At 44.3% G+C, this 71189-nt stretch overlaps 2 protein-coding genes across 5 annotated transcripts in view; both read right to left on the minus strand.

The window, feature by feature from the left end:
• Positions 1 to 20774, minus strand: part of Ash2l (ASH2 like, histone lysine methyltransferase complex subunit) — a 30893-nt gene extending 10119 nt beyond the window's left edge. Inside the window, exons 1-13 of one of the 4 annotated variants that reach the window (XM_090353909.1) lie at positions 20559 to 20774; positions 19839 to 19905; positions 19564 to 19709; positions 13347 to 13435; positions 12438 to 12532; positions 11329 to 11424; positions 10061 to 10156; positions 9449 to 9524; positions 8430 to 8447; positions 6905 to 6998; positions 4716 to 4933; positions 2972 to 3139; positions 2550 to 2743 (exon numbers count right to left, since the gene is read on the minus strand). In XM_090353909.1, coding sequence (XP_090210035.1) covers positions 2550 to 2743; positions 2972 to 3139; positions 4716 to 4933; positions 6905 to 6998; positions 8430 to 8447; positions 9449 to 9524; positions 10061 to 10156; positions 11329 to 11424; positions 12438 to 12532; positions 13347 to 13435; positions 19564 to 19709; positions 19839 to 19905; positions 20559 to 20746 — 1545 coding nt within the window. In that variant the 5' untranslated portion in view covers positions 20747 to 20774. Of the gene's footprint in view, positions 1 to 2549; positions 2744 to 2971; positions 3140 to 4715; positions 4934 to 6904; positions 6999 to 8429; positions 8448 to 9448; positions 9525 to 10060; positions 10157 to 11328; positions 11425 to 12437; positions 12533 to 13346; positions 13436 to 19563; positions 19710 to 19838; positions 19906 to 20201; positions 20293 to 20333; positions 20434 to 20558 lie in introns of those variants that run through there. The other 3 variants (XM_090353911.1, XM_090353912.1, XM_090353910.1) reach the window with 3 other exon arrangements.
• A 7794-nt stretch (positions 20775 to 28568) lies between these two features.
• Eif4ebp1 (eukaryotic translation initiation factor 4E binding protein 1) lies at positions 28569 to 46814 on the minus strand. The gene is made up of 3 exons (XM_090353913.1): positions 46611 to 46814; positions 32208 to 32387; positions 28569 to 28948 (listed from the first exon to the last, which is right to left on the minus strand). The coding sequence occupies exons 1-3, from the start codon at positions 46753 to 46755 to the stop codon at positions 28917 to 28919; spliced, it is 357 nt and encodes a 118-aa protein (XP_090210039.1). The 5' UTR covers positions 46756 to 46814; the 3' UTR covers positions 28569 to 28916.
• Between the last annotated feature and the right edge of the window lie 24375 nt (positions 46815 to 71189).

Raw genomic sequence — 71189 nt, forward strand, 5'->3', positions numbered from 1 at the left:
TTCAGTTTATTAGACTGCTTTGTTAAATGGCAAGTCTTTTGAACAGCTAGTTAAAGATACAGAAATTTAAAAAAACTTCAGTATCTGGGGTTCGGGAGTTTGGCCTAATGTTAAAGTGCTTGCCCTGCACGCATGAAGACCTGGGTTCGATTCCTTGGTACCACATACATGTAAAAAGCCGGAAGTGGTGCTGTGGCTCAAGTGGTGGAGCATTAGCTTTGAGAAAGCTCAATGATAGTGCCCAGCCCCTGAATTCCAGCCCCAGGACTGGCAAAAAAAAAAGGTCAGTATCTGTAGCTATCAAAGAAGTGCTGGCCGGGAGTTTGACCTAGTGGTAGAGTGCTTGCCTAACATGCACCAAGACCCAGGTTCGATTCCTCGGTACCACATACATAGGAAAAAAAAAAGCCAGAAATGGTGCTGAGGCTCAAGTGGTAGAGCCCTAGCCTTGAGAAAGCCCAAGGACAGTGCTCAGGCCCTGAGCTCAAGTCCAGGACTGGAAAAAAAAAAAAAAAAAAAAAGAATGCTGCCTCGCACATTCAGTCCCCAGCACTACAAAAAAAAAAAAAAATGCTAATTTAAGTCACAATGATATTATTATACACACATCTACGTTTATGTTCCCAGATAATAAACAACAATACTTCTTACCCAATAATTTCCTTCCTTCTCTTTCTTTCTTCTTTTTGATCTATTCTTTTTGTGTGTCCCCTACTAGGACTTGAATTCAAGGCCTAGGCACCATCTCTTAGCTTTTTTTCTCAAAGTTGGCATTCCACTACTTGAGTCACAGTTCAACTTCTGGCTTTTTGGCCAGGCTTACACCAGCCTCTAATCAGTCTTTTAGGAAGCTAGGATTATAGATATGAGCAACTGGCATCTAGCTACCTGGAAATTTCTTATAAAAGTAAATATATATGTAACTATCACATACAGGGCTCTCTGCTATAACAACTCAACTGACTTAAGGATGGTATACCTAGAAGAAGAGGAGCCTAATGGTGTAAGTCCTCTGAATAACTGTTTAACAAAAGAAATGCCTTAAAGTGGAAACATGTTGAGAGCTGGGCAAGAGTGGGCACACAAATGGAGGGAAGAAGGGTAAAGTAAAGGCAGTCATAATACTCCATGTAAAATTGAACTACTTAACTTGCAGGTAAGATAGGGGTGAAGAACAGAAAGGGTGACATTCATCAAGAAACACTGCCCTTATAAGCTGACTTATGGAACTGAAACTGCTTTGTATAATTACTTAATAATTTTTAAGGCTGAGAATCTGGCCTAGTGGTAAGAGTGCTTGCCTAGCATGCATGAAGACCTGGGTTCGATTCATCTGGACCACATATATAGCAAAGCTGGAAGTGGTTCTAGCCTTGAGAAAGCCCAAGATGTGCAATAATGTTCATAGCATCCTTACAATATATTCAAATTTAAAATACCTTAAGTATCGACAGTAAGAAAACAGATAAGCATGCCATGTTTGCCCCATTCATGCAATGGGAACTACGCTACAGTAAGCAGGAATCACAGACATATGTAACAATATAAACACAACAACAGGGGGCTGGGAATTTGGCCTAATGGTAGAGTGCTTGCCTAGCATGCACGAAGACCCGGGTTCGATTCCTCGGTACCCCACATACATAGCAAAAAGCCTGTAGTGGTGCTGAGGCTCAAGTGGTAGAGTGCTAGCCTTGAGAAAGTCCAAGGACAGTGCTCAAGCCCTGAGCTCAAGCCCAGGACTGGCAAAAAATAAATAAATAAATAAATAAATAACAACATGTATCACCAAGTATTATGCCAAATTATAAAACCCGATACCAAGGATTACACCCTGCAAGACTGTATTAGTATAAGTTAAAGAACAGACAAGAACTAAAGTATGGTGAAAAAATAAAAATAGTGTTTGCTCCTATGAGGCTAGGGATGGGGGTGGAGACTTGCAGGAAAAGGCCAAAAGGAAACATCCAGGGACCATAATATATATCAGCTCAGCGTCAGTGGCTCACATTTGTAATCTGAGCTACTCAGGAGGCTAATATCTGAGGACCACAGTTCAAAGCCAGCCTAGGCAAGAAAGATTCTGACACTCTAATCTCCAAAAACTACCCAAAAAGCTGTAGTGTGCTAGGTCTTGAGCAAAAAGAACAAAGCCCAGGCCCCAGAACCAACACCCACACACACACACACACACCAGGTATACATCTTGATAGTAGTTTAGAACAAACTCTAAATATTCACTTGTAATTTGTTTCATTTTAAATAAATCTTATATTAAAAGAAAAACTAAAATAAAGATACACTGCATCTAGCTAATGACTTACATCCTTATATATGTGAAGAGGAGTGTGTTCAAGAATGAACACACCAATGGTAAGGATATAGGTGATGAGTACCCAGGCACTGGCTGAATTCCTTCTAACCTTGTTAATAATAGAGGTGTGTATGTGAATTGTGCACCAGAATCACATGGCAGCACACAGGCCACAGCTACAGGCCTTGGCTACCACAGGTCAAGACAGGAACCCTTTGGGGGAGGATGAGCTCACCTTATCTTTGTAAGTGTCTGGCAGTGACTTGGCTGTCTCTGTGTCTTCAGGAAGATTGATATAAAATCCCAGGACGTCTCCCTGCCCATAACCAGAAGAGTAGTGTTTGCCAATAGACTGGTGGAACTTGGTGCCCTTTTTGCTCCGCCAAGAATAGCTAAATTTATCATAACCTAAGGGAGCTTGAAGGTTACCTGTCCCAATAAAAAGACATAGGAAAGTCAGAGGATTACAAGTCAACTTTGGTTTGCTAAAGGAAATAGATTCAACCCCTTTTCAGTTGTTTTTTTTGGGGGGGGGGCATTATAAAGCAGATAAATGTTTAGGAACTAAATTTCATGCCAATTATTTAGTAAACTATGGTCTTAAAGCCCTGGTAGGTGGACCTTGGCCTTAATCTCTTTATTGTCTTGTTAGCTTACCTAAGGGCTGGGACCAGCCCAATCTGGCAGCAGTGTCTGGTGGCATCTCATCCACAGTAATTTCAAAGTACCAGGCACCTTTCCGCACCCCGTGAGAGGCCCGAACCATTGAGTACCCTTTCTCTCCAACCACAGTCAGCCGATCATCAGAGATCTTTAACTGAGGAGCTGCAGTGATGGAGAAGAAAACAGAATGCCTGTGGCTTATTTGAGGTTCTTGGAGACATAAGTCCCTTACACTTTCATAAGACAGCATGAGAAGTAAAAAATACTAGGTCAGGGGCTTAAATCTTTAGTTCAGGAGCCGAAAACTTATACAGACAAAACAGAAAAAGAAACAGGTCATCTAGTTTTTTCTTAAATGTAATCAATAATCTTATGATTTATAATCTTAAATGTATTAGTTTTGTTTTATGGTACTGGGGTTTGAAGTCCTCAATCTTGTTAAGTAAATGTTTAAATGTTCTACCACTTGAGCCATATCAACAGCTCTCAAATAGAAAGTTATTTTGTTGGTCAGGGCTTGAACTCAGGGCTTAGGCACTCTCCTTGAGCTCTTTTTGCTCTACCACTTTGAGTCACAGTCTCACTTCTGGTTTTCTGGTGGTTAATTGGTGGTTCATTTTTTTTTCTTTTCTTTTTGGTCAGCTGTGGGCCTTGATGCTGCCCCTAAGCTATTCAGCTCAAGTCTGGTGCTCTATCACTTGAGCCACAGTGTCACTTCCTGTTTTCTGGGGCTTAACTGGAGATAAGAGTCTCTTGGACTTTCCTGCCCAGGCTATCTTTGAATCATGATTCTCAGAGTAGCTAGGATTACAGGTATGAGCTCCTGGCTCCCAGCTACAAGAGTCTTTTCTTATCTTCTTTTCTGCCTTCTTTTTTGTTGTTTTTATTTATATGATATCAAGGAATTGAACCCAAGGCCTCAGGCATGTTAGGCAAGCACTCTACTACTAAGCCACATCCCAACTCTTCTTCTTATTTTTATTTATTTATTTTTGTATTTATTTATTTATTTTTGCCAGTCCTGGGCTTGAGCTCAGGGCCTGAGCACTGTCCTTGGACTTTCTCAAGGCTGGAGCTCTACCACTTGAGCCTCAGCACCACTTCTGGCTTTTTTTTTTCCCTATGTATGTGGTGCCGAGGAATCGAACCTGGATCTTCGTGCATGCTAGGCAAGCACTCTACCACTAGGCCAAACTCCCGGCCCTCTTATTATTATTATTATCAATATTATTATTATTATTATTTGTGGGTCATGGGACATGAACTCTGGACCTGGGCGCTGTCCCTGAGCTCTTCAGCTCAAGGCTACTGCCCTACCCTTTGAGCCACATCCCCACTTCTGGTTTTCTAGTGGTTAATTAGAGGTAAGAGTCATGTTCTTTTAGTACCCGGGCTGGCTTTGAACTGTGATCCTCAGATCTCAGCGTCCTAAGTAGCTAGGAGCCACCGCACAGGTTTTTTTTTTTTTAATGTGCTGGTCCTGGGGCTGAACTCAAGGCCCGAGTGTTATCCCTAAGTATCCATGCCATAAGGTCAAACCTTAGGATGAGCACAAACTATGTGGGAAAATAGAAATGGAAATGATCTCTTACACATTCTGGTTAAGTCTCATTAGAGATGACAGGTTGGGACAGCAGTAACAGACTAAGATGTATATTTCATCCTAGATTGGACAAAGGTGGTATAGAAGGCCAAAGTAACCCTGAATACATAGTAACACTAATATCACCTTCCTTACCTCGATCATGCAGAGCTAACAACACTCGTTCATACAAGCAAGCTCTATAGAGGTCTCCAGGAATAGGTTTTCCTGCCCAGCAATCAAGTTCGAGCTTCTCAGGATCAGGGGCATGGGGATCAGGTTCAGCTAGAATATACCGGTAGCCATCTTTATTGAATGGGTGTTCCAAGGGGTATCCATGCGGGGGAAGACGCTGAGCAGAAAACAAAGGGTCACTGAAATACAGAAAAAAAAAATTAAAAGCCCTTCTGGCTCTATTAACCTCTACTTCTCACTTGTAAGAAAGACTTGATTCATTAGATTTCAGTTGGAAACCATGCAACTTCTTGAATACTTTTCAATAAGATCATCCTGCCCTCTGCAGTCCAAACAGGAAAGTGCAAAGGATTACTTTATTTTGTAATGCCCTTTTGGTGAAATGACTCATTCTCTGTAAGAGACTGACTACTGATGGTCCATAAGCACAGTCACTATTTATCAGGGGAGAAGAAAAATGCAGGAAGATGATTTCCTTTAATATATTTTTTATGGGACTGGGAGTTTGGCCTAGTGGAAGAGTGCTTGCCTAGCATGCATGAAGCCCTGGGTTCAATTCCTCGGTAACACATACATAGAAAAAGCCTGAAGTGGTGCTGTGGTTCAAGTGGTAGAGCCCTAGCTTTGAGAAAGCCCAAGGTCAGTGTTCAGGCCCTGAGTTCAGTCCCTAGGACTGGCAAAAAATAAAATAAAATAAAAATAAACTCAGAAATATGAGCATTTTTTGCGAGTCAAAATAAGTGACCTGAATTTCAGCACTTCAGTACTGGACAAAGAGAAAGGAAAAAGCATGACAAGTTAATGAATTAACATCCAGTTAGCTTCACTCTCTCTATCCTACCTATCCTGAACTGAACTTGAGAAAGGTAAGTTAGCCGCCAGATGCTGCTGGTCCTTAATTAGTCACAGAAAAATTGGAAGTCCAGCTGTGGTTCAAGTGGTAGAATCCTAGCCTTGAGCAAAATGAGCTAAGGGAGAGAAGCCAGGCCCAAAGTTCAATCCTCAGGACTGGATTTTTTTTTTTTTGCCAGTCCTGGAGCTTGAATTCAGGGCCTGGACACTGTCCTTGGGCTTTTTTTTTTTTTTTTTTGCCAGTCCTGGGCTTGAGCTCAGGGCCTGAGCACTGTCCTTGGACTTTCTCAAGGCTAGAGCTCTACCACTTGAGCCTCAGCACCATTTCTGGCTTTTTTCTATGTATGTGGTACTGAGGAATCGAACCTGGGTCTTCATGCATGCTACGCAAGCACTCTACCACTAGGCCAAACTCCCAGCCCCACTTGGGCTTTCTTAACACCAGAGCTCTACCACTTGAGCCGCAGCACCACTTCCAGCTTTTTCTATATATGTGGTAGTGAGGAATCAAACCTGGGTCTACGTGCATGCTAGGCAAGCACTGTACCACTAGGCCAAACTCCTGGTCCAGGGGAATTTTATATAAACCCAGACCAGAGAACTCTGTGTCTGTTTCTGTGGTTACAAGTATATAAAACAGAATACTTATAGTGGGCTTATTCTGCTCATTGGTCCAAGGCTTTGAAAATACAGACAAGCAGCAGGCCTGGTAACATACTTTTTTTTTTTTTTTTTGCTAGTCCTGGACTTGAGCTCAGGGCCTGAGCACTGTCCTTGGACTTTCTCAAGTCTAGAGCTCTACCACTTGAGCCACAGTACCATTTCTAGCTTTTTTCTATGTACATGGTACTGAGGAATCGAACCTGGGTCTTTGTGCATGCTAGGCAAGTACTTTATCACTAGGTGAAACTCCTGGCCTGGTAACATGCTTTTTATTTTGAGCCTCAGACACTTAACTACTGAAGAATATGATTCTTTTTTTTTTTTTTTTTGGTAGGTTCTGGGGCTTGAACTCTGAGCCTGCACACTGTCCCTGAGCTCTTCAGCTCAATGTTACGGCCCTACCCCTTGAGCCATAGTGCCACTTCTGGCTTTCTGGATAGATAACTGGAGATAAGAGTCTCACAGACTTTAGTGCCCGGGCTGGGCTTTTGAACCGAGATCCCCAGATCTCAGCCTCCTGAGTAGCTAGGATTACAGGCGTGAGCCACTGTGCCCAGCTAAGAATACAATTCTTTATCCTGTAGCAGACTTTGCCAGCATCAAATAGGAGCTGGGGGGAGAAGGGCTCTTCCCACCTCCTGGCCTTCTTGGTGGTCCCTGTAGTCCCTCCATCCTGTTGTTTGCGCTTAGCTCCTCTTCCTTTTCCACTGCTTCCTGCTGCGATTCCCCCTTTGAAGAGAAAGCAGATCACTTTCACTGAGTTGTAATGGAAACACTACTGAATACTGTAATTCCACAGGGACTAATACACCCCGTGTGCATTTGTGTAACACCACAGGAGGGTTTTCTCCTGAAAACAGATCAGATTTTAGCCTGGTTCTGAAAGTACTCAGTGTCATACAGTCCCAAACATTGGGTTCTCAAATATATCTAGCACTAGTAATAATTGTGCTAAATCTCCAACTTCCCTTTCTTAATGAACTGCAACTACTAGCATACTTTTGAGGATGTGACACAAATGCACCTGCCCCCTTTCAGATTCCAAGAACCCATAGCCAAAAAGGATGAAAGAACTGCATGGGTACATGTTTTTGCCCCACTCAGACCAATACGAACATCCATAATGAAAATGTCCTCACTTTGGGCTCATGTTCACTTGCTTGAACTGCACAATATATTTTGTAAACATAATAAAGGCACAGTGTCTGCTAAAGCACTTTAATATCCAACAAGACAAAAGTACATCAAACATGGAAACAGAAACAGAAGTACTAAAAAGGTGTTTCTCTCCAGTACTGCCCAATATTTACCATGGTTACATGATAGAGGTAAGAAAGGAGTTTTGATTTAGTAGGCAAGTTTTACTTCCACATCCATTTGTCAATACATTTATTACAAGTGTGTCAGTGTCATCAAATTTAGGTTAGACTAATCTGGCTTGTGGAATTAAGGACAAATATCAGTAGACAATTTATATGTTTTAACCAAAATCATTTGTCAATATATTAAAGCCACAAGGAATATTACCTTGTGTATATCGGAAATAGATACTTCAATTTTTTTTCCCCAGTTCTATCATTCCTATCAGTTTGTTTCTCCCTCCTTCCAAAAAATGTCCCTGAACTGCAGGAAAACACCTTTATATAAACAACTGCATAGAGTGCTATATATAAATTTGGGCAAGCTTGGAAATTATCAGCACTTCTGCTGCAATAAAAAGGATCAAGACATTGAGGGTAGGTCATATTCTGCATACACAGGACCAGATGCAGACGTAGAATTTCTTTTCATGAACACATCAGATTTCTACTTCCTACTTCTCCTAAACAGTTTAATGTTAAACTGTTGCAATGTCATTATCATTATCATCAATCAGAACACTAGGAGGTTTTTTAAATCATTATTTCTGGACTCATCTTAAAGGAAAGAGGCAATACTAAAGGAACTGCTGGCCATGTTAGGCAGAATATGACAACATAGAAGCTTTTAATTACTAACATTTAACTGAACTACTATTTATATTAAGTGCTATTGCCACCACTTTCACAAGGCTTTAAAATTATTTAGGTTTAGCTTCTACCACAACTCAGCAAAAAGCATTTTCCAAACCACAAAATACTTAAGTCTGAGGGGCTGAAAGAAGACAGAGGAGGAATTCACCTCCAAAAGTGGCTCCACCTGTAGGAACAGAAGTGGCACCATGTATTTGTCAAATTGTAACAATTACACAAGAAAACATGGTGAAAGAGATACACAAATACATTTCTAACCCATCTTAGAGTAAATACTTAAGATGCTCTCACTTTTGAAGTTAATGATGCCATGATGACTAGTTAGCTACTTCTCAGCTTTCCTCAGTCTTCCTAGATTATCATTACTGACAAGCATTTGCCCATGGGTATGTTACCAAACACAAATAAATATGCCACAGGTGGTATTCCATAGGGAAATGCTGTCATATGAACACACTGGGTGAAAAATTATAGAAATTGGGGTAGAAATGTGGCTTAATGGCTGAGTGCTTGTCTGGTATGCACAAAGCTTTGGGTTGATTCTTCAGCACTACATAAACAGAAAAAGCTGGAAGTGGTGCTGTAACTCAAGTGGTAAGAGCGCTAGCCTTGTGCAAAAAGCTCAGGGACAGTACTCAGGCTCTGAGTTCAAGTCCCAGTACTGGCACACACACAAAAAGAAATTTTAGAAATTAAATGGAGCAAGAGAAATAAGAAAATGGACAGAGAAAGCTGAATTACAGAGTGGAAAAAAACTATATTTATCTAAATTATTAACTGTAAAGATATAGATGGCAGTCAGTATAAACAGTAAATCTAAACCTTAAAATTGTACCTTGTCTTATGCTAAATCTATCTTACTCAGAACCAAATTGTGGGTGAACAGACCTCATCAATGCATGATATATGCATGTAATGAAATATCACAGTGAATTACATCAACTTGTACAGTTAGTAAGTACCACTAAGATTCTAAAACAAAAAACAAAAGTTGTGCTATGACCAAAATTCTCCTCTGCAAAATCCTTGACTTGATGATAAAAACTGCATTCTGAACTTTAAAGCATGTTAGAACATATCCAGGTTTGGGTCATCCCAAAGAAGTCCAATCTTAGGCACAATTATACCTTAAAAAATATTTCGAAAATGACACACTGAAAAACTTACCATTTAGATTCCCACTGGTAGACACAGTACTGCTTTGTTTTTGGTTGTCATATGCAGGACCTATGTTACTAAGATCCTGGAAGAAAAAATATCCAAATAAAAAAGGAAACTACATAAACAAATTAATATGGCACTAATAAAAAATAATGAGAAACTGTAATTACATGAAAACTCCTAAAGGAGTTTCAACTAGCTGGAGAATTGAGCTGGTGGCATGCTGACAACAGGTCAGGTGATTTAATTAACCAAATAACCAATCAACCAGGGTGGAGGGGGAACTGCAGCATGGCAACTAGAGCAATAAAGCCCCTTGGACACAGATCCCCTGTGGGACTTCTGCCCATAGTCCCATTCACTTTTTTCTTTTGGTTGGTTAATTATTTACTTGCAGTGTTGGGGATAGAACAGGAGCCCATTACATATGCTAGGCAAGCACTCAATCACTGAACAATACTGAACAGTAGGATTTAAGGTAGCCACTCGGATTGCTGTTACAAGCCCATAATGTGGTAGACTCCATCACGTTATGGGTAGTGGCATATATATACATGTAAACACAATCTGATTCTCTATTTTCAAATAAAAAAGAGAACATGAAGCAAATAAATGTACCTGATCCAAAAGTCCAAATTTGGGGTAATCTTCTTCTGAATCTTTACTCCCTGGATCAGGATGTTCCTTTACCAAGAAAACATCTCTTTCTTTACTCTAAAAGGAAAACAGAATCTCAATATTAATGAAAATGTTATACTTAGAGATGGCACAGATAGCCTAGATTGCTACCTAGAGGCTGAGACCTGTGGATCATGGCTCAAAGTCTGCCAAGGAAGTAAAGTCTGTGGGGATTATTAATTCTATGTAGCACTGTGGCTCAAGCGGTAAAGTATTGAGCAAAAGAGCTTAGAGATAGTGTTGGCCTTGACCTTTATTTATGGTACCAGCACCATAAATAAGCAAATAAATAAACAACACAAATATTATAGTTAGAATAATATTCTTCTAGCCTTCTACCTCACAAAACTATTCACTATTAATAGCTTACTTTTTTTTTTTTTTTTTTGCTAGTTCTGGGGCTTGAACTCAGGGCCTGGGCATTGTCCTTGTACACTTTTTGCTCAAGGCTAGCACACTGTCACTTGAGCCACAGGGCCACTTCTGGCCTTCTCTAGGTAAGTAGTACCGTGGAATCTAATCCAGGGCTTCATGCATGATAGGTGAGCACTCTATCACTAGGCCACACTCCAGGCCCTAATAGCTTACTCTTTTTTTCTTCCTGGTGGGTCATGGGGCTTGAACTCGGCCTTGGATACTGACCTACCTTTGAGCCAAACCTCACTTCCCATTTTTAGAGGTTAATTGGAGAGAAGAGTCTCAGGTCCTTTTGTGTCTGGGCTGGCTTTGAACTTTGATCCTAAGATCTCAGCCTCCTAAGTAGCTAGGATTACAGGCATGAGCCACCTGTCTGAGTCAAACAGCTTACTCTTAACTCACCAGTTCCTCTCTTAAATTATAATATCAATTTGGTTTAGTTTTGGGTCTTCTTTTTTTGCTAGGGCATGGGCACTATCCCTGAGCTTCTTTTTGCTCAAGGATAGTATTCTACCACTGGCACTTAGATTTTAGAACCACAGTTCCACGTAGAGCTTTTTAAGTGGTTAATTGGCGATAAGAGTGTCACAGACTTTTCCTGCCTAGTCTGGGTTTAAAAGACAATTCTCAGATCTCAGCCTCCTGAGTAGCTAAGATTACAGGCATTAGCCACTGGCACCAGTAAGAAGAATGATGTTCACTTAAATATAATCTATAACTCATTGGACCTATACTTGAAAACTATTGTAAACTTACAAAAATTTCATTGTTATAAATTTTAGTCTACTTACCATTGTTTTGACGATGTTATTTGGCCAAGTCATTTTCCCAGGTCTCTGTCTGGTTGTCATGCACTCCCAATACTTATCAATAAAGGGTATAATATCCTAATTTTTAAAGATAAAATACATTAAGACATAATAGTTTTCAAAGTTATGCTCTTAAAGAAAGGGGCCCCATTTTCAAAGATCTTGTTAGGATCTATTTAAAAAACAACAAAAAAACATTTTCAACCTTTAATCACTAAATATTTAATTGCTTCCAAACAACACAAATATGTTTGAGGATCACATAAAAACATCTATCTACTTATGGCTTCTAATACAATTGGGGGGAAAAACTCTTCTATTCAAAAAATTAGGGAGAGACAAGATAAAATAATGGCATTCCCAGGGAAGTGGATGAAATCTAGAGCGAATCATGTTGACTAAGTCAAGACCAAAGGAACAAAATGCACATGTTATCCTTTATATGTGGCTATTAGATCCAAACAATACAAGAGCAAGGACTCAATATTTGCATACTCAATGCTATGGACATGGTATTGGAAATATAAACACAACTACATAGACATAAAAATCTATGACTCTATAGACATAATACATAGATTGATATGTATCTATGACATACAGACCATCAGCCTAATTTTAATTATGTTCTAAAATCTAAGTGCCAGTGACTGTATATAGAGATTCCCTTCTTGAATATTTGTGTGTTAAATACGTCATTTGAAATATGATGTAAAAATCAATGTTAATAAATTCTTTAATAATTAAAAAAAAAGACAAATACTCTACAAAAAAAAAAAATACGGAGAGGCCGGGAAATTGGCCTAGTGGTAGAGTGCTTTGCCTAGCATGCACTAGCATGGCTAGCAGACCCAGGTTCGATTACTCGGTACCACATACATAGAAAAAAGCCAGAAGTGGTGCTAAGGCTCAAGTAGTAGCGCTCTAGCCTTGAGATAGCCCACGGACAGTGCTCAGGCCTTGAGCTCAAGCCTACAACTAGCAAAAGAAAAAAGAAAATTAGGGAGAAAGTCATTGTTGTTAAAGCATATATTTAGAAGTTCCAAACCCATTCTTTAACATAATCATAATTATATTAATTATATAGCTACCTTATCTTTGGAGAACATAGTTTTTGGATGTTCATCCTGTGTTCTGGACTGCCATGTTAGATTGGCTAACGCACTAAGGCACATTTCCTTTAAATCTATCAAAAACAAAAAGGAAAATCATTACCTGTAATACATTTCTTCTCTCTCTCCTTTTTTTCTTTCTTCCCTCCCTTCCTCCCTCCTTCCTTCCCTGCCTCCCTCCCCCCTCCCTTTCTTTCTTTTCTTTCTTTCTGCTAGTCCTGGAGCTTGAACTCACGGCTTGGGCATTGTTCTTGGATACGTTTTACTCAAGGCTAGTGCTTTGCCACTCGAGTCACAATGCTACTTCTGGCTTTTTCTGTGTATGTGGTATTGAGGAATCGAACCCAGGGCTTCTTGCATGCTAGGTAGACACTCTACATCTAAGCAACATTCCCACCCTCTGTAATCATTTCTCCCCCCCCCATCTTTCTTTTTTGTTGGTCATGGGGCTTGGACTCTGGGCCTGGGCACTGTCCCTGAGCTCTTCCACTCAAGGCTACCACCCTACACCTGGGCCTGGGCATTGTCCCTGAGCTCTACAGCTCAAGGCCCTATCCCTGGAGCCACATCCCTGCTTCCCATTTTCTAGTAATTAATTGAGATAAAAGTCTCACATTCTTTAGTGCCCAGGCTGGCTTTGAACCGCCATCCTCAGATCTTAGCCTCTTGAGTAGCTAGGATTACCAAGATGAGCCATTGCTCCCAGCTATGTAATACATTCTATCAGAGGTAATATGCAACAAGGTAAAACAACAAAGTAACTTCTAGAGTAGTCAAAAGTGAAGTCATTATTTGTTTTGATATGGGTCAACAATAATTATCCCAAGCTAAATTCAAACTTAACTTTCCAGTGAACAATCATTTGTGAAATATCCTAATTGTTCTTACTTGCTTGCTTCCGGAGGAAATAGGTATTCCCGCTGTGATGGCATACATTACAATGAAAACTGTAGTTGGTCATGAAAGGGAGACAGGATCTGCAGATGAGCCAAATTATAGATTAGTGAACCACTAAAAACACACATTTTTTCCTTCCTTCCTTTTCTTTTTATTTCTTTATTTATTGTTGGTTATAGGGCTTGGACTAGGTGCTGTCCCTGAGCTCTTCAGCTCAAGGCTACTGCCCTACCCCTTGAATCAGAACACCACTTCCAGTTTTCTAGCGGTTAAATGGAGATTAGAGTCTCTCAGACGTTAGTGCCCGGGATGACTCTGAACTGTGATCCTCAGATCTCAGGCTTCTGAGTAGCTAGGGTTACAGGCATGAGCCACCTTGTCCGGCTTCTTTTTTTTATTTTGCTGAATGTAACGTCTATGTAGCTCAGGTTGGTCTTGAACTCACAATCCTGCTGCCTCTGTCTCCTGAGAGCTGGGACTATAAACATGCTTCATTATGCTCACCTCAACACATTATACTACTTTTTGAAAAAGAAGTCAACTTCTCCTTAGTAAAAGTTAGATAAAAACTGTCACCATACTAAAAACATAAGGTCATCAATACCAATACATCCATATATATATATATATATATATATATATATATATATATATATATAATTTTATTTATTTATTTTTTTCTTCCCCTGAGTATTTTGGAGAAGTTCAGCCTTAGGGCTCCATGCTTGCTAGGCAGGCCCTCCATCACTTGAGCCATATATACCTCCAGCTCTACATTTTTTTTTTGGTCAGTCCTGGGTTTAAACTCAGGGCCTGAACACTATCCTTGGGTTCTCTCAAGGCTAGAGCTCTACCACTTGAGCCACAGTACCACATCTGGCTTTTTCTTTTCTTTTTTTTTTTTTTTTTGCCTGTCCTGGGCTTAAGCTCAGGGCCTGTGCACTATCCTTGAGCTTCTTTTGCTCAAGGCTAGAACTCTACCACTTGAGCCTCAGCACCACTTCTGTCTTTTTCTATGTGTGTGGTAGCAAGGAATCAAACCTGGATCTTCGTGCATGCTAGGCAAGCACTCTACCATTAGGCCAAACTTCCAGCCCCTAGCCCTACATTTTTGACACACAGAAACATTATTCACCACAGCAGATAATGTGGCATGGGGAAGGCTCTCAGTGGCCCCCTATCTAGGTTATTTTATCTCTTTTAGCACCTAAAGAGTACAAGGGCTGGGCACCAGTGGCTCATGCCTGTAATCCTAGCTATTCAGGAAATTGAAATATGAGGATCACGAGACTCTCCAATAACAACCAGAAAACCAGAAGTAGTACTGTGGCTCAAAGTGGTAGAATGCTAGCCTTGAACTGAGAGCTCAGGGGTAGTGCCCAGGCCTAGAGTTCAAGACCCATGATTGACCAAAACCAAATTAAGTAAATAAATAAAAGAGTGTGGCTTAGTGGTAGAGTGCTTGCCTAGCATACATGAAGCCCTGGGTTTGATTCTTCAGTACTACATACACAGAAAAGGCTGGAAGTGGTGCTGTGGCTCTAATGGTAGAGCACTAGCCTTGTGCAAAAGAAGCTCATGGGTAGTGCCCAGGCCCTAAGTTCAAGCCCTAAGACTGGCAAAAACAAAAAAGAGTATACCAAGCCAACTGTAAAAGGAGATAAAAGCAGGAACTGTTGATTACGTCAAGAAAAGCAGACAGAATACATAACAATATGAATTTTTTTTGGGGGGGGGAGGGAAATGGTGACCAAGACATGAGAAAGGGTACCAATGTATGTGAAGTAATGCACCTTCTATCTGGTGAATATAATGTAATCCTTCTATTAATTACAATAAAAGATATGGAAAAAAAGAAGTAACATTTAGATGACCATTATCTTCAGAGGTCAATAGTTCTCCCTGTCTATAAACCTATCCCTGATCACAATACTTCCTGTCAGAGAAATACTGTTTGTCCTACTGGGGTAGAGAAACATTTTTTTCTGCCAGGGGCCATTTGGATATTTATAATGTCATTTCCTGGCCATACAAAATTATCAATAGAGGCAGGTGGCAACAGGTAGCCAATCAAACACATACATGCCTGTCCTGTCAGGTACCAAGTAAGTTTCTGGGCTTCTCTGTTTCCCACCTCTGCTAGAAACCAAGAGCAAATAGAACCTACGTGGACAAACTGGGTACCTTTCCAATCTCTACACCTGAAAATGCAACCCCTAGATTTCCTAGAGACCAGTTCTTCCACACAATCTCAGCAGAACAGCTCAGAACTCACCAGGCACTCAGACATCACAAACATACTCCTGAGGTTTATCTTGTGTGATTGTTGTTCTTAATGCACTATGTTGTTTCTGGTCTCTTTTTTTTTTTACCCTTATGGTTAATCTCATATTGTTACTGTATCTGACTTTGTTACCTGATATATTGTATATATGTTTGTTTATTTGAAACAGGAAAAGGAAGGGCATAACAAGATTATTGGGAGGGAAACAGGGACAAAAATATGAGAAAGGGTATAAATGTGTGAGAAGTAATATACCTAACTGTAATACCTCTATACATTATCTTGACAATACAATTTTTTTTAAAGAAAAAAAAAAGATTAGCTGGGTAAGATAGCTGGAGATCTGGAAGGATAGCCTGAGCAAAAAAAAAAAAAAATGTTCACGAGACTCCTTCTCAAGCACTGGCTGGACTTGGTAGCACATGCTTGTCATTCCAGCAACAAGGGGAAACACAACAGGAGGATGACATTCCAGACTTGGCCTAGTGATGAAAATGTGATCCTAGCTCTATAAAAAACTAATATACTGAATACCAGTAGCTTCTAGCTATAATCCTAGCTATTCAAGAGGCTGAGATCACAGGACTGCAATTGAAGCCAGCCTTGACACACAAGTCCACAACTCTCATCTCTAATGAACTACAAAACAGCCAGAAGCTGAGCTGTGGCCCAAGTGGTAGAGCACTAGCCTTGTGCACAAAAGTTCAGAGACAGTATCTAAACCCTGACTGAGTTCAAGTCCCAAGACCAGCAATAAATAAACCAACCAATAAGTGCAAAAAGGAATTGGCAGAGTAGCTCAAGTGGTAGGGCACTTGCGTAGTAAGTTCAAGGAGTTCAATCCTTCCCTCTTCCCCACAATACAAAACAATTCCTTTCTCTACTTTCTAGAAGCCCTTCAGCTAAGAAGGTTGTTATGATCAACTCATTTAATGTAGGCCAAGACTGATATTAAAGATAGGCACATAGCTATTTTAATTCAAACACAATCAGGTGTTCAGAGAACCATTTTTTAAAACTTTAATTTTATTTAGCTATTTTTTCCCCCACTCCTGGTGCTTGAACTCAGGGCCTGAGCACTATCCTTGGACTTTCTCAAGGTTAGAGCTCTACCACTTGAGCCATAGCACCATTTCCAGCTTTTTCTATGTTTGTGGTACTGAGGAATCAAACCCAGGTCTTCCTGCATGCTAGGCAAGCACTCTACCACTAGGCCAAAGTCCTAGCCCTAGAGAACCATTTCAAATTGGTAACTGAATTAAGGTATTAAAACTTTGAACTATGATTTGATTCTTTCTTGAATGGCTCTTAGTTACTTGATCCAAAGTGGCCCAACTTGGGGCCTAATTAACCGGACTTCCTAGATCAGTGTTTTCCAAACCTTTTTAGACCTTTCTTATAAAAAATTATTGTCCAGGGGCTTGAGAAAGCTCAAGGGCAGTGCTCAGGTCCTGAGTTCAAGTCCCAGGACTGGGGGAAAAAAATATTTTCCAGGGGCCAGGAGCATAGCCTAGTGGTAGAGTGCTTGCCTAGCATTCAGGACTGGCCAAAAAAAATTATTTTCCACATCCCTAGTATTTTTTTCTTTTCTCATTTTAATTAGATATTCTAGGTCAGCTATAACATGTTAATTAGTACATTAACATTTCTAAAACCCACTTAAAAATTTTAACTGTTGTGCTCATAACAGATTACACTGGAAGGTGTACAAACTTCATGTCAGAGAGATTAATTTCAGAATAACTCAGTCTTAATAGTCACATTTACATTTGTTATTAAGCATATAAAACATTATAGTCATCAGCTATACAATTATTCCAAAAGACAATGTGTCAATAATGCTTACTGAGCTAGCTCTCATGAATATAAAACCTTTCATTCTCAATCATATAACTAATTCACTAGATGTTCATGTTTAGAATAAGAAGAGAGCACAAGATTCCTAAAGGAGTAAACTAGAAGTAATGGGAAGGGAGGAGGGGCAAAAGGGAAAAAAGGATACTTGGATAGGAAGAGCTACATTATTAATTTTTTTGTGCTTGTACTGGACCTTAAACCCAAGGTCAGTGCACTGACCCTTAGCATTTTTAATCAAGTCAGGCACTCTACAACCTGAGCCACAGCTTCACTCCCAGCGTTTTCTTTTTGATGATTAGTTGGCTTTCAACCATGATCCTCAGACCCCAGCCTCCTGAGTAGCTAAGATTATAGGTGGGCACCCAGCTTAATTTTTTTTTAATTGTTATTACAAAGGTCATGTACAGAGGGCCACAGCAACATAAGTCAGGTAATGAGTACATTTCTTTTTGTCACCCCTTCCCTTGCTCCATTTTTTCTTACCAATATTTTTATTTGTTTTTTTAATTTGAAATTTTTCTTCTTGGAAACCAGGGTTTTGAACACAGTGGCAAGAATTCTACCACTAAGTGGTCAAAGTTTTTTTTTTTCTTTGTTTTGTTTTGTTTTTGCCAGTCTTAGGCTTGAGCTCAGGGCCTGAGCACTGTCCTTGGACTTTCTCAAGGCTAGAGCTCTAGCTCTTGAGACTCAGCACCACTTCCGGCTTTTTTCTATGTATGTGGTACCAAGGAATTGAACCCGGGTCTTCGTGCATGCTAGGCAAGCATTTTAACCACTAGGCCAAACTCCTGGCCCCAACATCAATACTTGTTTTTTTGTTTTTTGCCAGTCCTGGGCTTGAGCTCAGGGCTTGAGCACTGTCCTTGGACTTTCTCAAGGCTAGCACTCTACCACTTGAGCCTCAGCACCACTTCCGACTTTTCGCTACGTATGTGGGGTACGGAGGAATCGAACCCGGGTCTTCATGCATGCTAGGCAAGCACTCTACCACTAGGCCAAACTCCTGGCCCCCGTGGTCAAAGTTTTGACAACTGGTTTTGTTCACCAAATCCTTTTGAAAAAATCCAAACATCTCATGTAAAACTTAAATGAGGGGCTGGGAGTATAAACTCAAACACACGCGCGCGCACGCACACACACACACACACACACACACACACACACACAAACAACTTAAATGATACTGTTTCAAATATGTTTACATAACGCTCTAACTATAGTCTTATAATGCAGCCTGTAAGCTCAAAAGTAGGGACAAAGTCACCACTGTGCCTGTTAGAACTGTTCCCTCAGTAAACAGGAGGCATGCTAAGGGAATTAAAACAATTCCTTAGTCAACATCCTATTCATTGACCAGGGCTTAGGAGACAGGAAATACTAGGCATTTACATTGTCTCCTACTCAACATCTAGACACGTGGAAACTGATTCTTTTTTAAAAAATGCCATTCTTAACCCAAGATATGATAAGGACACCTGCTCAGCTATGTTCATCTCTGCACTATTCACAATAGCCAGGATATGGAAACAATCCAGATGCCCTACTGCAGATGAATGGATACAGAAAATGTGGAATATATACACAATGGATTTCTATAGCCAACAGACAAGATAAAATAATGGCATTCGCAGGGAAGTGAATGAATCTAGAGCGAATCATGTTGAGTGAGACAAGTCAAGAGCTAAGGAACAAAAGGCGCATGGTATCCTTAATATGTGGCTATTAGATCCAAACAGTACAAGAGCGAGGACTCAATATCTGCATACCCAATGCTATGGACATGGTAATGGAAATATAAACATAACTATATAGATATAAAAACCTATTACTCTATAGACATGTTTTATTTTCTAAAATTAATATGTTTCTATGACATACAAACCCTTAGCCTAATTTTGATTAAGTTCTAAATACGAAGTTCCAGTGATTGTAAATAGAGATTCCTTTCTTGAACACTCGTTTGTTAAACCTGTCATTTAAAATATGATGTAAAAATCAACGTTAATAAAGAAAAAAAGTAAAGAAAGAAAGAAGAAAAAGAAAAAGAATGCCAGAAAATGTACTCACGAGGTATCAATGCCAAAGGTATCAGCGGTGAACCATTTTGTACATATCCCACACTGCAATTCTATCTCTCCCAACTGTCGGCCATTCTCTTCATCAACGGAGCCAGCCTGAGTATCCATCACCTCTGAAGTATCCCCAGCACCTTCCTGTAGCCAGAAAGCAATCGGAGAATCAAATGAATTGAGGTGATTGAATTAGTGGTTCACTTGATTAAAAAGAAAGAAAAAAAAAAGAACCCTTGATTGCCTTTAACACAACCGAGACGAAAAACTTACTAGTGTATCTTTTCCATTAGAAGATTCTGTCTCCACACCACCACCTACATCAACCGAGTTTCCATCCCTGTAAGGAAAACACTTCAGAATCCTCAAGAGAAACAGACATAATGCCCAGTTCCCAAAGATCACTCAAAGGCAGTTGAACTTCATAATCCTACAGGTTTGTTTGGTTTTTTCAGCTAAGCCAGTGCTGGACTGGATACCCAGGGTTTTCCGTCAGAGGATCTGCAGTAACACAGTCAGGACAGACACAGGGAAGTTCCTGGGGTTCCTAGAGACACGTCTACACCGGCTGTAAGCCGGTCCCGGCAGGCAGATTCGCAGCGAGCGCGCTGGCCCCTTGGGTGTCTCACTGCTCACTCTGGCACTGGAGCGTGGTCTCTTCCCTGGGAGAGTTAAGAAGGTCCTGCCGGACAGAACCGAGAGCTACCCTCCCTCGACGGGGTGCACACGCCAGTGCGAGCGAGGCGATCCGCGGCGGGTCTCGCTTACCTCCGGCCGCCAAAGGTGCGGAAGGAGGCGTGGCCTGGGTCACACCAGAGGGGCCGGGCCGGCGGCGGGCGGGGCGACGGCCCCGAGGGGGCGGGGCGAGCCGAGCCGTTGGCCCAGGCCGAGGCTCCAAGGAGAAGGGCGGGAGAGCCCCAGGAGTCGCGGGGTTCCGAGGCGGGGGAGGCGGGCCTCCCTCGCGGAGTCCGCCCGGGCCGCGGGGCCGCTTACCCGCTCTCTGCCTCTCCAGAGCTCGGCTCCGTCGCAGGCGCAGCAGAGGCTCCCTCTCCAGCCGGAGCAGCTGCGGCCGCCGCCACTGGCTTCGTTTCTCCCTCTTCTGTGGTGGTTGCATTTGCAGCTGTTCCTGAGCCCGGCCCGGCACCCGATCCTGGGCCGGGTCCCGTTCCCGCCGCCGCCATCACTGTCGCCTGCCAAGCTTCTCGCGAGAGTACTACCCTAGTCTCGCGCGAGTTGCCGCTTGGCACTGCAGTCTTCAAGTGGTAAAGGCCCGGTGGGGCCCGCGCTCCGGTTCCTCCCTGGAGGAACGACGGCTCCGTGCAGGTCCACTTTAAGGGCCGGGGGGCGCCCCTGCTGCGGCGGCTGGTCAGTGGGACTTCCTGTGGCATTTACCGCCTGTTCAGGGAAGGGGCTGCGAATCTGGCAGGCCACGACGCGATCCCGGCGCAGCGCAGGCGCCTGCGAGTGTTCTCGGCGGGCAGCCCGGAGCCCGGCGTGCCACCCGCCACCGGAGCCCTTGGGACCAGGACAGTTCGCTAAACACACCCGCGATCCACTGCCCTTCGCCGCACGGGTGGCAGGCACCCCGAGGGCCTGCGGCTGAACAGCTGGGGGTGTGTAGATGCTTGGGTTCCTTAGTTCTCAGTCATTGACAACCGAAGGAAAACCTGACGCAATCCCCAAGAGATCCGCAGGGCGCTTGTCCTTCGAATGGTACGAAACCACTTGGGGGGGGGGAGTTTTATCTCCCTCCGAGCCCAAATAATGATTATGTGGCAGTTTTCACATGTCCACAGTGTCTATGTTTTTTGGGGGGGGAGGGGAAGGAGGAGTTGCCAGCCTAAGGTCTTGAACTCTGGGTCTGAGCTGTCCCTGAACTTTCTTTGCTCAAGGCCAGTGCTCTATGCAACTTGACACAACGGAACTACTCCCAGCTTTTTCTGGGAGGCTGGCCTCAAACCTGGATCCTCAGATCTCAGCCATCTAGGATTACAGGCCCACCAGGGCCCGGCATCAGTCTTTTTGTTGTTGCTGGTCCCAGGGCTCAAACTGTGGGCTTGGGCACTGTTCCTGAGCTCCTTTCTGCTCAAGGCTACTGCTCTTATCATTTGAGCCACATTGGCACTTCCTGCTTTTTCTGTGATTTAAGACGTTTCCTGTCCCCCCCCGGGGGGGAGGGGGCTTCAAATCTCAATCCTCAGATCTCAGCCTCCTGCGTAGCTAGGACTATAGGCATAAGCCACAGTGCCTGGCTCACAGTCCTTTTAATTGAGACATACTTTTCATCTTCATGGAGGACATTATGATAATTCAATACAAGTTCTTCATGGAGGACATTATGATAATTCGATACAACTTTACAATGTGCAAGCCCCTGCACTAGCACTAACAAGCACTAATGAGACGGTCTCCAAAAACAAAACAAAGAAACCTTTGAAGAAAGCAAAGTGATTTACCTTGTGATCTTTGCACAATGTCCTAAAACCCTGGTATCACTGCTCACACACACACAAAATGATAAGTTGGACTCAAGTTTTGCCTAGTGGTAGAGTGTTTGCCTAGCACACACAAAGACCTGGGTTTGATTCCTTAGTCCCACATATATAGAAAAGCTGGAAGAGATGCTGTGGCTCAAGTGGTAGAGTGCTAGCCTTGAGGAAAGCCCAAGGAGAGTGCTCAGGCCCTGAGTTCAAGGCCCAGGACTGGCAAAAGAAAAAAAAAATAGTAGCATGCATCACTGCCACTATTCAGGACATCCCAGCATAGTGATGTCCTTTGGGGGAGGGGGATAAGTGGCTTGGCTGGGAAGGCAGAAAACACAGTGGCACATGTGCTTTCGGGTTGGTGCTTTTGGGGAGAGGGGGGTCCAGAAGGCAAAAGTTCCCCCAAGAGTTGGAGGATCACCTGAATGACTAGTTATACAGTGACTTGAATGCATGTCTGAATCTAGCCTAGAGAGGCTAAGGAAGTTTCTTATGTTAGAATCCTAATTTTGGAAAGCAATGGCTCTTCCTTTGTATTAGTATAAAGCAACTAGGAAAAGGTTTAAATTCTCCAGCTAAAAAGAATAGGGTATTTAGCTCATAATTGGAATTCCTTGGCAGAAAAAGCTAAGCTGGCCTGGGTGCATTGGCCTCATAGAAGGAAGCAGGGCCATACCAGCTTGTTCCAAACCAGGTTTGGAGAGCTTAGAAGTATTCTGTGCTACCCCTGGTTCTGCCCACAACACAACTCTGGTCACTGCCTGGGAAATTTTTTCCTTATTGTTTTTAGAGAATGATGACCTAGTTACATAATATCAAGAGAGAAGCTGGGTGGCCTGTAATCCTAACTACTCTGAAGGCTGACATCTCAGGTTCAAGGTTCAAGTATCAGGACTCGCATGTGAAAATTTAAGAGAAATTTACATAAGCGGTGCTTAGGTTGTGAATTCACAAAGCTGCTTCACTCTGGGAGGCATTCTGCCTTCCCTGCTATAATAAACTCATCCAGCAGGGGGAAGCACCTAGCAGTCAGGTAACTGGATACTGAAAACAGCCTCAGCATTTTCTGGCAAAACAGCTTCTTCTTATGCCATGTTTCTCTAGGGAAGAAATTCTCCACTTTGCTGTGATCCGTGGTGTCTCCCCTTTTCCAGAGACAATTCCATTTATACTCTCTGAAAAAAAAAATCTTCAGGGATGGTGCTTTGGCATAGGCAACTGACAGGAAAGGTTTACTTACCTTCTCAAGCACAACCCCTGCAGAGAAATACCTTTCATTGTTCTAGTCAATTCCAGAAAGAGTTGTTTACTCCTCCACTGGGTTACTGGCTGTTCACACAGGAGGACTGGTCTTTTAGCAAGGAGTTATGAGCAAGAGATTTGCCATGAAAAATTCTGCACCTAGGCAGTGGCCAATAGCCTGTGCCTGTAATAATAGTTACTCAGAAGGCTGAGATCTGAAGATTGCTGTCCAGGAAGGAAAGTCCCCAAGACACTTATCTCGAGTTAATCACAGAAAAGGCCAAAGTATAGGTGTGGCTCCAATGGTAGAGCTAGGGCCTTGAGCAAAAGGAGTTCAAGGATAGTGCCAGGGCCCAGAGTTCAAGCCTCAGGACTGGCAAAGAAAGAAAAAAGAAAAATCTACACCTTATTTGCAGGAGGCAGGGCTTGTGATTTTACAATGAGAACCTGGTACATCAACCCATAAAGACATTAATTCCACCAGAGCTAGGCCAGGGTGGCTCAGGCCCGTCATCTTTGCTATGCAGGAGGGTGCGCTCTGAAGATCTCAGTTCTAAACAAGTCCAGGCAGGAAAGGCCAAGAGACTTTTTTCTCCAATTAACCACCAGAAAACTGGAAGTGGAGTTGTGGCTTCAACTGGCAGAATGCTGGCTTTGGGAGAAAAATCTCAGAGACAGTGCCCAGGCCATAAGTTCATGACTGACAACAACAAAAAGACATTAGACCACACACACTGGAACATAAGTTCCTTGAAAGCAGTTGTCAGGTTGTTTTTTGGGGGGGAGGGGTGGGGGAAGGCCTGGGGCTTGAACTCAGAGTCTGGGCACTATCTCTGAGCTTTTGTTCAAAGTTAACACTCTACTTGAGCCACACAGCCACTTCTGGCTTTTTCTGGGAAGTTTATTAGAGATAAAGTCTTATGGGCTTTCCTGCCCAGGTTGGCTTCAAACTGCTATCCTCAAGTCTCAGCCTCCTGAGGATTATAGGCATGAGCCACCAGCCCCCAGCTTCATGGGTGCAAAGATTTTGGAGCTGGATAGACAGGAGTTGGATTCCTAATTCTGACTCATGGGCATCTGTAAACCCCAATTTCCTAAATTTTCATACCATGGTTCTAGCACAGATCCCATGTGACTCACCCTACCCTGTACTACCCAACACATGCTTATGGGAGCCTAACTCATGTTAATGTGCTCATATACTGGGCTCATTTCAGATGGTGTTGCCCAGTCCTCTCCAGCCTCCATATCCTTCCCACTGTTTGGGCACTGATGCTCTACTGACACATTTACCTGTAATCATGCTTTCTTGAATTAACTTTGTTTTTTCTTTGGCATTTGTAAGACTCCTTTATTGTACACATTGGGTGTGGATGAGACCTTGGTAAATATTTATGCCTGTAATCCTGACTACTCTGGAGGCTAATATCTGAAAATCTTGATGTGAAGCAAACCTGAACAGGAAATTCTATGAGAATCTTACCTCCAACTAACCACCTCAAAGCAAGAAGTGAGCCATGGCTCAAGTGGTAATGTACTAGGCTTGAGCAAAAAAGCAAGTGAGAACAGGTCCTGAGGTCAAACCCCAGGACCACATACATACACACAGTGTTAGGAGCTGGAAGCCCATGTCTGTAACCCTAGATACTCAGGTGGCCAAGATATGAGGATCAAGGTTCAAAGCTAACTTGGGCAGGGAAGTCCATTGAATCTTTGATATTCAGTCACCAAGAAAGCCAGCAAGGGAACTGTGGCTCAAATGGTAAAATACTAGCCTTGAGAACAAAAGCTCGGGGATGGTGTCCAGGCCAAGTTCAAGCTCCAGAATCAGTGCGGGGTGGGGGGGCACCCCTCCCAAAAATAGCTGGACACTGGTCCTCATGCCTATAATCCTAGCTACTCAAGAGGCTGAGATCTGAGGATCTGCTTGAAGCAAGCCCGGGCACTAAAGTCCTTAAGACTCTTATTTCCACTAAACCAAACAGAAGAAGCCAGAAGTGGAGCTGTGGCTCAAGTGGTATAGTGCTAGCCATGCACACAAGGAGGCTCAGGGACAATGCCCAGGCCCTGAGTTCAAGCAAAAATAAAATCCAAGTAAGGCTCTGTTTAGCTCTCAGGACTGCTGAATCTACTGATGAGGCCACCTCTTCCTAAAGTACAGATTTCTTTAAAGTACTTGCCTTTGGGTCCTTTGTCAAGTCTGCCAGGGGAAAGATGTCTTTAACTGGGACACCAGTTGGAAGGATGCTCACAGCTGGATCACCAGCACCTCAGCTCCTACATCCCATTAACATCCACTAGCATCATTCCTCAAGATTCTATCACCTAGCCGGGTACAGTGAATCACCCTTGTAATCCTAGCTACTCAGGAAGCTGAGATCTGAGGATCACGGTTCAAAGCCAGCCTGGGCACTAAGGACCATGAGACTCATCTCTAATTAACCACCAGAAAACCAGAAGTGGCGTTGTGGCTCAAAAAAACCAAGAAGTGGCGTTGTGGCTCAAGGGGGTAGGGTGGTAGCCTTGAGCTGAAGAGCTCATGGACAGCCCCCCTCCCCACCAAGCTGAGTTCAAGCCCCACGACTAACAAGATTCTATCATCACTAGCATTTCCTTACTGATCCTTTCTAAGATCACTTACACGGGTGAAATCCAAGACATTTTCCTCTTCAGTTTTTTTCAATCAGGTGCTATCAAGCTATCAACTCCACTTCAGGACTGTTGTGTACATGCGTGCATGTGCAAGTCCTGGGGCTTGAACTCAGGACCTGGGGGGTGCTGTCTCCGTGTGTGTTTTACGCGAGTCCTTGGGTTTTATCAAGGCTACATTGCTCTACCACTTTTGCCACAGCACCACTTCCAGACTTTTCTGTGTATGCGGTACTAAGGAATTGAACCCAGGGCTTTGTGCATGCTAGGCAAGCACTCTACCACTAGGCCCTCTTTAAACTCAAGGCTACACTACTACTTGAGCCTGTGTCAGCTGTGGCTGAAAATTCTAGCTTAATTGAGGATAAATCACATGGACCTTCCTGCCTGGACTGGCTATGCACAGCTATCATCATCAGATCTCAGCCTTCTGAGTAGCTAGGATTATTAGGTATGAATCATCAGTGCCTGGCAGGCTATACTTTTAAACTCTAGTTTACCTAGACCCTATGCCATTCCCAAGCCCAAAAATGTCTTCAACCAAAGCTTTTAACATGTACCATCTCCCTTGCAAAACAAACCTCACATCCCTTGAACCCAGGACATCGTCACTACCTTGTCATTGGACATTCAAGAGAATAGTGGGCAGTACAAAGTAACCTTTCACTGTTCCTAGCACCTTTTGTCTCAACCAGGGAGGCCCTCAGCATAGCTAAAAACTGTATTTCCTGGTGTACCTGTGTGAATTTTGGCTGCTAATGCCGTAACACTGGATATGTAGGATCTGAGGATGACAGTTCAAAGCAGACAGGTCCCAGCAGAGAAGCCCGTATCTCCAATTAAACAGTAAAAAGCTAGATGTGAAGGGCAGGTAGTAAAGACCAACCTTGAAAGGAAAAAGCTAAGTAACAGCCTAAAGCCCCATGTTTTAGCTTCAGCATTGGCCTACACACAACCAACCAGTTTCTGAGTTCTTCTATGAGACATCTGTCCAAGTTGCAAATGGGCTCAGGGAAAAAAAAAAAAAAAAAGTGTTCATGCTAATGCCAGAGTTTGAAGGCCAAGTGGTGTCCATTAACCCAGGGCATCCTAGAAAGCTTTTTCTCAAGTTCAGGATTCAAGGTTGTTAAGCAGGCTCTTATCTCCAAGGTTTTCCTTCCCGGGGACTAGGACGGGGTGGTACACTTTGAACTACTAGACATATCAACCGTTTTACTGTCAATTTGCTCCAGCAGCCCCACCCTGGCCTCACTTTTCTGTCCATAGAAAAAGGCTCTGTGCTTGTTGCCAATAGACTAAAGGTGGGATCCTTCCCTGCACACACCACCAGTCATGGATCCTAGCTGTCTGTAACAGCCCTTAGGAGGATGGGCCTCCAACTCAGCCACTGAAAGTGGATGAAAACTTGACCAGTGAATGTCTGTTCCCCCATGGCAGGCTGGTAAGTGCTACAAGCCCAGAGCTTGTAAATCTGCACCAGCCATAACCTCGGGGTCAAGGTTATCAATCCACCATAGCACATTGTGCAATGAGAAACACCTGCTTGCTTCTCAGCAAAGATATGTAACTGGTATTCAAGGCCCTTGTGAATCTAGACCTTCTATGGCCACCTGTAAAAGTCACTCCAATCGATGAGTGATTGTTGTCCTTAATGTACTATGTTAGCTTTCATCTTTTTTGCTGTCCCTTAGTTATCTCATACTGTTACAGTATTTCACCTTGCTATCTGATACATTGTATATATGCATATTTGGCTATTTGAAATCAGATAGGGAAGGGGGGAAAACAAGATGGGGCGGGGATGGGGGGAGGGAAATGGGGACCAAGACATGAGAAAGGATATCAATGTTTGTGAAGTAATACACCTTCTATCTGGTGAATATAATGTAACCCTTCTGATAATTACAATAAAAATATATGAGAAAAAAAAAGTCACTCAATCGCAAAAATCCTTGACAAATTGGTTCTCCAAGACATGTGGACCTCTAGAACTCTGTACTTACCTCCTTCCACACTCAAAGTCGACCTGCAAGATCAATCCAGGTGTCCCTTTGCATAGATTTAACATTTACACAAGCTGCTCACTCCTAAGCAACCCTATACAATCTGAATCTGTTTTTAAACTAATGTTTATTATTATATTTAAAAATGGGAAAATAAATCTTACATTTCAATGAAATCCTTAAGGCAGAGAACTTGCCTCACCTTGGCCCCCCCATGACAACTCACACAAAGGGATCACTCAAAGAAGATCAGGTATGGATGGACCAAAGAGACTCCCCATTGGCCATACAAGTGTTTCCCTTTCTCTCACTTGCAATGAGCTAACTGCGACACTTGACTGAGAGGTAGAACTTGCCACTGAAAAATAAGATGTACAATATCCGAGCTCAAGTCCTAAGTGATGTCATTTCTCTTGAGCCAGTCTTCTCAGCTGCAAATGAGGATCAGTATAGGAACCAAATAAAATTAATTTACAGTACATTACTGAACACATGGATAGTAAGGAGCTGGTGTTATCACTGGAGTTGCAAAGAACTCAGACAGGGCCAAATACTTGGCCCTATAGCGAAGGTGGATTTTATTTCCTATCATAGGGAAAGAAGTGGAGGGGAGCTTTCCCAAGTACCCCAACCTAAAAAGGAATACACCAAGAGGATGGGGCTGGAAGGGCCAGATGATCATTCCGAAGAGCTCCTCTGTGTTCAATTCCTAGCAGGTGTCTGCAGGGTGTAGGCAAGAATCACTCCCTTTGGGGTAGTAGCTCCTGCACCAACAGAGGCACAAGGAGGTATGTGCTGGTGTTCACGAAGAGGAAGGAGAGCGGGTGCCCTGAGTGAAAGAGCAAGGCTGGGTGGCCAACAACACATCTGAATGCCCAGCACGGTAACTTTCATAAGGCCTGGCTCGTCTAACTCTCTTCCTGAGAAGGGCCTTGAGGGGCTCAGAAGCATCGCTCCATCCAATGGCTGGTCCTTTAAATGTCTATCTCAAACTGTGACTCTTCACCTGTGGAAAGAAGAGACAGAGAGTGGGTAAGCCAGGGGCAAATGAGCTAGGGGCAAAAAAAAAAAAAATTAAAACATCCAAGGACAGTCCTCAGGCTCTGAGCTCAAGCCCAGGACTGGGGGAAAAAAAAATTAAATATGTGTGTGTGTGTGTGTGTGTAGATGATGTATAGAACAAGAGCAAAGGATGAAAAAGTGCAGCAGTGGAGCTCACTGAACATCAATGAAAGTGAATTATACAACTCGGGGAGACGGGAGGGATGGACTGGCAAGAGTAAGGGAACAGAAAACACTGTACAAAAGGAAATATACTAATTACTTGATTCATAATGAATTCCTCTGTCCATCAACTTTATAATAACAATAAAGTTAAATTAATTAAAAAAAAATGCAAACGAGCTGAGCTCAGTGTCAGGAGTTTGGCCTAGTGACAAGAGTGCTTACCTACCATGAACAAAGACCTGGGTTCAATTCCTCAGTACCACATACACAGAAAAAAATACAGAAGTGGTACTGTGGCTCAAGTGATAGAGTGCTAGCCTTGAGAAAGCCCAAGGATGTGTTCAGTCCCTGAGCTCAAGCCTCAGGACTGGCAAGGAAAAAAAAAGTGCAAACGAATGGCTACTTTGGACTTCATTTTATTTTATTGTGTGTTGATCCTGAGCTTTCCTGCCCGGATTGGCTCTGAACTGCGATCCTTAGATCATAGCCTCCTGAGGAGCTAGGATGCCAGGTGTAAATCATTACCACCCAACATGACTTTTCTGTTCTTGAGCCTCTTTGTGCTCAAACCTAGTATTTTACCACTTTAGCCACAGTGCTTCTGCCACTCCCAGCTATTTTTTTTTTTTTTTTTTTTTTTTGGTCTGTCATGAAGCATTAACTCTGGGCCTGGGTGTTGTCCCAGAGCTCTTCTTCTCAAGGCTACCACCCTACCCCTGGAGCCACAGCCCCACATCCCACTTCAGGGTTTCTAGAGATTAATGAATGGGTGTGAGCCACTATGTCCAGCTTCCCCTCCAGCTATTTTTTAGGTTCACCTTTGCTTTTCTTTTCCTTTTTCCTGTCAGTCATGGGGCTTGAACTCTGGGCCTGGGTGCTGTCCCTGAGCTTTTCAGTGGCTTATGCCTTAACCCACTTCCAGTTTTCCAGTGGTTAATTGGAGATAAGAGTCTCACAACCTTCTATCTGGTGAATATAATGTAACCCTTCTATTAATTACAATAAAAAATATATGGAGGGGGGGAGATTCTCACAGACCTTGTGCCTGGGCTGGCTTTGAACCCCGATTCCTGGGTTACTGGCATGAGCCACCTGTGTCTGCCCGCCTGCCTGCCTGCCTGCCTGCCTGCCTGCCCGCCCGCTCCCCCCCTCTCTCTTCTTACTGTGTAGTAGCACAGGCTGGCCTGGAACATGTGGTCCACATGCTTAAGCCGTGTAAGTGCTAGAATTACAGGCATGTGCCACCATACCCAGCTTGCGACTATTTAGGCATATATCCAATTGCCCATGGAATGGCTTGACCTTGCAGTAAATAAAGCACTTAACTGGATTACTCAGTCATTGTTCTTCTTCCACTAACATTTCTTTTTTCTTTTCGTTGCCTGTCCTGGGCCTTGAACTCAGGGCCTGAGCACTGTCCTTGGGCTTTCTCCAGGCTTAAGCCTCAGCATCACTTCCGGCTTTTTCCTACGTATGTGGTACCGAGGAATTGAACCTGGGTCTTCGTGTATGCTAAGCACTCTACCACTAGGCTAGACCAAACTCCTGGCCCCCACTAACATTTTTCAGTAATTCATACAGTGAAAGGTTTTTTTTTTTGTTTTGTTTTTTTGCTTTTCAATGGGACTGTCTCAGTCATAGCCTAGTGGGCAAAGGATAGTTTCAAGGTTCTAGATAGTAAGATGCCTGCTTTGGCCCTCAGTCAGGGAAAACAGTGGATTCTTCTTTTGGTTTTATGAATCCAAGGGCAGAACCCTTTTTTGCTTTGTTTTGTTTTATTTTTTTCTCTGTGCTGGTTATTGGAACTTGAAATCAGGGCCATGTGATCTTGCTTGGTAGTCTTTACTGCTAAAAGCTGGTGTTCTATCACTTGAACCACACCTCCACTTCTGGCTTTTGCCTGGTTAATTAGAAGTAAGAACTTAGATTTAAGTCTCTTGAGTATCTAAGATTACAGGCATGAGCCACTGATGCCCAGTGGATCCTTGGTTTCTTATATCCAATTAAACAAAATGAAAAGATATCACATTTCCCACTCACCCTAGCCTAATAACTCTGTGGACTACTAAGCCAACCCTCCTTTTGTTATAGGTCAAAGCAAGCAAAGACAGTATGTAAGTAGGGGTGACAGCCTTTAGGTAGTGGTGTCTTGGTGGTTTCAGGTTTAGAGGCAGTGACTAAATGACTGTATCCTTGAACAAATGGCAGGTGACCACACTAAGCACCTGTCATGCTGCTCTCTGCAGGCGTTCATATCCATCTTCCTTCCAGACTCTGTGAGCCTAGGAGATACGGCAACTGCTGGAAATCTTGGGTTCTGGGCTTCCTAACGTAATTATGAATCACTACCCACGGGGCTGGGTGGACAGATTCTGCCACTGTCAGCATGGCTGGTGCAGCCCTAGGCCCCAGCTGCTTCCTGCCTGGGACTTCCGGGAGTCAATGGATCCACAGGACAGGAGGTTCTTAGGCAGCCTTGTCCCGCTGAGAATTCAGAGATTCTAGCCAGCCAGTCTCCATGCTACAAAGGGTACATTCACACCTGCTGCTGACAATGTGGCTGCTTTGGGTATCTGAGAATTGGGGACACCATGAAGGACAAAGCTGTGAAATGTCAAAGCCTCAGAGACAACAGGGCTCATTGTTTCTATTCCTCTTCATAAACAATCCACGAAAGGACTCTCATTCATCTTGCTAAGAAGTACCTGGATGTATTTTTATCTTGTAGACATTTGATTTAATAGATGGCAAGTACACTGGGCCTTTGATAAGTTGTCTCCTGCACAAGGGCGGTAATTATTTGGGGACAATTATACAGAGCATGTTTATGAAAGTTGTGATGCCACTGTCATTTTTGATAAACGCTCATTACATTGCCTGATGGTGCCAAATCAGCTTTCTGAGAGTTCTTGGGCCCCTTCCGGAGGCATGCTGGTTATAGAGAGGAGGAAAGAGTCAGGCTCACACTGCCTGCCTGAATTCCCCCAAGAGGACAGGCATTCCTCTTCCCAAAGACCAAGGCAGAGTTGGCCACTCACCAGTCACCCGCTTTTCTTCTGGGCTGTTGGGCTGGTGGGTGTGGCTAGCTTCCATGGGCGGTTCGTCACTGGTAGGACTGGTGACCCCAGGAATAGTTGGCAGGTCCCTCGGAGGTGTTTTAGCCACAGGTGAATTCCGACACTCCATCAAGAATTTGCGGTCATAGATGATCCTGGTTCCTGGAGAGGCAAGGGAAGATGGCAAAGTCAGTGAGAGCCCCCTGCCTGCCTGGAGTTTTTCCATTTCTTAGAACATAAACAGCAGGTTGTCTTACAAGTCACACAACACAAACTAGTGATCTCTGCCTGCCTGGGCTTTGTGGAGAAGAGGGGAGAGGTATGACAGGCAGGCTCTACCAGTCCCACATAGGAATCAGTGAGTGGGGCCCAGGTGGCTCATGTGGCCTAGCTACTCAGGAGGCTGAGATCTGGGATCATGATTTGAAGCCAGCCCAAGCAGAAAAGTCCCGAGACTCCAGCCCTGAGTTCAACCCCCAGGACGAGTTATCGCGCACGCGTGCGCATGCGTGTGTATGCATGCATGCTCCACAGTGGGCAAGCCTTTTTCCTTTCTCTCTCTCACACACACAAGTTCCTCAGTGGGTCAGACTTTCTTCTAGTGCTTCCGCCTGGCCCCCCACATTACAGGGTTTGCACATTGTGTCCCTCTTTCATTTCTCTTCTTTTGGTGCTGGTCCTGGAGCATGATCTCAGGGCCCAGGTGCTATTCCTCAGCTTTTCGGCTCAAGGCTGGTGTTCTACCACTTGAGCCAGAGCCTCATTTGGGACTTTTTGGTTAGTTAACTGGTGATATAGTCTCACAGACTGGCCTACCTACTCCAGTTAGCTTTGAACGTTGATCCTTGGCCTTCTAGGTAGCTGGGACTATAGGTGTGAGCTGCACTACCACTCCCGTTCTCTTCACTCTCCTTTCGCGAGGAGTTTTACCCTACCTAGTGAAGACCAGGCCCGCTAGATGATTCTCTGCTCACTAATCTAGGACCCTCCTATGAGTAGATGCCTAAATACCACAAAAAGGAACATTTCCCAAAGTAGGGATAGTGGACCCCAAAGGTCCTGGTGGGAGATAGCTGGTGCATGAGGTATTTGTAAATGTTTTGTCATGGCCTTTAATGAAGGAGGAAAATACTGTCTTTAATACCTCCAAAGCATTGGCTGACTGCTCCCCTTCTCATCAGTGGGCCTGAGCTTCCAGCAGGTAAAGGAATCCAAATGGAATTTAAAAGCTGTTTGCCATTATATGTCTTTTTATAGCTGCCTTCTATTTGTGGCAAGTAAATCTAGTTTTCTATATACAGTGGTATCATTTCCTTTTAAATATATGTGATATATTTTATACTCTGTAGGTTTTAGCTGAACCAGCCAATGCCTGGTTCAAATCCTCCTCCTCCTCTTCCTCTTCTTCCTCTTCCTTCTTCTTCTTCTTCGGTGGGGCTTGAACTCTGGCCAGGGCGCTGTCCCTAAGCTCTTCAGCATAAGTCTACTGCCCTACTCTTGAGCCATAGCCCCACTTCCCATTTTCTAGTGAATAATTGGAGATAAGAGTCTCACGACTTTGTATTGCCACGTACATAGAAAAAAGCCAGAAGTGGTGCTGAGGCTCAAGTGGTAGAGCTCTAGCACAGTCCAAGGACAGTGCTCAGGCCCTGAGCTCAAGCCCAGGACTGGGGGGAAAAAAAATGGCCATGAATGATGGGCCATGAATAATCTGAGAATCATGATTTAGCTGGGCACCGGCCGCTCACACCTATAATCCTAGCTACTCAGGAGGCTGAGATCTGAGGATTGTGGTTCAAAGTCAGCCTGGGCACAAAAGATTGTGAGACTCTCATCTCCAATTAACCACCAGAAAAACGGAAGTGGTGCTGTGGCTCAAGGGGTAATGTGATAGGTCCCTACAAGTTGTTCGGGCCCCCTGGACAGGCCAGAGATGCAACAATGCTTAACCTAACAGCACTGCTCATTATAACTTCATGGGTTCCATCCACAGCTCTGCATCTTAGGGGAAATAGCTTTTGTCTTGTGGTTCTGGGGACTGAACCCAAGAGCCTCTAAGCTAGAGTTCCACTCCCAGCCCTCTACAGAACTTTGTGTATGTGTGTTATCCCTTCGCTTGCTTGCTCTCCTTCACTCTCTTCCCTTCGATGACTACTGTCTGTCTATCTGTCATCTATACCTGGACTTTTACTCTCTTCACTTTTTCACTCAAGGTTGGTCCTCTACCATCTGATCCTCACTTTCACATTGGCTTTAACTGGTAAACTAAGAGTTACAGTTCCTTGATTGCTGCCCCAGCTGGCTTGGTTCTCAGAGCAGCCTTCTGAGCTCTTTTGCTCAAGGCTACTCCCCTACCCCTTGAGCCACAGTGCCACTTCCAGTTTTCTGCTGCTTAATTGGAGATAAGAGCCTGATGGACTTTGGTGCCCAGGCTGGCTTTGAACTGTGATCCTCAGATCTCAGCCTCCTGAGTAGCTAGAATTACAGATGTGAGCCACTGGCGCCTGGCTTTTTGTCCAGCTTTTTTTAAACAAACAAACAAACAATATATTACTACGTAGCTCTGGCTGGCCTCAAACTAACACTCCTGCTGTCTCAGCATCCTGAGTGCTGGAATTACAGGTGTGCCCATCACACCTGGCATCCTATTTGACTCTTGTTCCTGCATGCACCTGTATCTCTGAAATCCTTAATCATCTTGCATCCTCAGCATGCTGAACCCCTATGATAGACACTCACGCGCTTCGGTGACTCTATTCCCACTCATTGTTCTGGGACCTTGGATAAAGCCAAGTATTATTCAGCTATAGGAAACTTCCTTGATTTGTCTTTTGGAGAGCTCCATTCCCTCCACCCCTGGACCTTTCTTGTTTAAGGTTGGTGTGCTCTACCACTTGAGCCACAGTTCTATTTCCAGCTTTTTTGGTGGTAAATTGGAGATAAGACTCTTAATGGATTTGTCTGCTCAGAATGATTTCATACCTTGATCTTACCACCTCAGCCTCCTTAGTAGTTAGAATATAGTTGTGGGCCACAGGTGCCTGGATCAAGTATTATTTTTTTAAGTTGTGATAAAATATATGTAACATAAAATGTACTGCCTTAAATATACTGCTACATAGTAATAGATTGTAAACTGTTCAGTTGTATTAAGTACAGGCATAGTGCTGGGCCATCAAGCTGCAGCAATATCTTCAGAACTTTTGCATCTTGCAAAACAAACTGTTTGCTCGTTAAATATCAACTTCTATTCTCATCTCCTCTAGGTACTAGCAGTCACGCTCTACTTTTTTTTCTTTTTTTTTTTTTTTTTGGAACCTGGCCTTGAACTCAGGGCCTAGGCTGTCCTTGAGCTCTATGCCCAAGACTAGAGCTCTACCACTTGAACCACAGTGCTATTTCCAATTTTTTCTGTTTATGTGGTACTGAATAATCAAAACCATGGCTTCATGCATTCTAGGCAAGCACTCCCCACCACAAGCCACATTCCTAGCCCTCATCCTCTACTTTCCATCTCACTGACGTCAGCTACTCTGGGTATCTTATGTGAGCTCAGACAGCACTTGTCTTTTTGTGACTGGCTCATTTCAGTCTCATATCCTAAAGGTTCATCTATGTTATTAATAGCAGGACTTCCTTCTCCTCCTTCTTCTTGTTTTTTTTTTTTTTTTTTTTTTTTTGCCAGTTCTGGGGTTTGAACTCAGGGTCAGAGTACTGTCCTTAGGTTTTCTCAAGGCTAGAACGTACCCCTTGAGCCACAACACCACTTCCGGCTTTTTCTATGTATTTGGTGCGGAGGAATCGAACCCAGATCTTCATGCAGGCATGCACTCTACCACTAGGCCAAATTCCTGTCCCAGGATTTTCTTCTTTAAGGCTTAATAATAATATATACTACATTCTCCCTATCGATTCCATCTACTGATGAACATCTGGCTTTATTCCACACTTTGACATTCTGCACCACTTCCTCAGTACCACCCATGAGGGACAAGTTACAGAGTTAAAGCAGGGGCAAATCAGAGGGGCAGTAAGTAACACTTTAAAAAGAATGGGGAGGGAGAGCAATCTCCATTCTTTCCTGGCCCAAAGAATCCAAGAGTCATCATAACTTGGGTATATCTATATGGTTGCAAGGTCATTTGGTGTGTGTGTGTTGGTTCTAGGGCTTGAACTCAGGATCTAGACATTGTTTCTGAGCTTTATTGCTCAAGGCTAGTAGTGCCCTACCACTTGAGCCACAGCTTCACTTCTGGCTTTTTGGTGGTTAAATGAGAGAAGAGTCTCACAGATTTACCTGCCCCAGCTGACTTTGCAACACAATCCTCAGATCTCACCCACTTGAGTAGCTAGGCGTAGAGGTGTGAACCACTGGTGCCCAGATATCCTTTGGGACTTTAGTTCTAGATGTGCCCCTGATAGAGGGACAATTGCTTTTCTTAAGGCACGCTTTGTAGTGGTGACCATTTGCTTGAATGCGTAAATCAATCCAGATAGTAGCCTAGGGCCCAGTCTTCTCACCTATATAAAACAAGGGTGTTGCACTAGGTTCAAACTATTTTTTTTTTGTTGTTGTTGTTAGTAAATAATCTTTAGTGAGACCTTGTCAGTTAAGAGGAGGGGGGAAAGCAAGGAAAATGAAAATCACATTGGAGAACATATGCACAACTTCTGGAGGCCACAGAGTTCAAATAGATGTACCACACAGGTGGACATTTTGGTTTTCAGATGTGTTATATATAGCAGTCACCACTATCAATCACCAGCATTGCTGTGTTTGTGCTCACAGCCTGACCACAGCCCCACACCACTGCCAACTTGAACTTGCAGATGGAAATTGAGTGTCAGAAGTCCGCTCATCAGCATCCAGAGGCCACCCATGCTGCCTTGATACCTATCTTAAACATTGTTCACTGTTTAAATCCAGTGAGGCATGGGCAGGACTTGTGGCCCAGGGACTCAGCACTTGCCTAGCAGGCCTGAGGGCTATGTTTCCATCCTGAGCAGTACTTAAAAACAAAAACAACAACAACAAAAAAAAACCCACTAAAGCAGGCTGCAGATTTTTACTTAGACTTTTGGCTGTGACCAGGACAGACTATTCTTATGGAGACCCCTGCTGTTGCCCTTCCCGCAGCATAACTGCACTCAGCTGCTGGATGTGACTTTGGAAATGGAGCCAAGATGGCCTCTCACTTTCCCCAGGGTCCCCCCTGGCAGGAGCATGCTTCCCTATACAAGGCACCAGGCTTAGCAAGAGACAAGGATGGAATTCCTAGAACTGTTGATCCCATTCCAGGGAAAAGGGGAACATTTCACCACAGGGTGGGGCAGCTGCAATGCTGGCGATCAGAATGCTAAATAAATACTCAGAATGGTTTTAAATCCAGCATGGAGCAGTGTCTTTCTGTAGATCTGTGTGCCTCTTCCCCTGAATTCCACTGGGCCCAAAAGAAGCAACTGCATATGGTTGCTTTCTGGTTGGACAATCTTTTTTTTTTTGCCAGTCCTAGGGCTTAAACTCAGGGCCTGAGCATGGTCCTTGGGCTTTCTCAAAGCTAGAACTCTACCACTTGAGCCACAGCACCACATCCGGCCTTTTCTTTTTTGCCAGTCCTGGTGTTGAACTCAGAGCCTGAGCACTTTCCTTGAGCTTTCTCAAGGTTAGAGCTCTACTACTTGAACTTCTGCATCATTTCCGGCTTTTTTCCCTATATATGTGGTACCAAGGAATCGAACCTGGGTCTTCGTGCATGCTAGGCAAGCACCCTACCATTAGGCCAAACTCCTGGCCCAACGCTTCCGGCTTTTTCTATTATGCATGTGCTACCAAGGAATTGAACCCAGGTCTTCAGGCATGCTAGGCAAGCACTCTTACCACTAGGCCAAGCTCCTGGCCCTTGGACAATCTTTTTTTGTGTATGTGCCAGTACAGGAGCTTGAATGGGGCCTTGAACTTGGCTTTTCACTCAAGATTGGTGCTCCACCATTTGAGTCACCAGCTCCACCTTGGCTTTTTGCTGGTTTACCTTCACTTGAAGGTAAAGTCTAGTAGACTTTTCTGCCCAAGATGGCTTTGAATCAAGATCCTCAGATCTCAGCTTCCTGAAAACCTAGGATTACAGGTGTGAGCCACCAGCATTCGGCTATTAAGTCTTTTTCAAGAAGCAAAACAGACTGGCAAAGGAGGTGAAGGAAGCAGAGCAGCCCAACCTAAATGTTTCTTCATTTCTGGCAAAGAGAACCAAGATCCTGACATTTCTCAGGAGTAACTACTAGATACCAGTGAGGGTGACCAGTCAGGGCTTGCTACTCCCTTAGTGTACTTATATGTGAAAGAACAGGTGAAAATAAAACAGAAAGGACAAGGCTGTTGTAGGAACTTTCAGAAGAAAACAGCTAATTCTTACAGTGGTTGCCAAGTGCTCTCGCCTTTTCTCAACTCCCCTCAAACTTCAAAATGCACCTTGCAGTGTAGGGGTGATGGTACTCTGAATTATGTCCCCTTACAAGCAGCACTGGCTGTCCCCTGGTTATGGGGACTGACCAGGTTGTGGGTTAATCTTCACTGTCCCCTAAAACTCTTTTGTTGAAGCCCAACCCCTAGTGCCAGATTATGACTATATTTGGAGGTAAGCTACGAATGAGGGCTCAAAGGGTGGCACTGATCCAATCTCTCTGGTGTCCTTAGGAGAGGAAGAAATGTAGACACACGCATGAGTGTACACACACACACACACACACACACACACACACACACACACACACACACACACACGACCATATAAAAAGACACTAGGAAAAACTGGGCAGCTACAAGGAGATGGACTTCAACAAGAAAGCATCTCTACTTTGACCTTGGACTTCTAGCCACTAAAACAACAAGAAAATTTTGTTGTTAAAACCACTAAGAAGGACTGGGAATTTGGCTCAGTGGTAGAGTGCTTGCTTAGTATGCAGGAAGCCCTGGCTCCAATTCCTCGGTACCACATAAAAGACAGAAATGGCACTGTGGCTCTAGTGGTAGACTGCTAGCCTTGAGCTTCAATAAAAGCTCAGGGACAGAGCCCAGGCCCTGAGTTCATATCCCAGGACTGGCAAAACAAACAAAAGCAACAACCATACAGAAGTTAAGCATTGAGGCTCACACCAGTAAACAGGAGGCTGAGATTTGGGGATCACAGATCAAAGCCAGCCCAGATAGAAAAGTTCATGAGAGTCTTATCTCTAATTAACGACCAAAAAGTAGAAATGCACAGATACACACATATATATACTCATATCTTTTTCTTTTGCCAGGGATTGAACCTGGGGCCTCATATATACTAAACCTACCATATTTCACTAAGCTGCAACCTTGGCCCCCAGTGCTTGTTTTTTCTCTTTGAGGCAGGAGACCTGGTTTTTAACCTCCACACAGTATATGTTTCCAAATCAAAGCTCTGAACCAACTGTGGTCTGCTATTCTCACTCCTATCCCCTTTTGGACTGCTGGTGCAGAAATTTGACTCCAGCTAATTACCAGTGTCCAGAGAATCCAGGACATTGGCTAGATGTGCAGGGTAGGAAAGCAAGTGTGGGCTCTCTGGCTGAGTTAAGTTCCCAAGGCCTGGCCAGCAGGACACTAGGAAGAGAGTCTGGGTAGGAATGAGAGAAGGCATGGTATAATGCAATGCATTGCCCAGTCAGGCTGGACACAGGCTCTGAACATGAGGCATGGGGGCCTATGACTCAATGTCTTCAGGAAGGTTGTCATTGTTCTTTAAGCAACAACTGATTCAGAGTCTTGTGATTCTGGTTTCTATACCTGGTTGGCTCATCTGGTGACACAGCAATACTAACAGTGAATTCCCTCTAACCACTATTCTTAAGAGGTTTTATACTTCTAAAACCATGGACCCCGTAACTGCCTATTCCTATTTTCCTTGCAGTTATACCTCTTCCTCTTTTTTTTTTTTTGCCAGTCCTGGGGCTTGAACTCAGGGCCTGAACACTGTCCTTGCGTTTTCTCAAGGCTAGAGCTCTACCGCTTGAACCACAGCACCACTTCCAGCTTTATATATGTGGTACCGACGAATCGAACCTGGGTCTTCCTGCATGCTAGGCAGGCACTTTACCACTAGGCCACACTCCTGCCCCCCACCCCTCTTCTTGAATCAGGGTTACCTGCTTCAAGGCATTAAACTACTTTGTAACTAAAGCCATGAAATGTCTAAGCTTGGGCTTTAACTGGCCTTGGAAACTGCTGTGTCAGTGAACTCACAGCTAGCCTAAATGATTTATCCAAGAGAACAGAGGGAGCTCCCAACCTTCCAATATGATGAGAAAGGCTCTAGACTCGTGGGTAGGGCCATGTTGGACCTCCCAGGCCGGGGGACTTTAGATGTTGACTGTATGAAGCCAGGTGAGTCAGCTCAGGAAAGACCAGCAAAGAATGCCCAACTATATCAAAGCTGAACAGAAGTAAAAAATAAATAAATAAAAATAAATTGTGGTTTACTGAGTTGAGAATGTCTTGTTATACAGCAATAGCTGACTGATACGGTCATTTCCATCAGTATCAGTGTTCCCTGGGTTGATGGGAAGGTGGAATCCCTAGGCTTTCTCAATGAACTTCCGTGGGCACAACTATTAGATTACAAGTCCCCACTGTTGCCTGGGTCTCTGCACACAATGCAATTAGGCAGAAGTTACCTACACTTGCCTACTCAGTAACATAAATAAGAAGCATGGATCTCAGTGTCTGAAACAGTGGTCCAATGTTGGTCAGGGTGTAAAGTTACTTTCATAATCTGCTCACTGTAACAGCAATAGAAATATGGAAGGTAAAGGGCCTTCAGGCCCTGCAGCTCTCTGAGATAAACAAAACCCTGAAGATGAAAAGAAACTAAGCTGGGAGTGTGGCCTAGTGGTAGAGTGGTTGCCTAGCACAGACTCGAAGCCCTGGCCAGATAGGCACTGTGGCTCAATTGGTAGAGTGCAAAAGAAGCTCAGGGGTAGTATCCAGACCCTGAGTTCAAGCCCCAGGACTGGCCAAAATCAAATCATATCAAAGCAAGCCAAAGAAATCTTGGGCTGGGCTGTGGTTCAAATTGTAGTTTCTGTCTACTAAGCCCAAACCTGAGTAACCCTCCCCCACACAACTAGATATACTCATTCCTAAGAGGATGCTTCTATTCCAAAAATTGTCAACTGTTAGCCTTCTCCTCCTCCTCCTTTTTTTTTGGGGGGGGGTGGTCATGGGGCCTGAATTCTAGGGGGGCTTAAGCTTTTCAGCTCAAGCCTACTACCCTATCCCTGGGCCTGGGCGCTATCCCTGAGCTCTTCAGTTCATGGCTAATGCCCTACCTCTAGAGCTACAACCCCACTTCCCATTTTCTAGTGGTTAATTGGTGGTAAGAGTCTCACTGTGTCTAGTGCCTGGGCTGACTTTGAACCACTATCCTCAGATCTCAGCCTCCTGAGTAGCTAGGATTACAGGCATGCGCCACCTCGACCCACTTGCCTGCTTCTTCTGAGGTACTGGGAATCAAACGGAGGGCTTCACATGCTAAATAAGCACTCTATGACTGAGTTACATTTTCAGCCCGCTGCTTCACCTTTCGGACACCAGATCTGGCATTAGATTGTGAAGGTACAAAGACCAGAAAGAGGGCCCAGGGTGTGGCCTACTGTTACAGTGCTTGCCTAGCATGAACAAAAGTCCTGTGTTCAATTCCTTGGTATCACATTCACAGAAAAAGCTGGAAGTGGCTCTGTGGCTCAAGTGGCAGAGTGCTAGCCTTGAGCGTGCCGCCCCGAGTTCAAGCCCCATGACAAGCAAAAAACCAAAAAACAAAACAACAACAACAACAAAAAACAACCTCTAAAGGCTGCTATAAGCTCTCTGGGTGCAGCATAATTAGACTGTAAACTCATATTAGGGTGACCATGCACAGAGGGAAAAGTTCTCACTTAGGAATCAAGCAAGTCCTATGGTCCTGGGTTTGATCTCCAGCATGAAAAAATAAATAACATGTACAAAACAATGACGAGCAAGTCCTGTGGTCTATATCTAAAGTGCAGGGAGCCGTCTCTCTCATCATGGTATAAATACACTCTTGACGTTCATAATCATCATCCGCTGGCTTTATTAAGGGATAACTTGACAAGACTGCATAGGTTCATATGGAACATGATGATACTTGCCTGTTTGGGAAACTGAGGTTAGAGGATTTAGAGTTGGAAGCCTGTCTGGGCTTGCTGGGGCGGGGGGAAGCATATATTCAAAGTGTATATGTTCTGCAATCACACTGAAAAGCATTGTTATATGATTATCTGTTTTTATTGATATAAATACCAAGGCACTGTTACATGACTGGGCAATCATATCAATTATGACAATCATCAACATACTAGTTGTGTGTGTATAGGGGAGGATTCTGCCAAGGTCTACTCTCCTTAGCTAATTTCTAGTAAACATTGCACTGCTAGGAACTATGCTCACCTACTTAACACTGGATCCCCAAAAGTTATTTTGTGTGTGTATGTACCTGGGCAGGGACTTGAACTCAGGGCCCAGGTCCTATTTCTAGCTTTTTCCCCAAGGCTGTTGTTCTAACCACTTGAACCACACCTCCTCTTTGGCACTTTGGTGGTCAGGATAAGTTTCAAGGACTTTTCTGACCTGGTGGCTTCAAATCAAGACCCTTAGATATCAGATTCCTGAGCAGGTAGGATTACGGGTATGAACTACTAGTGTCCAGTGAATTTATCTTTAAACTGAATATTTGTGTCTTGTAGCCAACATCTCTATTTCTAAGGGAAACAAGAATGAATATGCTTTTCTCTTTCCTTCTAGTGCTTGAGGTTGAACCTGGGTTTTTTCTCCAACCCAAGGCAAGTGCTCTGTCACTGAAATCCCAGCCCACCAGAGTACTCTTAAAGCTTATAATTCTACTTGAAGTATGGCCTCCATAGCACTACTTCCTGGCCTTTTCTGTGTATGTGGTCTGGAGCAATAGAACCCAGGGCTTTGTGCATACCAGCAAGCACTCTACCACTAGGCCACAGTCCCGGCCCCTAAATATTTTATAATTTTTTTTTTGGCCAGTCCTGGGGTTTGAACTCAGGGCCTAAGCCCCATCCTTGGGCGTTTTCAAGGCTAGTGCTCTACCACTTGAGCCACAGCCAAACTCCTGGCTTTGCTCTAAACATTTTAAAAGGAAGCTCAGGTCAAGGTGAGACAAATCATTCTTCCTCCCTCACTGTTTCAGTGTCCAAGCTCTTAGAACCTGTTCATAGTATATGTTCTAAGCAGTAACTTCTCCCCTCTGTGACTGGGGCCTCAGACTCTGACTGTGCTCTCTCTGGCCTCAGTGCCCAGACTACCTCTCTCTCTTCCCAATCCTGACTGTTCCAGACTTGGCAGCTGCTCCAAGGTCAGCTTCCTGGGCACAGACCTTTGTTTGTCTAACAAAACAGGATGCCATTAGCACCTGCAGCCCTACCTGCTTACCTCACATTAAACTCACCCAGATACAGGTCTTAGGTATGACTAATCAAACATCCAATCTGGAGCTGGGATTTATGAAGACTAACAGAGGAGGCAGGAGAAAGGCTTCTGGTCAGTACATGTTCAAGTCCTGTTGTCTGGATATTTTCAAAACCAGAGACTCAAATATACATACAAAATGAATAAATTCTACTTCAGATGTGTCTGGGAAAAAAAAAATGCACTGGTGGGGGCGTGCTTGTAATCTCAGCACCTAAGAAGGCTAAGATCTGAGGATCATGGTTCAAAGCCAGCTCAGGCAGGAAAAGTCTGTAAGACTTTTACTTCCAATTAAACACCAAAGGAGAAGGGAAAAAAGGGGAGGGGCAGAGGTATGACTCAAATGGGAGATTGCCAGCCTTGAGCAAAAAAGTTCAGAGGCAACATATACACACAATCAAATCTTCATACAGGGCACTGCTTTCAGCTGATTTCTCTGAAGTTCTCTGCACACCTATCCTCAGATTATGCCTAGCCTACAGTTCTTGACTTATGGACTAGAAACCAGAGCCACAGAACTGGGGGAACTGGGGACGGCTCAAACCAATCGCTGCTTCCCTGCTACCAGGTCCAGACACTTCCAGGCCATTCCAGGCTGGAGTGATTCTGCAATGGCTTTTCAGGAGCTGACAGCTTCGCAAGTAAGTTTGCAGACTTCTGAACTTTACTTGGATAGAATCACCGCTTTCACCATACTCCTGAGGGTCCTAGGATTCCATAGTTAAGAATGTGGTAGGTGGAGCCATCCAGAGATGGCTATCCCAGATTGCATTAGAGAAGCAATCTCAGTTCCATACAGACTCTCAGAATCAAAATCTGCATTTAAATAGGGTGGAGGGAACTAGCTTAAAAATGGAGGGTGTGCTGATATATCGGATATATTTGTATTTGGTTGTCTGAAATTGGATAGGGAACGGGGAAAACAAGATGAGTAGGGGTGGGGGGGGGGGAAATGGAGACCAGGACATGTGAAGGGGTATCAATGTATGGGAATTAATGCACCATCTACCTGGCAAATATCATGTAACCCTTCTATTAATTACAATAAAAAATATATGGAAAAAAATTTTAAAAATGAGAAAAAAATGGAGGGTGTGAATGTGATAAAAAGTACACCATTAGCAGTAACGGCAGTAGCTCAAAGTAACACAATTAATATATGTGCTAATAATAAAAGTACCCCCCTTTACCCAAGTTTCCAAGCGCACTGTAAACTGCCAGTGCGACCCTTTCTCACTGATTCAGGCTCAATTCCCGATAAGAATGGGGTGAGGTGCTGGGCCGAGGCAAATGATTTCTCCCAATGTTCCTCCAAGGTCCCCAGCACTGCTTTCTTCCCAGTTCACCTCAAAACCAAATGTTACACTGAGGTATAAGCCCTGTTCCCCTCTTAAAAACCTCCAAAGGGAGGGGATCTTATTAGGGTCTGCCAACCCCTAATTTCCCATCCAAAGTAGATCAGAGTTCTCTATAAATGATTCCTGCCTATTGTCACATCTGACCAGGCCCTCCATCCCCATCCAATAACCCAGGAGGCAAAAAAAGGGTATCAGAGCCTTCAACCCGCCTCGGAACTCACCTCAAACAAACAAGAGATTTACAGGTTCACTTGAAAGAACTCCAATAACGACAGGAAAAGCTCTGCTAAAGCTATTAGAATGGGACACAGGAAAAGGCACAACTCCAAAAGGCCAAGAAGGGTTGGGAATGTACCCTGGGGTCCATTTCTCAGTACCACATAAACAGAAAAGGCCGGAAGTGGTGCTGTGGCTCAAGTGGTGAGTGCTAGCTTTGAGGAACAGAAGCTCAGGGACTGTAGCCAGATCCTGAATTCAAGCCCCAAGACTGGTGAATAAAGAAAAAGAACCCAATCCCCCTCCTCTATCTACCTTGTTCCCTCTGGGAAAAACAATGCGTGCATAAGGAGACCTGTGGTCAAGCTTTGGGGCCTCGGCCCAGTGTTCAGCACACTAAGAGGCGGGGCAGGACAACAGACCTCCAGGCCTGCGATCTGGCTGAGCTGGCAGGTGGTGGGACAACTGCCGGAGAAAATGCACCATGTGGCCAAGGCCTCAGAGCGGCCAACGGAGCTCGGATCTGGGAAGCAGCTCCGAGGAGAGAAGGGGCGGAGGGAGGAGAGGGTGGGGCGAGGCGGGGATGGGAGGGAATAGGGGAGCCACGAGGATTTCATCATGCAAACGGGCGGGTAGTTTCATCAGCGTCTGCACTGGGGCTCCGGGGCTGGGAAGGAACGCCTGGCTCCCGGAGGCAGCTCCGATCTGTGCCAGCTCAGCTTCCTCTTCCTCCTCCACTCCCCGGGGCGGTCCCACGGAGTGCTCCCCCACCCCCCAGCGGAGAACGTGTTTTTCTGCACACGGCGCTGGGCCCCGACGGCGGACCCCACTCGGGGAAGCGGGGGGCCGCGCCACAGGTGGCCGGGGCGCACTGCTGGGGCGGGGAGCACCCTCGGCCTCCAGCACCCGGCTAGGGCAACACTAGGGGTGCTTCTCTTACTCGACAGAGAATGCCCGCCGCTCCAGCCAGGCCTTTCCTCGACGGGTGGGCCACCCAGATCCCCCTACTCAACCTCAGCACCGAGGGAGGGAGTGCTCTGCAGCCTCCGCGTCTGGGGTTGTGCGCGTTCGTGTGCGTGGCGAGGAAAATTAATGGGACAGTGTTGCAGCCGGGCCCTGGACGACGCGCCCAATCACCCAGAAGGCAGGCAAAGGGGGCGGCCACCTCTGCGCCCCTCGCTGCTTCGAAGCAAACCGTTCCGTCCAGCCCCTCGAGCGCCCCCCGATCCCCGTCCTCCACCCCCCAGCCCGCACGCGGCCCCCCGAGCCCGCGCCTACCTCCCGGGGTGGTGCTGAAGAGCGTGCCGCCGGGGGTGGTGCTGTAGTCTCCGGGCGGCAGCTGTACGCCGTCGCTGAGGACCACCCGGCGGGTGGCGGGGATGGCCCGGCTCGGGGTCTGGCTACAGCTGCTGCCCCCGGACATGTCTCCCGCGTGCGGCCCTGCGACCCGCCTGCGGCCCGCCCGCGCCTCCGCTGAGCGGGGTCCCGCAGAGGCCGCCCCCGGCCCGCCTCTTCCGCCTCGCTCCACGCCCCCTGGGAGGTGTAGTCCGAGCCGCCCCGCGGAGCCGTCCGCCCGCCGTGTCCACGTGCCTACCAGCGGGCCGCGTGGAGACCCGGGCCGCGCGCACCCCACGCCCGCGAAGCTCCGCGATCGCGCCGGGGCCACTCCCGCATTTTGTAGGGGCGGGTGTGGGGCCCGACTGGGCTCGTCCCTCCGGATTGGGGACGGTGTCTCCCCGCAGCGTCGGGATCCCCGCAGCCCCCCCCCACCGGGCTCGGCAGAAGGACGCTCGGCCACCAGGGACCCCCAACTCCCGCCCGGCCCAGCGCTGGTTCCCGGAGCAGAAAGTTGGCCGCGGCAGCAGCATTCACGAGGAACCAAGCACGCACTCGCCGTTACGGGGGTGTGGCAGGAGTGGGGAACCAACCGATGCGCTGGGCGCCGACGGAGGACAGTAAAGGTTGATCAGAGAAGTTTCCCAATGGCCTTGGTTGGGATCCATCGCCCAGCACCAAGCATGCATGAACGAATGAATGACTCAGGAGACCCCCCGGTGGAGTAAGGGAAATTCAGAGGACTGAACTTTATTTTATTTTGTAGGTCGTGGGGCTTGAACAGGGGGCCTGGGTACCTGTCCCTAAGCTTTTGAGCTCAAGGCTAACACTGCACCACAACACCGTGGCTGGTCTTCTTGGTTTATTGGAGATAAGTCTCACGAGTGGCACTGTGGTTCAAGGGGTAGCTGAAGAGCTCCGGGACAGCGCCCAGACCCAGAGTTCAAGTACCATGACTGACAAAAAACGAACAAAAATCAGCAAACTTCCTTTTAGTGGACCAGGAGTTTGGCCTAGTGGTAGAGTGCTTGCCTATTATGCATGAAAACCCAGGTTTGATTCCTTGGTATCACATACGTAGAAAAAAGCTGCAAGTGGTGCTGTGGTTCAAGTGGTAGATCTCTAGCCTTGAGAAAGTCCAAGGACAGTGCTCAGGCCCTGAGTTCAAGCCCCAGGACTGGCAAAAAAAAAAAAAAAGTCTCATGGACTTTTCTGCCTTATCTGGCTTCAAACTGTGATCCTCAGATTTCAGCCTCCTGAGAAGCTAGGATAATAGGAATAAAGGATACCTACCCTGCTAAGAACTGGAATTCTTGATGGATTAGAGAAGCTTATTTTTTTTTAATTTTGTTTTATTATCCGGTAATATATAGAGGGGTTACAGTTACATTGGTCAGGTAGTGGGTGAATGACTTCTCACCCATTGATACCCCTTCTCCAGTGAGAAGTTTATTTTCTTTAGAAACCTTCAATCCCCTTCCTGCCATAGTGTCACATGCCTGTAATCCTAGCACTAGAGAAGTTAAGGCAGGATGATCAGGAACCGAACCCAGCATGAGCTACATAGTGAGTGCCTGACCAGCCTAGATTACACAGCTGGACCCTGTATCAAAAATACAAAAGCAAAGCCATCACCAGTGGCTCATATCTGTAGTCCTAGCTATTCAGAAGGCTAGGCTCAAACTTCAAGGTTATTTATTATTTTTTGGCAGTCATGGGGCTTGAACTCAGGAGCTGGGCACTGTCCATGAGCTTTTTTTGCTAGCACTTTACCACTTGAGCCACAGCACTACTACTGGCTTTTTCTGCTTATGTGGTACTGAGGAATAGAACCCAGGACTTTATGCATGTAAGGCAAGCACTCTACCATAAGCCACATTCCCAGCCCCCTTGAACTCTTTTGCTCAAGGCTAGTGCTCAGCCATTTTGAGCCACAGCTCCACTTCCTGTTTTCTGGTCTTTGATTGGAGGGAAGATACCTTTCAAGGACTCTGCTGGCCCAGGCTGCCTTTGAACTGCAATCCTCAGATCTCAGTCTCCTGAGTAACTAGTGTTACTAATGTCAGCCACCAGTGCCAGGTTTCAAACCTCAGGGTTTGAGGCCAGCCAGGACAAAAAAGTTAACAAGAGAAAAAAGCAAGAAGAAAGAAAGCTAGGTACAGTCAAGCTCCTGTCATCCTAGCTATGCAGCAAAGAGTTAGGTTGCAGTCCAGGCTAGCCTGTATAAGAATAACCAAATCAAAAGGCATTGGAGGTGTAGTTCAACTGGTAAAGTGCCTCCCTTTCAAGTACAAGGCCCTGAGTGAAGTATCCAGTGCCACCAGAATAGAAATAGTAATTGTCCTTACTTGGCACAAGTGAGTGGGTTCTAGCCCTGGTGTTGCACCATATGGCAACTCAGTCTTGGTTAAGCCTCTTTATTTTTCTGAACCTCAAGTCTATCATTAGACAGCATGTGGAGGGGAAATTGAAAGATCTCTGAACATTAACATTTTTGAGACCTTCCTATATACATACTTTTTTTTTTTTTTTTTTTTTTTTTGCCAGTCCTGGGCTTGAGCTCAGGGCCTAAGCACTATCATTGGACTTTCTCAAGGCTAGAGCTCTACCACTTGAGCCTCAGCACCATTTCTGGCTTTTTTTTTTCTATGTATATGGTACCGAGGAATCGAACCTAGGTCTTCGTGCATGCTAGGCAAGCACTCTACCACTAGGCCAAACTCCCGGCCTATACATATTTTTATATACACAGAGAACATGATTTTAACTATGGAACTATTTAGGCGGAAGAGAGGAAAAGAGAGGAAAAAGAAAAGATGGAGGACCAATAATTTCCAAATACAGTACAACTATGGATGAGGATGGTTTATGAATCTTAGTGAAAGCTGTTAATCAATAGAAGGTCTTGGATGAGGAAAGAGAAAGCAATAGTTAGGGTTATTCTGATTAAAATACAATATACGCGCATCTGAAATGGCACGATAAAAACCTGTTATAATTAATACACACTAAAACAAGAATAACAGGTAAGTAGAACAAACTCTTTGGGGGAGTAGGTACTAGCAGGAAGGGGAAAGGCCTTGTAGTGGTTAATTGGTGATGTGTCTGTTAACCCTTGATCCTCAGATCTCTTCTTTCTGAGTAGCTAGGATTACAAGCACAAGCCATTGGGTCACTGGGTTTGACTTTTTTCAAAGATGCGAGGAGGGGGAGAAATGAGGCGGTTGCAGTAGCCTTGAGCTGAAGAGCTCAGGGACAGCACCCGCTCAAGCTCTATGACCAACCCCCCCTCCCCCCCAAAAAAAGATGTGAGGAGGGGGAGGACAAGGGAGGTTGTCATGGTGGTGGCTTTATTGTTTGTTTATATGTGTGGAAATGTCACAAGGAAATCCCCTTTGTATAACTAATAAATGCTAATAAAAAATAAAAGTAAAGTTAATATCTCTGAGGACACTGAACATTGACATTTTGTGGTTTTGAGAACTCCAGGCTGAATTGTTTCCTTCCCAGACATTTCACTCGTGGGGCTTTGTGCCTCTTTCTAGAGCATAGACTCATTCCTATCACACCGATGTTAGGGCTATAGGAAAACAACCCTCACAGACAACCTGACACTTCTTACCACAGGTGACCCAAGTGAACAATTTCTCCATGTAGAGGCTGCAGGGGGTCCTCTAGTTAATGTCAGCTCAGACACTGCCCTGCTTGGTGATTGTATCAGATTTCCCAGGTTAGGGACTCAATCACAAAAGACAGTCTCCCCCCCCCCACTTCAGGTACCAAAGCAGATTGCCACCTATGTTTCTGACCAACTGGTATAAAGGATATTGCAGAGTATGCAAGAGAACAGCCAGACAGGAGAGAGATTCACAGGGGTACCAGAGATGGGGTGAAGCACTTCCATGGCCTTCTGAAATGCCACCTTCCAGACACCTGCACGTGATCAGCTATGATTTCCCTCTACCGTGTTCTCTGTCATTATGGAGTTCTATAGAGGCTTCATTACATGTCATTGTCATTGTCATTGTCCCTCTCCCTTCCTTTACCAAAACTCTCTAAGAACTCTTAGGTAACAGTCATCTGTTGAGATTTTAGGGTTTAAAGAATTGGATGTCAGGAAACAGGACAAAGACCAAATAGGTATTCCTTTGTATTATAAGCAGGACCATCTATGGGGCAGGAACCATGTGTTTCCTTACCACAACACTTAACATTAAACACAGCACTAGTGATCATGTTGGGTGTTACCAAGAGTCAAACTTATTTGTTTGCACTTACTTCCTGAGGCTTTCAGAAAAAAAAAAAAATGGACTCTGGCTAGGTGCTGGTAGTTCTTGCCTGTAATCCTAGTTAATCAGGAGGCAGAGATCTGGGGATCACAATTCAAAGGTAACCCAGGGTAGGAAGCTCCATGAAACTGATCTCCAATTGACTGCCAAAAGGCTGACGTGGAGGTGTGGCTCATGTGGTAGAACATTAGTCTTGAGCAAAAAACTTAAAAGATAGTTTCTAGAATTGAATTCAAGCCCCATAACTTGTGTGCCACACACACACACACACACACACACACACACACACACACACACGAGAAAGAGGTGTTAGTAAGTGCCTTGTACAAGTTGACTTGTAAATCCAAGCTATACTAGCTGGATTTTGGTTTGTTTGGGTCATGGAACTTGAACTCTGGGTTTGGGGCATTGTCCTTGAGCTCTTTATCTCAAGGGTACTGCCCTACCCCTTGAGCCACAGGGCCACTTCCAGTTTTCTGGTGGTTAATTGGAGATAAGAGTCTCATGGACTTTCATGCCGGGCTGGCTTTGAACCAAGATCCTCAGATCTCAGCCTCCCGAGTAGTTAGGCTTACAGGCATGAGCCAACACACCTGGCCTATACTAGCTGTTTTAAAAAGAAAATACAGGGGGGGGGGGAAATGGGTACCAAGACATGTGAAGGGGTATCAATGTATGTGAATTAATGCACCTTCTATCTGGCAAATATCATGTAACCCTTTTACTAATTACAATAAAAAAAATGGAAAAAAAAAAGAAAATACAAACCTGCAGCTCACACTTAGCGTTTCTTTTTTTTTGGGGGGGGGGGAGGGAGGGCAGTCCTGGGGCTTGAACTTCACAGCACCACTTCCATGGACCTGGGAACTATATTTGGGCTTTCTCAAGGCTAGTGATCTGCCACTTGAGCCACAGCACTACTTTCGGCTTTTTCTGTGTGTGTGGTACCGAGGAATCAAACCCAGGGCTTTCTGCATGCTAGGCCAGCACTCTACCACAGACTTGTCTTGGCCCAAGACAAATTATATAAGGCCTCCTTCTGCCTCACATTTTTTAATTTTAGAGCTTGTTTTGATGTTTCTTTTCCCTACCAGTCCTGGGGCTTGAACTCAGGGCCTGGGCACTGTCTTTGGGCTTTGTCTAGGCTAGAGGCTCTACCACTTGAACCATAGCATTTCTTCTGCTTTTTCTGTCCTTTTCTCTTTTTTTGGCGGGGGGGGGGGGGGGGGGGGGGGGGAGGGGGGGGCGGGAGGGGAGGGAGATGTCATGGGGCTTTAACTCGACCTGGGTGCTGTCCCAGAGCTCTTCAATTCAAGGCTACGGCCCTACCTCTGGGCCTGGGCATTGTCCCTTAGCTCTTCAGCTCAAGTCTATCGCCTTACCCTTGAGCCAAGCCCCACTTCCCCTTTTCTAGCGGTTAACTGGAGATAGGAGTCTTAGGTTCTTTTGTACCTGGGCTGGCTTTGAACCTTGATCCTCAGATCTCAGCCTCCTAAGTAGCTAGGATTATAGGCATGAGCCACTGTGCCCAGCACTCTGGCTTTTTCTGTACATGTAGTACTGAGGATTCAAATCCTGGGCTTCATGCATGCTAGGCAAGCACTCTACCACTAAGCCTAAGGCACATTCCCAGCCCACTGAGGTTTTTTTTTTAACTCTAAAAGTGTGTGTGTGTGGATGTGTGTGTATGCGCGCACGTGTGCACAGGCACTTAGGCTTGAACTCAGGGCCTGGGGCTGTTCTTTAACTTTCTGTGCTCAAAGTTTAGCACTGTATGACTTGAGCCATAGCTCCATTTTCTGCCTTTTTTTTTTGAGGGGCGGGGGGAGTAGTTAATTGAAGATTAAAGTCTCCCCAGTTTTACTGCCCAGGCTGGATCCTAACTGCAATAATCAGATCTCGGCCTCTTAAGTACATAGGAATACAGGTGAACCACCAGTGAGGATATGATGGGGACATGCATGACTGGAAACTACTCTTTGGATGCTTCTCTAGTATGTGCAAAGTGTTCAGGAACCCAGTGATTCTCCTGTGAAGTCAAAGCTGCCCTGCAGCCAGTGAACTACTGTGTCAAGGCGCCCTCTAATGGCTCTTTTACTCATTCTATAGGTTTAGCCTTGTAAAATAATTTTTTTGTTTCATATTATTAGATTATTTGACAGTCATAATTTCGTTTACTCAACAAATATTTACTGTGAGTGTTCTTTGCCAGGGGATGTTGCAGTCTCCGAGGACAGAATAGAGAGCAGGATAAGCCAAACTGAAGCTTATTTAACTGCATTTGTCTAGAAACTCACTTTTGGATCTCTGAAGACTGATTTGTTCCTTTTTTCTTTCTTTCTTGTTTTTGCCAGTCCTGAGTGCCTGGGCACTGTTCTTGAGTTTCTTCTGCTCAAGGCTAGCACTCTACCACTTGAGCCACAGCACCACTTCTGGCTTTTACTGGTTATGTGGTACCAAGGAATCAAACCCAGGGCTTCATGCACACTAGGCCAGCGTTCTACTACTAAGCTTCATTCCTAGTCTCTTGTTTCTTTTTTTGTGAAGGAACAAAAATGAAAGCAAGCCAAATGGAGATGACTCCATAGCTGAAGCCAACCCAAGCAGGAAAGGTTGAGGTACCTTTTTTTTCTCCTTTTTGATTGCTCATGGAGCTTGAATTCTGGATCTGGGCACTGTCCCTGAGCTCTTCAGCTCAAGGCTAGAGCTCTGTCATTTTGAGCTACAGTGCCGGTTTCTGATTTTTCTGGTGGTTAATTGGAAATAAGAGTTTCATGAACTTGCTGGGGGTTTGGCCTAGTGGTAGAGTGCTTGCCTAGCATGCACGAAGACCCGGGTTTGATTCCTAGGTACCACATACATAGCAAAAAGCCAGGAATGGTGCTGTGGCTCAAATGGTAGAGCTCTTGCCTTGAGAAAGCCCAAGGATAGTGCCCAGGCCCTAAGTTCAAGGCCCAGGACTGGCAAAAAAAAAAAAAAAAAAACAATACCTGGATTTGATTCCTTGGTACCACATACATAGAAAAAAGCCAGAAATGGTGCTGTGGCTCAAGTGGTAGAGCTCTGGCCTTGAGAAAACCCAAGGACAGTGCTCAGGCTCTGAGTTCAAGCCCAGTATTGGCAAAAAAAAAAAAAAAAGTCTCGTGAACTTTCGTGCCCAAGCTGGCTTTGAACTGCAAATCTCAGATCTCGGCCTCCTGAATAGCTAGGATTACAGGTATGAGCCACTTTTTCTAGCCTGAGACTTTTTTTTGCCAGTCTTGGGGCTTGAACTCAGGGCCTGGGTTCTGTCCCTGGGTTTTATCAAGGCTAGCATTCTACCACTTGAGCCACAGCACCACTTCCAGCTTTTTTTCTGTGTATATAGTACCAAGGAATCAAACCCAGGGCTTTGTTCATGCTAGGCAAGCACTGTACCACTAGGTCACACTCCTGGCTTTCACCCGAGACTCTTATCTCCAATTAACCTCCAGAAAGCCAGAAGTAGGCCTGTGGCTCAACTGGCACAGTACTCAGCAAGCTAGGGTGCCAAGGCCCTGAATTTAAGCACCAACGTCACCACAAAACAAAACAAAATAAAAAAAGAAAGCATAGGGGTTAAGTCAGAAGAATTGATTCCCCTTCTCTTTGCCAAGAGAGAGCTGCTTGCTTGTTTTCCTCCCACTTTGGTGGTGTCTTTTATCCCAATGCCGTCAGCCTAATAGGAAGAACTGGTCCTCAAACTGATCAGTCCTCTTCCTTGGCAGATTTGGGTTGCCAAAACTTTGTTCCTCTGTCCTCTGGGCCCTGGGTTGCTGGCTCTGCTTTGATCTTCTGCCTTTTCTGGTTTTTACACTGTACACAGAGAAGCATTTTGTCTCTTATGAGAGAGTAAGTGGGCAATTAATGCATCAGCCTGAAGATGTCTCTGTTTTTTAAGTCACCAGTTTTTACTTCAGCAGCAAAGAGACCTGATGAGCAGACTGAACCATAGGATCTTCCCACGGCTGCTGTTCAGCAGCTTGTGAATTTAAGCAAGTCATCACCGCTGCCTGCAGTCTCAGTTTCTGCGAACAGGGATATGGGAGCTAATAATTTGCAAGGTTTTCTGCAGCTCTAGATTCTTTTTGTTGTTGTTGTTGTTGTTGTTATTGGTCTTGCGGTTTGAACTCGGGTCCTGGTACGATCCTGAGCTTTTCTGCTCAAGGCTAGCATTCTATCCCTTTGAGACACAGCATCATTTCTAGTTTGCTGGTAGTTAATTGGAGATAAGAGTCTCACCGACTTTTGTGCCTTGTCTGGCTTTGAATGGAGATCTTCAGATAGCAACTTCCTGAGTAGTAGGATTACAGGTGTAAGACACCAGTGCCAGGCTGCATCTCTAGATTCTATAACCTGTCCAAAACAAGTCTTTGGTTGGTGGATAAGGAGATTGAAATTAAGATTATATATAAAAGCCTGATGCTGGGCCAGGAACTTGGCCTAGTGGTTAAAGTGCTTGCCTAGCAAGCACGAAGACCTGGGTTCGATTCCTTGGTACCACATATATAGAAAAAGCTGGAAGTGGTGCTGAGGCTCAAGTGGTAGAGTTCTAGCCTTGAGAAAGTCCAAGGATAGTGCTCAGGCCCTGAGTTCAAGCCCAGGACTGGAAAAAAAATAAATAAAAAATAAAAGCCTGCTGCTGGTGGGAGAGTACTTGCCTAGTATGCACAAAGCCCTGGGTTCAATTCCTTGGTACCACATACACAGAAAAAGCCGGAAGTGGTGCTATGGTTCAAATGGTAGAGTGGTAGACTTGAGAAAGCCCAAGGACAGTACCCAGGACCTGAGTTCAAGCCCCAGGAATGGAAAAAAACAATGAACAAAAAACAAAACAGAAGTGGAGCTGTGGCTTAAAGTGGCAGAGCACTCAGGGATAGTGTCCGGTGCTGAGTTCAAGCCCCACAACTACAACATGTGTGTGTGTGTGTGTGTGTGTGTGTGTGTGTGTGTGTGTGGTGTGTGTGTATTTTATACTGGAGGTACTGGAGTTTAAATTTGGGGCCTTGTACTTGCATGGCAGGTAGATGCTCTACCACTTGAGCCATGCCTCTTGTCCTTTAGCTCCAGTTGTTTTTGATTTATGATCTTGCTTTTTGCCTAGCCCAGCCTGTATACAATGCTTCTATATATTGCCCTCCAAATCTGTAATGACAGGTCCATGCCACTATACCTAGCTTTTTCTGTTGGGATGGGGTCTCTCAAGAACGATTTTGTCTTGTCCTCCTGGAAACAATCTCTTGGTTATCTCAGCCTTTTGAGTATTAGGATTACAAATATAAGCTAAAAGCTAAAGAAGATCTAAAATAGATATTCTTGCAGACGAGAAGTCATTAGACCTATATAGTTGCACTAGAGAACTCTTTCAAATACCCAAAGCAAAACAGACCATTTTGCACAGTCCCTTCCAGAAGACAAAGGCCCTTATTATCTATTATATGAGGCAAATGTTATTATAATATACAAAGCTAACAAAGACAGTACTAAAGAAGAAAACTACGTTGGAGTGTGGCTTTTTGTGGAGTGCTGCCTAGCAAAGGCAAGTCCCTAAGTTCAAACCCCAGTATTGCCACAAAAACAACAACAACCACAACAAAACAGAAGGAAGGAAGGAAAGAGGAAGGGAACGATGGAGGAACAAATACAGACTCAAGCTTATGATTCTAGCTTCTTTGGAGGTAGAGATTAGAGGACTGAGGTTCAAGGCCAACTTGGGCACAAAAGTTTACAAGTTTCCATATCTTCCAAAGGCTGGGCATGGGATATACTATTCTCATCCCCAGTGATGTGGGGAAGCACGAGGAGGAGAACTGAAGCCAAGGCTGTTATGGGCACAAAACAAGAGCCTACTTTGAAAATATCCAATGCACAAAAGGCCTGGCTCAACAGGCAGAATGCCCTATTAGTAAGCATAAAACAAAACAAAAAAACCAAACAACCCCCCTACTATTAACCAATATAACTTGTGAACTAAATGTAAAATATTCTATTAAATATTTACAAATTGAGAAAGAAACCAAGATGGCTATACTTTCTATCATATAAGTGGTTCAGACTCTGCAAGGTGGTAGAGAAACTTCAGGGAAATTTATTATTGGGACGAGACATGGAGAAACCCAGAGGCTCTGGCAATCTTAACAGAGAGTAAGAGACAGCACATCTGCACCACAAGTGAGAGGAGAAATAAAATGAGAAAAAGGGAAAGACATAGTGTGGAAACAATATACAGACAGATGAAAGGGGCCAGGAGTTTGGCCTAGTGGTACAATATTTGCCTAGCATGCATGAAGCCCTGGGTTCGATCCCTTGGTAAGCTGGAATTGGTGCTGTGGCTCAAGGAGTAGAGCTTGAGAAACCCCAAGGACAGTGGTCAGAACAAACAGATGCAGAACAGGAAGGTAGTATGAACTTAGCTGAGCTAGGAGCTGCACAGCAGACTGGTGCTGGAAAAGAGCTCTGTGCTTCTCAATGCAAAACAATGGTGGTAACATGAGAATACATTCTGAGTAGGTTGGTTCCAGGCTTGCTACTTTTGCTGCTTAAATTCCTACATGTTCCTTTCTAGAACTCACAGCAAGTATTGCCACATCTTCTGCCCCGTGTCTTCCTTTTGGTTCATTTTGAAACTAGAAGAAAGGTACTGAAGCAAACTCATTGAAAAATATATACAGGCTGGCCCTGGTGGTTCATGATTATAATCTCAGGTAGTCAGGAGGTAGAAATGAGGAGGACTGCAGTTTGAGGCCAGTCAGAGTAAAAAGCTAATGAGACTCAACAAACAATTCAGGTAAGGTGGCACATACCTATAAATCTAGCTATACAGGAGGCATAGATAGGAGGATAGTGGTCTGGGGTCTGCCTATGAAAAAGCAAGACTCCATGTATAGCAAAATAAATAAATAAAGCAAGCCGGGTGCAGTGGCTCACACCTGTAATCCTAGCTACTCAGGAGGTTGAGATCTGAGGATCTCAGTTCAAAGCCAGCTTAGGCACTAAAGAGACTCTTCTCTCCAATTAATCTTTAGTAAAGGGGAAGTGGGCTGTGGCTCCAATGGCGGTAGCCTTGTGCTGAAGAACTCAGGGTCAGCACCCAACCCAGAGTTCAAACCCCTTGACTCACAAAACAAAACAAAAGAACAAAAAGGAATTAGGACATGGCTCACGAGGTAGAGAGCCCTCCTACCACATGTATGCCTCTAAATTTAAATCCAGTACTGAATATATGTTAAAAAAAAAAAAAAAACGGGTTGGAGGTGTGGGGGGGGAGGGAAACGGGTACCAAGACATGTGAAAGGGTATCAATGCATGTGAATTAATGCACCTTCTATCTGGCAAATATCATGTAACCCTTTTACTAATTACAATAAAAAAAATAAAAAAATAAAAAAAAAGAAAGTTTTACCTCTACTCACAACATGTGAGGGTTAGTTTCTCTCTGTACGTTGATTTACTTGTTCCAGTACTTCAATCTATATTTCTCATGCAAGAATTTCATATTAATTTCCATTTATTCCTTTTCCAATGTTTTCATGTATGTTATAAACCTTTATTCTGTGTTGCCTGTAACAGCCGTATTTTATATTTAAATTGAATTTACTCATTTATGTTTTTTTTTTGCTGGTGTTGTTTTTCTGGTTTTTGTTGTTGTTGTTGTTTGTTTGTTCGTTTGTTTTTCGTGGGACTTGAACTCTGGGCCTGGGCCTGGGCATGTCCCTAAGCTCTTCAGGTCAAGGTTACCCCCTTCCCCTAGAGCAACAGCACCACTTCCGATTTCCTGGTGATTAATTGGAGATACGAGTCTCTTTGAGGTTAGTGCCTGGGTTGGCTTTGAACCACAATCTTTAGCCTCCTGAGTAACTAGGATTATAGGTGTGAGCCTCAGCTCCCAGCTCATTTATGTTTTATTGCATAACGTTCCTCTGGAGTGCAATATATTCTTGTGATGCTTGCATCTCTGATCATATACTTATAGCCTAAAGAACTGTAATGTTTCTTGTAGAAAAATCTGCATCTGATTACAAATATTTTTGTGGTATCTTGCACATTTATTATTTCATTTTTTTGTTTTAATATTTATTGTTATGATTGATTACTTTGTATTTGCAACATAGTTGATATTTTCATATCTCTGCTGAATAAAAACAATTTAAAATTTCAAAAAAAAAAGAATTCTAAGAAAACATCAAAACACAACTACAGAAATCAACGAAGATAATACAGGGTATAAATTAGAAGAGACAGTTGGAAAAAAGGTTAATAAAAAATATTGGTGAGGGGCCGGGAGTTTGGCCTAGTGGTAGAGTGCTTGCCTAGCATGCACGAAGACCTGGGTTCAATTCCTTGGTACCACATACGTAGCAAAAAGCCAGAAGTGGTGCTGTGGCTCAAGTGGTAGAGCCCTAGCCTTGAGAAAAATCCAGGCTCAGGCCCTGAGCCCAAGCCCAGGACTGGCAAAAAAAAAAAAAAATATTGGTGATAAAACTCAATAAGTCAAGTAAAAAATTCAGTAAAGCTGGGTGCCAGTGGCTCACGCCTGTAATCCTAGATCCTCAAGAGGCTGAGATTTGAGAATCATGGTTCAAAGCCATCCTGGGTACAAAAGGTTATGAGACTCTTATCTCCAATTAATCACCAGAAAACTGGAAGTGGCACTGTTCTCAAGTGGTTGAGTGTTAGTCTTTAACTGAAGAGCTCATAGACAGTGCCCAGACCCTGGGTTCCAGCTCCATGACCAACAAAAAAAAAAAAAAAAAAAAAAAGGAAATTTTCCCAAATCAAGGAAAAGATACGGACATTCAGGTGTAGGTGGTATTTAGAATCCAAATAGACATGACAAAGAGAAAAATCCCAATTGTGTATTATAATTAAAATGCCAAAAATGCTGAACAAAGAAAGAAGATTGAAAACTACTTTCAGGTGCTGGTTGCTTACTCCTGTAATCCTAGCTACTCAGAAGGCTCAGATTTGAAGATCATGGTTTGAAGTTGCACAAACAGGAAAGGGCTTGAGATTCTTATCACCAATTAAGTACCAGAAAATTTACGTGGTACTATGGCTCATAGTAGTAGAGCATTAGCTATGTGCACAAAAGTTCAGGGACAATACCTAGGCCCTGAGTTCAGGCTCCATGATTGACAAAAAAAAAAAAAAGCAATAAATTGACAAGAATTAGTATGTACCTTCTAAGCCTGAATGTAAAAGTTCTTAATTCTCCAAACAAGAACATACCCAAGCCAAATAAAATAGATTATAAAAGAATAATACAAGTGATTAATGAAACAAAGGACTGGTTATTAAGAATGACAAACAAGACTTATAAACTCTTATTCAAACTAACCAAAAGCAAAAGAGAAAAGACCTAAACTAAACTAATTGCAGACATTGCAACAGATACTACTGAAACCCTCAGGATCATTAGAGATTACTTTGAAAACGTATACTCTAATATATTTAGAAATCTAGATGAAATGGATACGTTTCTATACCAAAATTGAACCAAGAAGAGTTGTTTGTTTTTGAAAAAAAAAAAAGCCTAAACAGATTAATAACAAACAGTGTGATCAATACAGTAAGAAAAAGTCTCTCAACAAACAGAAGCCCAGTCCAGACCTTCCCCACGACCCTGAACAGCTCGATGCTCTAGGCCTGAAGATCCTGAACCCCAAAGAGGAGGGGGCTGCGTACAGGGCACTGTTGGTCTACGTCAGTATGGCATGGGATCTGTAGGATGTGTTGAGGGCCAATTTAGTGCCTGAGGGCACCAGGAAGATGCTCATTTCTGGCACTGGCGACATTAAGCCGACTAAACAAGACAGCAAGCCACTGCACGAGATGCAAATCCAGCGTCCAACAGCCTCGTCTATAGTGAAAGTAGCTCCGCATGGCATAATTGGTGATGGTACTACTTCCAGTGTCCTCATCATTGGACAGCTGCCGAGGCACGCAGATCTCCACATTTCTGAGGGTCTTCATGCCAGAATCATTGCTGAAGGTTTTGAAGCTGCCAAGGAAATTTTGGGGACAAATCGAAGTAAACAGAGAGGCGGACAGAAAAACACTTATAGGTGGGGCCAGAATAGGTCTCCCTACTAAAGTTCATGCTGAATTAGCAGATGTCTTAACAGAAGCTGTGGCGGACTCCATTTTGACCATTAAAAAAAAAAATGAATCAATAGACTTGTTCATGGTTGAGATCATGGAGATGAAGCATAAATCTGAAATTGACACAAGCTTAATAAGAGGCCTTGTTCTGGTTCATGAGGCACAGCATCTTCATATGAAGAAAAAGATAGGCACACATTCTTACATGCAATGTGTCAATAAAATACGAAACAACAGAAGTGGATCCTGTATTTTTCTACCAAAGTGCATCAGATAGAGAAAAACTAGTAAAAACTGAAAGAAAAAGTATTGAAGATGTAGTTTAAAAAGAATAGAATTGTATCCAGGCATAGTGGCTCACACCTGTAATCCTAGCTACTCAGGAGGCTGAGATCATGAGCCTCTTATCTCCAATTAATCACTAGAAAACCGGAAGTGGGGCTGTGGCTCAATAAGGGGTTAGAGGTCTAGCTTTGAGAAAGCCCAAGGATAGTTCTCAGGCCCTGAGCTCATGCTCCAGGACTGGCAACAAAACAAAACAAACTTACATTAGATAAACATGTTACCTACTTGTTTGTTATTAAATATTCCTTGAAAAAAAATTTAAAGCCCAGTTGGAAAAGCTGGGTGCCAGTGGCTCACTTGCGATCCTAGCTACTTAGGCTGAAATCTTAGGATCACAGCTCAAAGTCAACCCAAGCACAAAAGTTCGTGAGTCTCTTATCTTCAATTAACCACTAGGAAACTGGAAGTGGTGCTGTGGCTCAAGTGATATAGTGATAGCCTTGAGCTGAAGAGATTAGGGACCATGCCCAGGCCCAGAGTTCAAGCCCTATGACCTACAAAAAAAAGAAAAAGAAAAGAATCAAGACAAATATCACTGCCATTGCCTAGATGCAAAAAAAGGCATTGACAAAGTTCAACACCACTTCATGATAAAAGCCCTAAAAATAGACCCAAAAGGCTTACGCCTCAATATAATCAAGATGGCATGTGTGACAAGCCTAGGCCTAATGTAAGTTCAGAAAAGACTAAACACATTTCCTCTAAAATCAGGAGTGAGATAAGTGTGCATAGTCTTACTACTCTCATTCAATACTGGGCTTGAGATCTTTGACAACTATTTTGGATCTATTCCAGATGTTGTAAAGAACCTAAAAAAAATTAAATTCCAAAAGAACAATGAGCAAATGGGCTGGATTTTTTTCAAAGAAGTACAAATGACCACTGTTCACATAGAAAAGTGCTTAACATGTTTAGTTATCAGGAAATGCAAATCGAAACTGCTCTGTGATTCCATCTCATCCCAATCAGAATAGGTACCATGAAGAAATCAAACAAAGGCAAGATCCAGTAGCTACTCAGGAGGTTGGTATCTGGGGACTGGAGTTTGAAGCCAGCCTAAGTAGGAAAGACTGTGAGACTCTTATCTCCAATAGTCTTTTTCTTTTTCTTTTTCTTTTTTCCTTCTTTCTTTTTTTTAAAAATATAATTGTTCATTATTTTTTTTTACAGTCCTGGGCTCTATCATTTGAGCCACAGCACCAGTTCCTCATGTGATACAATCTTATTTAAGTGATAAATGACTTCCTTATCTTAGGAAGTAGAGGTAAGAGGCTTTTTTATATCTCCCAAGCTCCCCGAAAGTTTGGGGTAGAATTAGCCTACACAAAGAATACTAATCTGAATTCCTATCAAGCCAGGACTCACTGACCTTTTCAGGAAACTCTGGGCATTCTGAGAGTTCATGTTGGGAGGTAGTATTGCAATCAATCCTTTCATGTCTTACAGCTCAGCTTTTGGGCATTTGTTTTTTGTTTGTTTGTTTTGTGTGTGTGTGTGTGTGTGTGTGTGTGTGTGTGTGTGTTTTGTCAGTTATGGGGCTTGAATTCAGGGCCTGGATGCTGTCCCTAAGTTCTTATGCTCAAGGCTAGGGCTCTACCATTTTGAGCCACAGCACTACTTCTGGTTTTTGAGTAGTTAATTGGAGATAAGAATCTTAACAGGGACTTTTCTGCTCTGGCTGACTTTTTTTTTTTTTTTTTTTTGCCAGTCGTGGGCTTGAGCTCAGGGCCTGAGCACTGTCCTTGGACTTTCTCAAGGCTAGAGCTCTACCACTTGAGCCTCAGCACCACTTCTGGCTTTTATCTATGTATGTGGCACCGAGGAATCGAACCCGGGTCTTCATGCATGCTAGGCAAGCACTTTAACCACTAGACCAAACTCCCGGCCCTCTGGCTGACTTTGAACCAGGATCGTCAGATCTCAGCCTCCTGAGTAGCTAGGATTACAGGCGTGAGCTACCAGCATTGGGCAACATTTGGTTATTTTTGTAGACTGATAACAGACTGAGATAAATGTCTGTGTAGTATTCTTCTCAGCCTCCTGTTTCCTTCTGGCATTTTATTTCCACAGGGCATCAGCAGCCTCACACCTCAGCTTCAACAACCCTAGACCCCACCTTCAGATTTCAAAAACTGGTCTCCACCCAACATCAGCTGCTGAGTCTGTTACTCAGAGCTAGGCAGGAAGAACCCATAGCTAATTGAACAGTGATAACCTCAGGACAGACTCATTGTCTAGGCCTAAGTCTGCTCTTAGCCAGTGAGTCGAGCTGGCTCCACTCCCATATATTGGCATTTCCTCTTCCATTACTCAATGGTCCATGGAAGGGTCTCCACCTTTTGGGTGGGAGCCAGGAGACATGAGAACAGTGGTTAAAATGCAAGGCTGATACCAGTGACCCTTTGGTGTCTGAGCTGGAAGCCTTTGTGGACAGGGAGCATTTCTACTTTCATACTGGGGAGGTGGAAGGAGAGGCAGCAAGATACATCAGATATGTTTCCTTCCTACAGCCTATACAGGGGCTGTAATTCTGAAAGTGACTGAAGACCCAGCCTGTGGGTATGGAATTCTCTACCTCATGGCTGCTACTGTCTCTTCCTGTGGATGGAGAGAGTTGGACATCTCCCTGCAGGCCTAGGAGTTCCTCAACAAACACATTCTGGTTACTGGGATGGCTTTAATTTTCTTTTTGCCAGCCCTGGCTTGAACTCAGGGACTGAGAACAGTCCTTGGGCTTTCTCAAGGCTAGAGCTGTATCACTTGAGCCCAGGCACCACTTCTGGCTTTTTCTATGTATGTGGTACTGAGGAATCAAACCCAGGTCTTCATAGTTGCTAGGCAAGCACTGTACAACTAGGCCAAACTCCCACCCCATGGGATGGCTTTGATTTCAAATGGTATCAGGTCTTTGGAATCATTTTTCAATCTGGAAAAGATTGAAGCCTAGGTACTGTAAGGTTTGCTAGAAAGGAAAGAAACCTATCACATGATCCAGGTAGGAAAGGGTTTATTGGAGGAAGAGAGAAAACTGGGGGTTCCCCCCCACAATATGGAAGCATGTGGAGACAAAGGAGGAGAAAGAGAAAAGAGGATGGGAGAGGGGAGTAATGAATGGATCAAAAAGATGCGGTATTTATACACAATGAAATTTTGTGCTGCCATCAGAAAGAATGACATTGTCCCATTCATAAGGAAATGAAAAGACTTGGAAAAAATCATATTAAGTAAATGGAGCATGGTGGCTCACGCCCATAATCCTAGCTACTCAGGAGGCTGAGATCTGAGGATTTGCGACTCAAAGCCAGCCTGGCCACTAAAGTCCATGAGACTCTTATATCCAATTAATGACTAGAAACCTGGAAGTGGCACTGTGGCTCAAGGGGTAGAGCTGAAGAGCTCAGGGACAATGTCCAGGCTCAGAGTTCAAGCCCCATAACCAAAAAAAAAATCATATTAAGTGAAGTAAGCCAGACCCAAAGTAACATAGGCTCCTTAGTTTCCCTCATTTGTAATAATTAGTACACATCTAGGATTCTCCTAACAGAGAATCACAATACCTCAAAAGCTATGCACATAAGGTCATATAAGATGAGACTAAGTGAAATGAACTCTAGGATATGGAACCCAAGAGGTTCATCTTTGTGATTGTTGTTCTTAATGTACTATGTGAAGTCATTTCTTTTCTCTTTTTTCCCACCTATGGTTTATCTCATGTTGTTACTGTATCTGACTTTGGTACCTGGTATATTGTATATACGTTTATTTGTTTATTTGAAATAGAGAGGGAAAGGGGAAAAACAAGATATTGGAAAGAGTATGGGGAGAGAAAGTGGGAGAAAAACATGAGAAGGGGTACCAATGTTCAAGAAGTAATGTACCCATTACTTGACCAATGTAACTGTAATCCCTCTATATGTTACTCTGACAATAAAATACAATTAAAAGAAAAAGGAAAAAAGAGTGGGGGGCTCCTATTGAGCTGGATTATGTAGGAAGAGGCAGGAGGTGGGACTTCAGCCAATGTAGAAGTGATCTCAGAGCCTAGGGAACCTCTCACTGTCAGAGGGAGGGGTGAGGAAGACCTCAGCAAATGAGGAAGTGATCTCAGAACCTGGGATACTTTGCTGACCCTCAGTCGGGTGATTACTTGCTCCAGGCAGGTAAAGAGGAAGGGGGAGGGGCTATTCTATAGAGCAGACCCAACAGGTATAAGGATGGAAAACAAAGGAATAAGCTGAGTAAAACTGGTCAGGAAGGACCTGGGTGGATGCCCTTGCTGCATGGCCTAGCACAGAGGACCTCAGCTCAGATCTGCCCTCTACACAGGTTCCATGGCTTTCACTTCCCTTACTCTACAAACTCCCTGAGCTGTTCCTCCAGAGCACTCCATCAGACCACCCCTACCCTCACCTAGTGCAGAGGAATCTTGTAAGGAGCATTTGAATACTCGCTGCCACCGGGCAGCTGCCTTTCTACCCTCCTCCAGACTCACATGGGGGTTGGGAGAAAGATCTAGGGCAGACCACACCCGGCTTTGCCACTCCCTCTCAAGTCTGCTTATGTACCAGCATGAAATTTAGAAGTAGCTGCACAACAGGGGCTGGCAGTATGGAAAATTTTAATCTTTTGCCTTTAAAAACAAAAGTCCACAAAACACTCAGGCAACTAGGGAAATTAAAATGGGAAGGAGAGTACAGACAGAGGGGAGTTTGGAAACAAGCCAAGAAACAGCAATTGTCCATTTAAGTTGCTGCCTTCCTGAGGCTGGACTGCTCCTGACCACGAAAGGTAGATAAAGGGAACTGCTGGCTGCTACCAAGACTCTAGTTAGAGGATTTGGGACACGGACTTCTTGGTGGTCTAAGTTGCAGTAAGCCTAAATAAACGAGGCACACGTTACTCATTACTTGAGAACCTAAGAACTCCCCAGAAAGCCCTGAGTAGACTCTAGGGTCTTCCTAGCAAGGGTCATTAATAGTTCGTTAGTCACCTATTCATTGCTATGACAAAATATGGGAGAGAAGCAAACTTCTAAGAAAGAAAGGTTTATTTTTGTTTCAAAGATCTTGAGAATTCAATCCATGATCACTTACTTGGCCCTGTCATGACTGGAATATGTAGTAGAGGAGACATATTCATTTCTCTGTGGCCAGGAAGCAAAGAGAGACAGGAATGGGCCCGAGTTTCCCTGTCCTTTCCAAGACATGCCTCAAATGACCTCATTTTCTTAGAATACTACCCATCTCTCTCTCTCTCTGTGTTTCTCTGTATCTCTCTCTCTCTCCCCCCCTCCATTTCCATCTCTCTCTTTCTTTCTGCCCCTTAGGGAGTCTTTCTACAACTTGAGGATACCTCCAGCCCTTTTTACTTTAATTATTTTTCAAATAAAGTCTTGAACTTATACCCTGGCTAGACTGGATCACCATCTTCCTATTTGCATTTCTCCCACAGCTCAGAGGACAGTTACATACTACCACGTGAAGGAGGACAAGCTAAGAAACTCTAGGCCCACCTTGCTCCCACTTTGTTCTGGGAAGTAAAAAACTTTAGGGTCCAGTGGTCATGGTAAACATCTATTCCAGGAACACAATCAATGTACATAAATTCCAGTAACTGGCCTGTTTACAGGGTCCAGTGGTCACCAGGACCCAACAGTTAATCACCTACACCCAAAACAATCAGAAGTATACTTATGAATCAAACTAAATGTTATCCAATCATGAGCCTGTAGCTGTAACTTGTTTGTACATGATTATAAAAGCTGTGTAAAATCTTTGCTCGGGACCTCTCAGCACTTGGCAACAAGGTCCAGGTTCGAACTCATAATAAACGACCCTTGCCCCTTTGCTTTGGCCTCGGCTTCTGGTGGTTCTTTCAGGGTCCCAGGAGTTCGGGTACAACATTTGGTGCGTTGGCCAGGAACCCCCAAGCCCACTCAGACGCCTGGTCAACGGGTCATAGTAAGTAGGCCGGCTTCGTTCGTCTCTGTGTATTGTCTGTATAGTCTGTTAATCTGGGTTGCCTGAAGGTTCTGGGTTGGTTGGCAAGAAGTCCTGGCGGATGCTTTAACAGGGCCAGCGGGAAACGTCCCCTGCGCCCTCTGGGGGGACTATCATTAGGACAGCCGTGCTGCGACCATCCCTCTGTCTGATAGTCCCACCCAGGCTGTGTTGGGGGAGCTGTTATTAGGACAGCCTGCTTTGACCACCGGTCCCTCTGTCTGACAGTTCCCTTCTGGTTATCAGCCTGGGCACGCCTGCTATGTTGTTTGTGTTGTTTAATTGTTCTGTCCTGTTGAATGATTGTCTTGTGTCACGTTAACTGCAACAGATAAAATTTTGAAGGTTTGCATCTGGCTGATGTTTCCCTGGGTGACCAGGGAGAGCAGTGAAGGGAAAGACTTAATTTGAGCACAAACTAGCTTACCCTCTGCAGGGATACTCAGGGCTCCTTAAGTGAGCTATTCCCCAGTGCACTTTCCTCGGGGGGGGGGGGGGGGGGGGGGGGGGGGGGGGGGGGGGAGAGGAGGGGGAGAGTGTGGCGGCGGCAGTAGCACCTGTGGTGTGGACTCCCCTTGGTCTTTGCTGTTTCTCTTTTAGTTTCTTTCAGTTTGGGCGCTGCTCCCTGCCGAGATGGGTCAGGCTCAGAGTATCCCCTAGCCCCCAGAGGGCACCTTCAGCCTCCCCACAATTCGGAAGGTTAGGGAGAAAATTTTCTTACCAGGATGATCTGGCCACCCTGGTCAAATTCCTTACTGTTAACCTAGACTTGGTCTTGCAACATTTTAAAGGTTTTAGAGAAAGAAAAAATTTTGGATTTACTTAAAGGTCTCTGCTTCTCTGTTAGATGTTTTTTGTTTTGTCTGGTGCCAGTCTTCAATGTTTTGTCAGATGTCCTTATGGATTCTTGGGGTTCTTTTTTTGTGTCTGTGTCACTAAACATTTAAAAAAGCTTCAGTCTGTAGGTCTGGAGCCTGGTATGGCTCTTCCCACTCAACTGCACAATCTGGAGACAATTGGTGGCAGGACACAGGCATCAGTCCTGGTTCCCCTGGGTTTAAATTTGGTCCTGTAAACTGTCATGTGAGATGGCCTAGTAGAGATTGGGAAAATGACGAGAGTCATACTCTAGGTGGGCTAGATCTGGCACTGGAAAATTCCCACCGGATAATAATTTCAACTCAGTTGCCTTGCAAAAAGTTTTGTTTTGAACTTGGTTCTGACCTGCAAGAATAAAATTGGCAAAACTCTCTTGACACTAAAGCTTCTAAAAAATAAACGGCTGATATTAATTTTGCGCGCTTTAAGATCTTTTGAGTATGAATGTGTGTGAATGAGTGTGAGAGAACATGTTCAAGGTTAAATTGTCAGCATGCTATGTAAAACAATGGATAAATTTATACTTGAAACACAAAGACAATTGGGTAAATCTACGTTTAAACTTCAAGAAAAGTATTAGATTTGAATGTTTTCAATGTCTCAAAGGATTATTGAATTATTTTAAAGAGGAACTGGTAAAAAGTATTTTTCCAAAGATCCTGAAATCTGCATTTTAAAAATCTGGTATTGTAAAGCAGTTGTTTACATTGTAAACATTGTATCTTATTTAGCCCAGAGGCATTAAGGGAAGACTACTAGTTTATTGCCAGACTCTCCGGGTTGGTGCCCACTAATTTGGCCAAGGTATATGCTGTCCTTCAAGGTAAGACAGAAACTCCCTCGGGGTATTTAGAGAGACTAATGGAAGCCTTTAGGCAATTCACCCCCATGGATCTAGAGGCCCCTGGGAATCAGGCAGCTGTAGTTATGTCCCTTGTAAATCAAGCAGCCCCAGATATTAAGAGAAAGTTACAGAAACTAGAAGACCTGGAAGGAAAAAGAAAGTATTCAAGATCTAGTAAAAATTGCCCAGAGAGTTTTTAACAACAGAGATGCTCCAGAAGAAAGACAGAAAAGAGCCACAGAAAGAATGGCCGGTGGAGTAATGCCTGGCTCACTCACTCATTATCAAGGACTATTGTTAAACCCCCTCAACGTTCTCTTCAGCCTCCAACCTGCCTCCCCGCTTCCTGATCCAGACTTAGCAGCCCCACTCCATGACTGTGCTGAGATCCTGGCCCAAGTGCACAGAAGAAGAATTTGCAAGATAAGCCTCTGCCAGATGTGGAGATTGTCTGGTTCACCAATGGGGGCAGCTATATGCACCAAGGCCAGAGGTATGCGGGGGGCTGCAGTAGTCTCTATACAGAGAGAGGGGCCTCCTCACAGCTGAAGAAAAGACTATCAAAAATAAGGAAGAGATTCTAGCTCTCTTCACCTCCCTGATCCGGGGCCCAGGGACTCACCACCAATCCCCGAGTACACAATGGATCGGGAAACTACCTATGGCACAGCCTCTTGAGGGGTGGTGGAAAGACTCCAAGTATCTATAGTACTCCCCGAGAAGTTAGGGGACAAGGTCTTGCAGAGAATCCACCTCAGCACTCACTTGGGCACCAGGAGGATGCAGGACCTCATAAGACAAGCCAGACTGTAAATTAAGAGAATGCCGGACAAGATTGAGCAAACTGTTGCAAGTTGCTGGGTTTGCCAGCTCACCAATGCAGGAAGAAATCCGCAAAACCCAAGGACAAGGTGGCAATGTGACAAGCCAGGAACCTATTGGAAAGTTGACTTTACTGAGGTAAAGCCAAGGAAGAATGGCTATAAGTACTTGCTAGGTTTTGTAGATACCTTTTCAGGCTGAGCGGAGGCCTTCCCCACCAAGAGCGAGACAGTGCAGCTGTGGCCAAGAAGATATTGGGAGACATCTTACCCAGGTATGGTTTTCCAGTGATGATAGGCTCAGACAATGCACCTGCATTTGTCTCAAAGGTAAGTCAGGGATTGGCTTCCATACTTGGGGCAGATTGGAATTACATTGTGCCTACAGACCCCAAAGTTCAGGACAGGTGAAAAGAATGTATAAAACATTAAAGGAGACCTTGACTAAATTGACCATGGAGACTGGCGCAAACTGGGTAGCTCTTCTCCCCTATGCTCTGTATGGAGCCCGTAACTCCCCCTTTAAGCTAGGACTCACCCCCTATGAAATAATGCTTGGCAGGCCACCTCCCAGATGAGATGTGCCCACCTCCGACCAGGAGACTGGGTGCTTGTAAAATGCCACCAACAGGATACCTTGGAACCACAATGGAAAGGACCCTTCCAGATCATCTTGACAATGCCCACCGCTCTCAAAGCAGACCGAATGGCCTCCTGGATCCATCACACCCGCGCCAAGCCACTGGACCCGTTTCCGGACCTGGTTGAGCCCTCAGCAAAAAAGACGTCCTGGAGGATTAATCAGACTAAGAGCAACCCTTTAAAAAATTAGGTTGCGCTGCCAAAAACCGTAACTATGCTCACCACTTGCTTTTGGGCTTTAATGTTTCCACTTCTGCATTTTAATTTACTTACTGCCACTACCAACCCACACCAGCCCCAGCGCATCACGTGGGCCATTGTAAACCCTATAAATGGGCAAGTTATCAATAGCACAACCAGGGAGGAAGCAACACCCTCCACATGGCCGGAGTTAGAGTTTAATCTTTGCTATTTGGCCCATTGCTCTTGCTAATATTGACTCTGATTGTAGGTTCTTGTATAATCAATAAGTTAGTCACTTTTGTTAAGGATAAAATTAACACTGTTCAGCTTATGGTAGTAAGTACACAGTATCAGTCCGTAGGTGGCCAGGAATTGTGAGATTGTTCCAGCTTATAAAGTTA

This window comes from Megascapheus bottae, chromosome 20 (assembly GCF_031878675.1).
Source record: "Megascapheus bottae isolate mThoBot1 chromosome 20, mThoBot2.hap1, whole genome shotgun sequence".
Lineage (NCBI taxonomy): Eukaryota > Metazoa > Chordata > Mammalia > Rodentia > Geomyidae > Megascapheus > Megascapheus bottae.

What these genes read in the sequence shown, in the direction of transcription:
- Eif4ebp1 (XM_090353913.1), bottom strand. Translation starts at nt 46,755, where the DNA reads ATGTCCGGGGGCAGCAGCTGTAGCCAGACCCCGAGCCGGGCCATCCCC. An exon ending in CTTCAGCACCACCCCGGGAG is followed by an intron (nt 32,388 to 46,610) that starts GTAGGCGCGGGC and finishes TTGCCTCTCCAG; the next exon opens with GAACCAGGATCATCTATGAC. An exon ending in AGAAGAAAAGCGGGTGACTG is followed by an intron (nt 28,949 to 32,207) that starts GTGAGTGGCCAA and finishes TTCTTTCCACAG; the next exon opens with GTGAAGAGTCACAGTTTGAG.